Source organism: Impatiens glandulifera, chromosome 2, assembly GCF_907164915.1.
Source record: "Impatiens glandulifera chromosome 2, dImpGla2.1, whole genome shotgun sequence".
Taxonomy (NCBI): Eukaryota; Viridiplantae; Streptophyta; class Magnoliopsida; order Ericales; family Balsaminaceae; genus Impatiens; species Impatiens glandulifera.
This window is the reverse complement of record NC_061863.1, coordinates 57,308,079-57,363,549: the sequence shown is the minus strand read 5'-3', so window position 1 is coordinate 57,363,549 and position 55,471 is coordinate 57,308,079. Positions and strand designations below refer to the sequence as shown.

General features: G+C 28.7%; 7 protein-coding genes across 10 annotated transcripts in view; 3 read left to right on the top strand and 4 right to left on the bottom strand.

Annotated features, from left to right (window-relative positions):
- Nucleotides 1-298, top strand: part of LOC124925032 (transcription factor RAX2-like) — a 1,451-nt gene extending 1,153 nt beyond the window's left edge. Inside the window, exon 3 of the mRNA XM_047465009.1 lies at nucleotides 1-298. This exon is cut by the window's left edge and continues 360 nt beyond it. Coding sequence (XP_047320965.1) covers nucleotides 1-298 — 298 coding nt within the window.
- A 4,797-nt stretch (nucleotides 299-5,095) lies between these two features.
- LOC124926511 (lactoylglutathione lyase) lies at nucleotides 5,096-8,745 on the bottom strand. 2 transcript variants are annotated; one of them, XM_047466750.1, is made up of 8 exons: nucleotides 8,555-8,745; nucleotides 8,420-8,481; nucleotides 8,263-8,323; nucleotides 8,110-8,189; nucleotides 7,962-8,032; nucleotides 7,422-7,511; nucleotides 6,275-6,390; nucleotides 5,096-5,402 (listed from the first exon to the last, which is right to left on the bottom strand). In XM_047466750.1, exons 1-7 carry the CDS (start codon nucleotides 8,645-8,647, stop codon nucleotides 6,290-6,292), a joined length of 558 nt encoding a protein of 185 aa, XP_047322706.1. In that variant the 5' UTR covers nucleotides 8,648-8,745; the 3' UTR covers nucleotides 5,096-5,402; nucleotides 6,275-6,289. The 2 variants fall into 2 exon arrangements, with proteins under 2 accessions (XP_047322706.1, XP_047322707.1); XM_047466751.1 differs by having other exon boundaries at nucleotides 5,096-5,399.
- An 8,063-nt stretch (nucleotides 8,746-16,808) lies between these two features.
- LOC124925031 (heavy metal-associated isoprenylated plant protein 3-like) lies at nucleotides 16,809-18,710 on the top strand. The gene is made up of 5 exons (XM_047465008.1): nucleotides 16,809-16,814; nucleotides 16,892-17,210; nucleotides 17,364-17,572; nucleotides 17,849-17,936; nucleotides 18,014-18,710. The coding sequence occupies exons 1-5, from the start codon at nucleotides 16,809-16,811 to the stop codon at nucleotides 18,484-18,486; spliced, it is 1,095 nt and encodes a 364-aa protein (XP_047320964.1). The 3' UTR covers nucleotides 18,487-18,710.
- Nucleotides 18,711-28,282: 9,572 nt separating this feature from the next.
- LOC124926799 lies at nucleotides 28,283-30,079 on the bottom strand. Of its 2 annotated transcripts, XM_047467099.1 has the most exons (3): nucleotides 29,827-30,079; nucleotides 29,069-29,455; nucleotides 28,283-28,599 (listed from the first exon to the last, which is right to left on the bottom strand). In XM_047467099.1, exon 2 carries the CDS (start codon nucleotides 29,452-29,454, stop codon nucleotides 29,071-29,073), a length of 384 nt encoding a protein of 127 aa, XP_047323055.1. In that variant the 5' UTR covers nucleotide 29,455; nucleotides 29,827-30,079; the 3' UTR covers nucleotides 28,283-28,599; nucleotides 29,069-29,070. The 2 variants fall into 2 exon arrangements, with proteins under 2 accessions (XP_047323055.1, XP_047323054.1); XM_047467098.1 differs by lacking the exon at nucleotides 28,283-28,599 and having other exon boundaries at nucleotides 28,795-29,455.
- A 2,357-nt stretch (nucleotides 30,080-32,436) lies between these two features.
- Nucleotides 32,437-34,942, top strand: LOC124927525 (ABC transporter F family member 1). Of its 2 annotated transcripts, none has more exons than XM_047467954.1 (5): nucleotides 32,437-32,497; nucleotides 32,595-32,827; nucleotides 33,113-33,186; nucleotides 33,305-33,515; nucleotides 33,601-34,942. In XM_047467954.1, the coding sequence occupies exons 2-5, from the start codon at nucleotides 32,603-32,605 to the stop codon at nucleotides 34,885-34,887; spliced, it is 1,797 nt and encodes a 598-aa protein (XP_047323910.1). In that variant the 5' UTR covers nucleotides 32,437-32,497; nucleotides 32,595-32,602; the 3' UTR covers nucleotides 34,888-34,942. The 2 variants fall into 2 exon arrangements, with proteins under 2 accessions (XP_047323910.1, XP_047323909.1); XM_047467953.1 differs by having other exon boundaries at nucleotides 32,586-32,827.
- A 7,093-nt stretch (nucleotides 34,943-42,035) lies between these two features.
- LOC124925030 (auxin-induced protein X15-like) lies at nucleotides 42,036-42,591 on the bottom strand. The gene has a single exon (XM_047465006.1). The coding sequence runs from the start codon at nucleotides 42,589-42,591 to the stop codon at nucleotides 42,241-42,243; it is 351 nt and encodes a 116-aa protein (XP_047320962.1). The 3' UTR covers nucleotides 42,036-42,240.
- A 3,064-nt stretch (nucleotides 42,592-45,655) lies between these two features.
- LOC124926706 (dolichol kinase EVAN-like) lies at nucleotides 45,656-51,176 on the bottom strand. Its single transcript, XM_047466985.1, has 14 exons — nucleotides 50,770-51,176; nucleotides 50,340-50,452; nucleotides 49,963-50,169; nucleotides 49,558-49,662; nucleotides 48,769-48,839; nucleotides 48,601-48,681; nucleotides 48,306-48,520; nucleotides 47,956-48,145; nucleotides 47,777-47,842; nucleotides 47,122-47,210; nucleotides 46,903-47,017; nucleotides 46,477-46,528; nucleotides 46,288-46,388; nucleotides 45,656-46,114 (listed from the first exon to the last, which is right to left on the bottom strand). The coding sequence occupies exons 1-14, from the start codon at nucleotides 50,949-50,951 to the stop codon at nucleotides 46,001-46,003; spliced, it is 1,701 nt and encodes a 566-aa protein (XP_047322941.1). The 5' UTR covers nucleotides 50,952-51,176; the 3' UTR covers nucleotides 45,656-46,000.
- Nucleotides 51,177-55,471: the final 4,295 nt, after the last annotated feature.

Below are 55,471 nucleotides of genomic sequence, written 5' to 3'. Positions count from 1 at the left end.
TCATCATCTTTTTCAGAATTATCAAGAGGGCAATTTGGGAATAAGTTGTCTTCCATATCAGGGCACTTTCTCAAGCTCACCATCAAATAATTATCATGATCATAAAGGGGATAACTTGCAGAAATTCATCCTTCACAACTATAGTAGCAACATCCAGAAAGGGTATTTTGGGGATAACAGTAGTACCACAGATATTACTAATGGAGAAATGGCCGATTGCTATGATCATGTTGAGGAAATGAAGCAGCAGATGATCATCAACAACAGTATGTACTACAACAACAACCACAGCTATTGATTAATTAGAAAAAAGAAGATGATGAAGATGAAGGTGAAGGTGACTGTAAGTAACATCAGAAAGATTTGAAGGGGTATGGGCCATGATCACATGTGGGTTGATCAGAGAAGATTAGTTTCTGGGGTTGTGTGTAGTAGGGGGGAGATTTTGTTTTGAAATAAAAGAAGAATTTTAACATTTTGTTTTTGTTTTTGTTTGGCGTTTCTCTTTCTTGTTTTCTTTGACAGTACATGGGTAGAGAGAGAGAGGTGACTCTGTTGTTTAATTACTACTAGCTTTTCTTTTTGTGCCTTACTATCGTTTTAGGTATTGGTGATGTCTTCTTCTGTACAAATCAGAACTGTAGGGTGACTGCCTAATGAAAGCTAGTTCTAGTAAAAGTCTTCTTCCCATTCTCTCTCTTTTTAATAAAAATAAATAAATAATTAGTCAGCTTTGATTTTACAACATTTGTCAGCCTCGGCCAACCCCATTTTATGAAAACTAGACTCTCAGAAGAAGAAAAGAAGAAGTTATCATCATTATCATATCTGGTCCCTAATGACCAATCATGTACTGTTCCCCCCTTTCTATTATTTCATTTTCTTTTTATATAAAAACCCTTCTTCGGTTTTAGGGTTATTTGAAGTTTAATTGGATGTTTTGATTATCAACTGATCTACCTTTTCTTGTTGTAGCAAGTTGGGTCATTTTGTCTATTCCATATTTTGGTGTTTGTTGTGTAAAGCGAATGATTTTTAGGCGTTACGAAGAGCGATTCAAATCTCTCGGAAAACTTATAAGCATGGGATCGAGAATAATTAATCTCAATTAGGTTAGTATATATGGTAGTAATTAGCTAGTGGTGTTGATTTGGTAGTTAGAGTAGTTTTGGTCATCTTTATTGTTCTTACATATTTTGGAGTTAGACACATTTAATTAATATGTTTTGTGTATAGTTGAGAAATTATAAAAAGTAACACTTGTATGTCAGATTAAAGTTATATTGTATATAGAGGGTCTACAATATAGAGCTGTAGAGATGTAGATTGAGAGAATCTCTAAATTGACATGGTCACGCCAAAGGAAAGAAATTGAATATTGCCCGTTTGTATTTTTGTGAGCAGACTAATAATTTAGCCCCAAACAAAAAATAAATAAAAATCTCACTTGCAGAAACAAAATAAATAAACCCAATAAAATAATATTGCAAGGACAAGTATACTCTTCTTGTTTCTTTATGACCTTCACTTATTGTGAAAGTTACAATTAAACGAATGATATCAATTTCGCATGCATTTCCTAATTATAGCACACTTACAAAAAAAAAATAATTAGAGAAAACAAATGATTATGGCCTCAAACAATTCAAATCTTTCAAGGTTTATGTTTCATTGGCCCTTTAATCAACTTTGAGATTGATCGATACATAAAATAAAACCATGTAGGTATCAATCATCTCGACATTGAAACAAGTTGAAAAGATTATGTAAAAAGTTTTAGATATCGATCATCTTGACATTGAAACAAGTTGAAAAGATTACGTAAAAAGTCCACTCGTTTCCTGTGGACTTTTGTGAAAGAAAATTTCTATTTATTATATTAATGAGAATATTATACATTAGAATCATGTTCATCAATCCATTATTTGTCCCTAATCCATTATTTGTTCCAAATAAATAGGAGTCCCTAATCCTTTATCCATTCTTATGGTAGAGATGGTAGAGATCTTTAAAGTTTATTTTATTCATATCACACATATTTTTACTTATTCTTCAATCCCCAACTTCTTTTCAACTCGTTTCATTTTATCATTTAATATTTAGTCTAACACGTTTTATCATATCCAAATCTTCTTAGGTATAAACATTGAATGTTTCTTAGAGATTTGTGAATGCTTTTTTTATTTAAATAATTTATTAATATAACAAGTTTAGATTAATACTTTTCATGTAATAAAATTTAGAGCGTTTTCTTAATGTTGTAATAGTTTAGATTAATATTTTATATATATATATATAATTATTGTTTTAACATTTTGAATTGTCTATAGGTAATAATAAATAAAAATGCATTAAGTATTTTTTTTTTGAAACAAAAAATCTTAACTACGATATTTTTATGTTGTCTCATTAATGAAGGTCTTTAAACTTTGTTATCGATGTTAATAGTGTCAATTCTCAAAAGCAGACGGTTTATTTAGAATCGTTAATACTTTCTAACCGCTTCAAAAGTACTTGTCTCTATCATTCATGTAAACAAAATTAGTGAGAGTACTTTTATTAAGACTTACCAATAATATTGTTTTAATAAAGAAATTTAACAATAATGTTGTTTTCTTCACCCATCATATATAATCATTGGGTTATTTTATATTGTTGATACAATAATTGTTTGATTGAGTATATATAATGATTTCATGACTCGTGAGTGAGATTTAATGATGTCAAACTGTTTTGCACCTTAGTTACACCAATAATTATTCGTCGTTCTATTCTTGACAACAATTTGAACGTGTCATTTTGTTTTCGGTTATTTGTTCTCGCCTTTTCTTAATAAGCGCATTTATTTCTTATTTTTTCAAAAATATATTTATGTAATCAAATAATTTATTAATTATTAGTTAGTGCCCATAGATGTAGATCATTGACTTCTATTGTGAGCAATCAAGAAATGGTTCACAGCTAAGCCTTTCCCCTAATTGGCATCAAGATTCTTTTATTTTATTTTATACTTTTTTTAGCTAATTAGGGCATGTTTGGATGTGGTGACAATTTTTAACCTATGTTTTTAATTTACTATATATACAAACAGTTTCATCCACTCTTCCAGCAATAGCTACAACAAAAATGGATATCCCTAACCTCCTTGATTCTTGGGTTGGAATCCATTAGGTGACAAGTTCTGAGTTTGATTAAGTGGATTTATGAGTTATGTACTTAACCCGTAGAGATTAGTCGCCTAAAAAATTGAACCGGAATCCAGTGATATAAAAAAAATATATATTAATTGGATGGATCATTTTATCATTGACCATTGTTTAGATTAAAATTAGATGAAATGGTCCCACAATAAGTTAATTATTATTAACTACGTACCACTATCATCTTAGGTAGGCTATATTGATTATACCCATAATTATCAAAGATTGTATATATTTTCTTAGAAAAACAAATAAATAAATCTCACGTATATGTAATTAAGTATGGGAAATTAAATAATTTTTTTGTCGTGCATGAAATAGAAAAGAGATCATAGAGAAATGAGGAGAGATGATGATTTAAATTTATTTATTTTTAATTGTAAATGGAGAGACATGTAGTCAACTTCCTAACGTTATTAATGAATTATTTATAATTGGTATCATTTGGTTGTGTGGAATGGTCGTTGTTTAAGGGAAAATAGATTTATTTTTTATAATTAAGAGCTAATGATATTATTATCATAATGTCCTGTAATAAAATATAAATAAAATCATGCATGTAAAACCGAGGTCAACAAGAACCAATTAAGTGGTGTCCAAGTAAAGGAACAATATCACATTATATATACACACCAAGTCACCAATTTCTTATAATTAAAATTTGTGACATTTGTTTACTTTATTATATATATATATATACAAATATTAATTTATATTTGTTCAAAATGAAAAAAAAAAAAGTTGATGTCGGCTTCGTTGTGTATAGCAGTAATTTTCTTTAATTTTATATATTTGTGGTATTAATTAAATTATATATAATTTGTAATAGTGAAGAAAGTGGACAGACTGAGCAATATATATCTTGGGACTGTTCCCTTTCATTTCAGGGAATATAATGATATACAAGTTTAAAAAGTTCAAATAGTAACAACAGCCTAAGTTTTGGACACTAAATCCTGTGAAGAATACTATTCTATAGAAGAATATTTGTTAAGTTTGTTTTAATTTTACCAATTGAAAATACAAGTTAGTTTTTCTATATATATAGGAAAATGACCTATTTTAAGTTTTGTCGGACCAAATGTGCCACAACAATAATATGTCCGTGTGAATTTTTGTGGCTATAGATAAGATATAGTCTGTCCATGACAAGACAACAAAGGATGTATGTTATTCAGATTTATATATATATTCTACAGCTTGTTTGATATGAACTTTTTGAAATTTTATTCAATTTTTTTTCATATTAATAATATTTTTCTAACCCATCAAATTACTCATTTTATTAACTACAATACCCTTACTTTTATATTTATTAATTTTTGCTAGTAATTTGGCCAATTAAAACCTAAACATCCTTTTTAAGAATATACTCAAAATTCATATATCCCATTTTTTTAAAAACCAAAATTACTAAATTCATTAACAAACAATATTAAAATACCCTTATTTTAACTTTATAAAATTTAAATACAAAATTATATTATAATAATTGCTGAATAAGATTTAAAAAAAAATAGATGCCAATTAAAAATTCACAAAAAAAGACAACATTAAATAAGCCATGGGAAAATCACATATTTAAACTGAATCAAAATAGAATAAAATCTAAATCTGGGAGCTCTGATGGGATGGAAAGAGTTTTGATTTTTTAAGATTTAAATATATATATATATATATATATATATATATATATATATATATATATATATATATTATCAAATTCTAACCCTTTAAATCACTTGCAATAAGATACTAATTTATCAAATATTTGTATTTTCAAAAAAATCATAAAAATCCCAAGATTAAACAAGCTCTAGGTGAAACATTCTTTATCTTTTAAAATGCATAGCAAACAAAAAAAAGAACAATAAATATCAACAAGCCAGGAAGGATGTAGGATCGGGGCTCCATAAACATATTTTTTGGTCAAACTATCACTTCATGGATTGTCCAGTGAGCAAGAGATTACTTATATCATCCCTGTCATGGTACTGTTCAAATTTTATGACAATAATATTTTTTTGAACAAATGTTCATACAACCAACACATACATAAAATTTGACAAAGATTATTAGTATTTTCTATATTGCAATGTGATTGTGAACTAACAACCTTAAACTGCCAACAACAAAGATATAGATATATTAATTAGTCTTCTCATCAGTGGTGTAACCCATTTACAAATGTCGTCCTCGCTGCTGCATCAAAAAATGGCTCTCAAATAAATAAACCAACATTTCTTTTTTACCCATCAAGTAATGGAGACTTGATGAGGAGGACAAGGGATCAACTATTACAACTATTTTATGAAAAGTCTTTCTGGATGTTTAAAGAGTGAACCACACGGATGGAATATCATGTATATCTATCTATCTATCTATCATCTCTACCTAGCTAGTAATGCAACAGCCCACTTGAGGTTTTATTTATTTTTTAAATAATCTGATTTTGTAAAAAAAAATTATCAGCCTTGTTTGATGATAAAGTGGGATTATTTGGGTTTAAATGACTAGGAGGTCTTTAAATTTGGGAGTATTTGAAAGAAATATGGATAATGAATTTTAAATCTTATTGGATGAAATGGGAATTATTTGGGTTGATAAAATTTGGAGGGACCTTGAGTTTTGGGTCTTCGAAAACACTTGAAGAGATGAAGCCATGCAGGGCATTCAATGGAAGAAAAGCCCAAATTCAAACCAAAATTAGTTGCTTTGAAAAGAAATGGGGGATTGTTTTCAGAATTGAAAGATAAAGAAGAAGAGGAAGAAGAAAGAATGAAAGAAGTCAGAGTTTGTTTTGAATTGTTTGGTTTTGTTTTGGTTTAATCTAAAACCAACTGTTTGTAAGTTTGTGTTTAAATTTAATAAAAGGTTTACCTTTTTTTTGAAGTAGAGTAATTTTGCATTTTGAGTGATGAATTAATTGTTGAAGGGATAGATGACATTTAAAGTATTTTATTTGATGATCCTAATTGATGAAGTGCCTGATAATGAGATAAGGGGTTATTTGATTATGATGTTTCCCACATGCTGTTATAACTCAAAATAAGCAGCAAAGTTCAACCATTTACCTAGGACATCATCATTTAAGAAGCTTCTGCAGTTATATTTCCAATTGTTTTAAGGTCAAAAATCTCAATCCAGTAACCATCAGGATCTTTGATGAATGCTATTCCTTTCATTTTCCCTGTAATCAGATGGAATGCTTAGTTAGTTGGTTTGGAGTGAACTAAAGACATGATCTAATGAATATATTGTTGGCAGGTAACACAACCAACAAAAAGGCTAGCTTCAGGAACAAGATCTAAATGCACAACTGGAAAAACATCGGAACCTCTAGAATCAAGGCAAATCATAAAAAACTCCAAACGCAAGACAATAAGAATATATGAAAACCCTTCAATAGTCATTTACAAAGAAGGTCAACCAACAGGCAACAACCATGCTCAGAAACAACCAATGAATTTCTTGATATAGATCCATATTAGTTTGATAAGAAAGGTGTGGATGGTTGGGATACACCAAAAATCGCACAACCCTCAAACACTGATCCAACCTTCCGATTACCATTTAAATTGTAGATCTCTCCCATATGAACATTTTACGCACTCAAACAATTCTATCACCAATGCCATTTTTGTTTTGTTTTGAAAAATGTTAAGTATATTGAAAGAAAAAATTAATAAATAAATAAAAAAACAATAATTTGTACATGGAAAAGGTTTGAATACCAATGCCTATTTTAGATGTATATGGATCAGAATAGGTTCACATACCCATTTCCAAACAAAATCCATCCAAATCCATACTGAAAACTAGATGAATTGGGGTTTCCAAATGAAGCTAATATTGTGAATAAATGTAAACCATACAATAATTGATTAAATGGCATTAGAAAACTACAACCATGTAATCCTAGCGCACAGACACATGAAACTTAAACAACCAATTGTGAGACTAAACAGTTCCTAACCTGGTCATGTTTAGATAGCCAGCGATTTATAAAACACTACATTAATAACGTCCTAACTTTGAAAATTTGAAAAATGTGGGAAAGATTAAATTCATCCATTATTTGTGCAAAGCCATAAGAACTTTTGTGTGTACAATTCATAATTTATTAAGAATTGTTAATAGCAATAGAAATGTATGAAACAGACAATATTACAACTACATATTTACAGATATATCTGATGAACCAAGTTATTAAGCACTTACCATCCTCTGGTTTCTTTACAAATTCCACTCCCAGCCTTTCAAATCTCTCACATGCCTTGTATGTGTCATCGACCGTGATTCCTATATGTCCTGGAAAAAATTGAAAAGAACAACCACAGATGGCCAAAATGAGATTAAAATCTACATCCATCCCAAAACCAAAGACCAGGTTTTCAACGCATCAGAATTTATAAATTGAATATTATAAACAGGTGACTTGGGAGGTAACAAGTCCTCACATGATGCCTTTGTATCAAAATTTCCAACAACTGTGATCACTTTTCAGAAATGCATTTTTCACAAACATACCTCACCTCCCTTTAATATAATTGTTCTACAAGTTGAGGACAATATATATCTGTATTTTCACCCAATTTTGATGACCATATCTATCTCTTGCTTGAATTCGTGTCTCCGTCGAACCAAACATACACTAGTCATTTTCACACTTTGAAACACTCGTACATAAGAATAAAGAGGCCGAAACATGTGACAAAGACATGTAAGTGTGATAAATTATAATAGTTCAGTCTCACATACCAAAGCCACGAGGGTCTGCGTTACCATTGTGGTAACCTTTAAATTCAGGGTCATTCTCCGTTCCCCAATTACTGTGATACAACAAAGTGATTAATAATGATAAAGGGGAAGACCGAAGATTTATACATAAATGAACAAAGAAGCATACTGGGTAAGCTCAATGGTAGCCTTCTGACCAAATGTCCAAACAGTGCGATCGACATTATTGCTAGGAGCAGAGGCAAGATCCTAGCACGTTAAAATAGAGAGTAAATAAAGGGATAGACATCCTTACAAATAAAATAAGTCATTATTAATTCACCTCATATCCAAGGAAGTATAAGCTGAACTTCATTTCAGGGAAATCCAACCTCTTCAGTAACCTGTGTTGTTTAATTAACACCATAAACTGTAATATCAGAATTTCATTGATTTCATCTATTTCCTGATCCTAAATTTAAGAGAAAAAAACGACTTACGACATGCCAAGGACGCGAGAGTAGAAATCAAGACTGGGTTTTGGATCCTTAATACGAAACATCTGAGGAAGATTACGTGTAAATGTAATGAATACCCTTATCGACTGATTGAGTTGTGAGAAATATGAAACTCACCGTTTGCTGCATGAAGTATCCCTTGGTGGCTTCATCAGGATGAGTGTGGAGACCAGGATTTTGGGAAGGTAATTCTTTAGGTTCAGAAGCCATTGATGACGATAGGAAGCGAGCGAAATTCCTATTCTGTAAAAGGAAGTGAATTAAAGGATCGCTGGTGGGTCTAAGCTTTGGTTTAGTATTGGAGATGAAGAATGTTAGGGCAAAATAGTTTTGATGGGGGAAAAAGCGGTGGTAAATTTATTAATATTTTTTTGTTCTTAAAACTAAATGTACGGTTTTAAAATATGTTTTCAATTTTTTTTCTTTTAATATATTCTAAACTATTGAAGCACAAATACAAAAAAAAAAAAAAAAAAAAAAATCTAGTTAATGAGACATAAAACAAGATTAATATTAATTGATACAACAACTTGTTTAAATGTAACAACAACTTGTTTAATGTTGATTAGGTCTTTTAGAACAAACCAATCTAACAAAAACACAATCTTTCAAATAGGAATGATTCCTTGATCTTAATCATCTCAATTACTCAAATTATTTGTTTATTCTATGGGAAGTCATAGGATTCTAAATTTTTTTTAAACTTTGTTTTTTTAATCAAGTATTTAATCATGTAGGAGGTTCTTAACGAAGGAGAGATGTATTTGTGTATTATGGTTAGTCGTTACAAAATGTGTTGCGAAGAGATGAAAACGACACATCACTTGTTTTTGCATTGCAAGGGAATGACTGTGATTTTAAGCGTACTTTGAAACATGATTAACATTGAGTGGGTGATGTCTGATTCAATCGTCGCGTGTTGGGATGTTTGGATAGAAACCTTGAGCTCGTTTGGATTGAGTCGATGAATTCATATCCCAATTGTTTTTTGATGGACTATTTGGCTCGAAAGAAACCGTATAACATTTAGTGATCGCGGACGACCAATACGTTTACTCCACGATGCTATTATTATAACGACATGGGAGATCTCTTCTAAAAAATTTGGTGGAAACGGCCTCATTGATTTTTTTAAAGATTTTTTAGCTGGTTAATGTTAGGTTTTATGCTATGTTGTTTTGTTGATAAATATTTTTTTATATTTTTATTATTACTCTTAAATGATTAATTTTGTTGTGTTTTGAGTGTGTTTGATGATAATATGAACATTTGTGTTTTTGTATTATTTTTGTCGTTTTACTTAAACGACTATCATTTATATCTTGTTCCATAAATTTTTATTTTTTTTAAATAATCCCATAATACAATTATTTTTATATAGTTTCTAATAATATTAATTCAGAAATTTTGTTTTATAACATACATAGCCATTGGATTTAAAATTAATTTTAGATACAATTTTATTTTATAAAAAGGGACATTATTTTTAGTATGGAATCATGAGATAACAAGAAAGTTACCCCTCTATCTTCGAAAAATTAATTAAATCATAAAAAATAATTAATAATATAATTTGTCATAAATTAACTAAAATACATCGTAATAACGTAATTAAAAAATAATTTGAGATTCTCAACAAATTAATAAGTCAAAACTCTAACTCAAATGAGGGAATATTATAGAAATGGAGCTCAATCCTCTTCTCACCATTTTGTTTCATCTAATGTTTTTTTTTTCAGCTTATATAAGATTTAAAAAAAAAATTGTTTGATAAAAATAAATAGATTATTTTATTTTATTTTTAAATAAATTATTAAAATATTTTTTTGTATTTAAATTTAATAAAAATAAATAAGAATATTTTAATATATTAATTTAAAAAATATGTGATTTAAATAAAATTATATAAATTGAAAAAAATATTTTTTAAAAAGCTTAAAAAAATCTAAAATCCTAATTAACCATTGAGCTACACATGAATATGATCGGTCATTTTTAATGTAGTTACAACTTAATACACGTTTTTTATATACAAAAGTATAAAATTAATTTGAACTCCATTTTCAAAAATATATATTTGTAAATAATCAAAACAAACTTGTAATTTAACATTTATTTTTTATTTATTTAATTTTTCAAATGGTCAAAGTGTAGTTAATACATTATTATATAAATAGGCAAGAAAAAATATTTTTTAATTAAAAAAAATCATTCTCATTATTATTTAAATACGGGTTTAATTGTTTTTTTTTTCAATTAAGGAGAGCTAACCTCATTTTCATGGAATTGTGACATTTTATATTTGAAGACTATTTTCACTTAGCCACTTTAACATGATTAACTAAATATATTATCTTTAAAAAGTGAGGTTTTGGAAAAAATCATTAATTCTTATTAATTTAAAAATAATATTTCCAAAATAACATAACAAACTTAAAATAGTTAAAGGAGAATTTAAATATTAAATAATATGATAAATTTATAATAATTAAAATTTTATTTTAGAATATCCAATAATTTTTTTAAAAAAAAAAATTAGGTATACTCAGGGATGAATTAAAGTAAGTCGAATAATCAAACAATGTTGAAAGAATCTCAACCATTTTTTTTTTTTATCGATAATTGAAAATTATTTTGGTAACAACTCAAAAAATATTGTATTAAGTAGGGATAGATTCATGAATTCGAAGTGTGGATGGGCTTGAAAATATATTAGAAAGCTCTTAAAAAATTAATAAAATTAGGCCCAATTACCTAATGGGGCTCAAACTTTGAGCATTTTTAGCATAGGAGGCTCGAACTTTGATTTGAGCTATATGGGGCTTGAACTATCAAAGTTTTGTCCATTTGAGACTTTTCACTAAACGAACGTTATGTCTGTTAATTTAAGATGACATGGCATTTTTATAAAAAAATATGACAGCTGTCACTAGTGGCCCCACACAAAAAGAACAAAAAAAAAAAATATCATTCTTATTAGTTTTTCTCTCTTCGTATCTCTGTTTTCATTGTTCTTAATTTCTTTCTTCATCTTCTTCATTTTCATTGATTAATTCGTTCAATCAGAGAACTATGTGAATCTTTCATGATATATCACGACTAACTATTCTGACAACGAAGGTTAATATTCTCCACTCATCTCCCTCTCTGGATTTAGGGTTTGATTTAGGAATATTGAAGGCGTGTTTTAGGGTTTATAGAGATCGATCCGTATTTTAGGTTTTACAGATTGTTTGAGTAAAAATTATTTTGCACTTTTCAGCTCGAATGAGATTTTATTCTAAAATTTGTTATGTCGTCTTCTCAAGGTTCGTATGTAGATTTATCTAGTGTTTATTGTCAATGTAGTGAAATATGTCCGATTTGCATCATCATAATCTATCTGGGTCGCTTTCATCAAAAACATGTAGGTTTATATAGTGTTTGAGGATACCACTCCACAAATACATGCCCGGGTCGCTTTCATCAAAATATTCAGAAACTTCATCTTCATCATCTATATCTTTCTCATCCACCTCAATTGCATCTAAGCTAAAAAGAACACACTTATTTTTACTCAAACAATCTGTAAAACCTAAAATACGTCTTCAATATTCCTAAATAAAACCCTAAATTGAGAGAGGGAGACGAGTGGAGAATACTAACTTTCGTTGTCGGAATGATTAGTCGTGATATTTCATGGAAGATTCACATAGATCCCTGATTGAACGAATTACTTACTCATGAAGAAGATGAAGAAAGAAATTAAGAACATGAAAATATAGAAGAGAAGAGAACAATAATAAGAATGATATTTTTGTTATTATGTGTGTGGGGCACACGGTAACAAGCTGTCATATAATTTATTTATTTTTTATAAAAATGTCATGTTATATTAAATTAACGAACATAATGTTTGTTTACTAAAAATTCTCAAATGGGCAAAACTTTGATAGTTCGAACCTCATATGACTCAAATCAAAGTTCGAGCCTCATATGATAAAAAATGCTCAAAGTTTAAGTCTCATTAGATAATTGGGCCAATAAAATTATGAAAATATGTTATAAATGTAGGTTGAAAATAAGATAAATGAATGGGAGATTGATAGAGGATTAATGTGTCACTATATTAAAATAAAAGGAGAGGGAGGGAAAAGATACAAATTTAATAAATTAAGAAATGAACTATTTATATCACATTTATACTTAATAAAATAAATAGATTGGGTGAACTGAATTTACCATAGTGTTAGATGATATATAACTAATCATCTATGTTCAGACAAAATGAGAAACTTATAATAAAAAAATAAAAAAATTTACTTTGATTTATACATTAAACAATCGATCAAATAATTTGTCATAACTAATTAAGGTAGTCTAAAACAAACAAGAACATCAATTAATTAATTAATATTACTGCCCAAATTTTGATTATCAAATGAGTTTCAATTATCTAGATTAACAAGGACGTTGTTGTGTTATCTAGCTCAGTGGCTTCTTCTTCTTCTACCCTTGCATTTATTGATCCATCTTCGCTTTCGGTCGCATGTTCTAATCCTTAATACTATATTATCACATCATCGATCGATCGGCTCTATCAAACATTCGATCGAATCAAGGGTTCTTGCCGAAACAATATCTCATTTGATTCTCACAGTCTCTTGTGTGGGCTAGCTGCCTTCCTAAATCCTCACTCTTCTAGGTTAATCTAGATCAATATATATAGAGAGTTTGCAGTTAGTTAATTAATTAAAGACGACTATATCGATCTGTAAAGAACTCCTCCAATATTTTCCTAGCTAGCTAGCTAGGGCTAGGGTTCCAAGTTAGTATATATAGTAAATAATTATTATAGGGTTTCAATTGAATTAATTAAAATGGACCAGATCTACTCCTAATGAAGTGTTTCCCATGAATCAAATGGCTAAAAACAACATCATAATTATATTTCTTCATTTTATATGTCATGTTAATTTTGTAACCAGAAATTATACTAGAGAGAGAGAGGAGAGAGAGAGATCTAGTACTCATGATCATCATCATGTCTGACCATGGAATCAAGACAACAGCAGCAGCAGGAGAAACGATAATTAAATTGTCTATCTCCTGACAATAAATAAGTATGAACAATTATATATAAAAAAAAAAAAAACACCATCGAATGGATCGATGGTGTTTCTTAGCTAGATCGATCAAATCATCACCAAAATGACATTTATATGCATTCACATCTGCACCTGCTACACAGCCGACTAACATATATATAAATGGCTTAATTACAGGTGCAGGTGTAAATGCAGATAAATGTTCATCTCGATATATATCAACAATATATTATTCAAATATATAATTAAACTTCTCTCTCTCTTTCTCATTTTCCTTTTAAGAACCAGCTAGACACAAATCCTACATCCAACCCCCCGTGAATATATATATACAAACTATGTATTTCACTGTTTCTATTATGAGAAGTCGCATTCGTGACAGCTCTTATAATAATATATATTAAATAATAATAATAATTTTAACAAGAAAACAAATTAATTATTTAATTAATTAAATCCTCTCATAATATATATATATATATACTTTATAACAAACATTGGAAGCATATCCTTGTTTGAGCATAAATTTTACATTTTTATTCTTCTTTTGAAATATTATAAAATATTTATGGATAAATTAATTTACTATTATTAATAAGATAGAAATATATATAGGTAATGAAGGAAGAAGAGAGTTTTGGACATGACCACTCGCCGTGAGCAATCCCACGTGTAAAATTGGTCAAAAACAAGCCCACGTGACCACTCGCCATGAGCACGTGGACATCAAATTGGTTCGCGTATAATGAGGCGCCACGTGGAAAATATTCGGCAATCTGGCTGTTGGGCCTCGTGACATGCATCACCCCTCCTGATCTACCAGTCTTACTTTTCTGGGTCATTGTGGGCCTGCTTAGGGCCACATCTCTCACTTCAATCCAGCCATCTTACTACTCTTTTTTTCATTTTCATCAACATATAATAACTACATCAATAAATTTAGTATTAATCCTGTTAAAATCAAAAAAATTAGTGTTAATCGATCTTAGAAAAAAAAAATCTGAAAAGAGGTTAGATGGCCTTACGCATCAGCTAGTTCGCCTTAGGTTACCTAAGGCCGACCTAATCTATCTATAAAATAAATTTAAACATATAGAATCAGTTTATGAGACCAAAATGTCACGGATTTGATTTTATCTAAAAGCGCTTTCAGTTTAAGCGGGACATAGTTGTGAGGTATTTAGTTCTCTTTTAATTTCTAAAAAAAACTCAAACACATGCATTAAACCTATTGGTTAAAATAAAATATGTATTTAAGACTAATAATAGAATACATCCACAAAAGTAGAATCATATCTAATTTCGAATATTATGATATTTTATATAATAGATCACATGATCTTATCATTACATGTTTTCGTTGTCATTCCATATAAGTTATAGTTTCCTAAAATAGACAACTTTGGTACTCTTAGGTTGGTGACCAATTTGTGCCTAATTTACAGGTCATTCTTTCTTCTTCTTTTTATTTTTATCTAGGTTTAACTAGCATGTCTCGCACGGTGAAAAAAAAGGAATATGCTGAAGGTCTTCAATTTGAGCACAATAAAATCACATAAAGTGAACTCTTTAAAAAAAGTTAGGTTATGTTGAGAATATATATAAATAACTTATAGGAACTTTTGGACATGTGTTGGAATAATTACTTTGTTTTGTCTAATATTTATAATCTATATTTTTATTCTTAGAGGTGATTTATAAGTTTGAGGTGTTACAAGTATTAAAGTCTAATGGGCACACCTATAATTCTATGAAAATAAAGTGTTTTGATATCTTTAATTAGAGACGAAACTATGACTAATGATAGAACAAGAAAATCATGCTAATGATAACTCACATTTTAATAAACCACATGAAATCTAAACTTTACAATATTATTGAAATATAGTTACATTCATACGTATAATTCAACACATAAAAGACATTGTGAATTCTTAGAGATACAGAAAAATAGGGCCATATCTTGACAGCCCACTTTTGACCCCCCAAAATAAAACTTGACAGCCCAATGTTGTACTCTTCCAACCTTATGGCCTTATTTCTCTAAAATTTTAAACCCCTTTTTTCTATTCATAGGGCTCCAATGAAATGTTTTTCCTAGGCCCTAAAATATGTAAAGATCTTTTAAAAATATTTTTCTTAGAATAGAAAAGAATACATAATCATGCAAATTAAAATTTAATAAATAAATTATACACAAATGTACATACTGACCAAAAACAACACATTAAAGCTTAGTTTTTGAGGATAACACCTTATCCTATAATGATATTTTGTGAGTCCAATTTTCCATCACATTAATTTTCCTTTTTAAATAACTCTGCATCAAACAAGCTAACTAATTAAGCTGTAACATTAATCAATCAAACAAATATAGAGTATCATGAACATCGATCTATTATCTGAAAAACTGTAACTCGGTTTAAACATTACAATTTATCAATGATTAGGAACAAAAGGTTGAAGAAACTTGGATGAAATCCTTTCGAAAATCCACCCACTAGAGCACCAGATCAAAGTTAACACAATAGCCCAGAACCGATCACAAATTAATCCGACAAGAATCACTTGTATCAAAACAACAAAGCTGGTTCTTCCCATATCCCATATTATCTCCTTGCTCTTCTTGTAAACAAATCTCCGTTTCTTCTTCTCATCAATCGAGCCAGAGTTTGAACATGCAACATCTTCCTTAACCTTAACCCGCACTACTCGATCCTCTATGGCCGCCTCTTCGACTCTTTCATAAACAGAAGCTTGTTGTTTCCTCGACCAAATCGAACTCTTCATTAGTTTTCTTGGTATCATCTTCTTGATTTTCGCCTTTATCTCGTTTGTGATCAGATTCTTCAAGGTTTTATCATATGCTAAAGCTTCTTCATCAGAATCTGAAATTGGATCTTCTTGCTTTCTCTTTGACAACCATAATTTCTTGATCTTTGATTTTATCTTACCACTACGATTCTTAATGTTGTTCATATACCTTTGTGTTTGTGTTTCTTCTCTTTTGTCCATTCTTCTTGAAGCTGATAGATGAATGAATTTAATAAATTCTGTTTTTAAATAAGATTACATTTATAATATAAAATTTGAATTATTTATGAGTTTTATATTAAATAAATGTTACACAAAAATTGGTTAGTGAAATTGAATTTTGTATTTTATAAAATGGCACGTTCCCACTGCATCTCCACTACCAACAAACTACCTCTCACTATAAATAAACTTCAACCCTTTTTTTCTCTTTCTGAAAAATAACTGTAATCGGCGTTTCGCGATTAGCAATGGCCGTAAGCTTTTCTCTCTTTTCCTTTCCTTTTCTCTTTATACTTTTACTCTTCTGATCTTATCGGATGCATGTTTACAGAGAAAGAAGAGAGGCGGTGGCGGTGGCGGTGGCGGAGGCGGTGGTGGCGGTGGCGGTGAGGACAATAAGAATGAGGAGGAGCAGAAGAAAATCAACGGCGACGGAGGAGGTGATGAGGAAAAGAAGAATAGCAACGGCGATGAAGGAGGAGAAGGTGATGGCGGTGGCGGTGGTGAGGAAAAGAGCAATGTTCAGCAGAACAAAACGAAAGGAGACGGAGGAGGAGGAAAGAAAGAGGACGGTACTTTGATTCTCAAAATCGATTTACACTGCGTCGGTTGTATTACAAAGTGCAAGAAGGTTCTCGGAGGTTTGGATGGTAATAGTACGGCATTCATATCTCATTTCTCTGGATTTCTAGGATCTGATAATCAATATCTGTGTTAATGCATCTATCCTTGTTGAATAATCGATGTTATTAGGTTCGAATAATATATTCTCTGAATATACAGTTTTGATTAATTTCTTGAAGGCGTAGTATCGGTGAAAGCTGATTTGGAATCGAACAAGTTAACTGTCATCGGAAAAGTGAATCCGGCGAAGGCTAAAGTGATTCTCGAACAGAAGACAAAGAAGAAGGTGGAAATCATTTCTCCGGTGCCGAAGAAGGAGAAGGACGGCGGCGCCGGCGCCGGAGGAGAGAAGACGGAGAAAAAGGAAGATGAGAAGAAATCGAAAGAGGTACGTACTACTGTAATCCTTTTTTCTCTTCGTAGCGCACCTGGCGCACGATAGAATGAATGATTTTGGACTAGTTCTCTTTGGAAGTTACTATACTGTGTGTTCTAATTCCCATCATTAGCGGTGAAGCATGTGGAATGCACCGCATTCCAACCAATACAGTTTTTGATAATTTCAAATCAGAATTCAATTCAATTCAAATTCATACACAACAAATTAACTTAACATTCACGTTACATTCAATTAATATTATATATGATATATGATATATGTCAGCCTCAATTGAAAACGGCGGTTCTTAAACTCCGCCTTCACTGTGAAGGATGCATTCAGAAGATCTACAAAACGATTACCAAAACTCAAGGTGAGTTTTGGGTTTGATTTGAACTATTGAATTGAATAGAATAGATTATTGATAACACAATACATATGTGTATGCAGGTTATCATGAGGTTAAATTTGACAGAGAGAAGGAATTGGTGAGTGTTACAGGCACAATGGACATGAAAATGTTGGCTGATTCACTTAAAGAAAAGTTGAAGAGGAATGTGGAGGTGGTCCCCCCCAAGAAAGAAGGCGGCGGCGGCGGTGGTGGTGGCGAAAAGAAAGAAAAAGGCGGCGGCGATGGCGGTGGTGGCGATGGTGGTGGTGGTGGTGAGAAAGGGAAAGAGAAAGGAAAGGGTAATAATGGTGGTGGTGGTGGTAAAGCAGAGGAACAGCAGGTTCAGTTTTATCCAGACAATTACGGGTATGGGTATGGTTATGGGTACCCAGTTCCACCGGTATATGGATACCCAACAAGGTATGCTGCTGCTGCAGCACAAGCAAGTCATCCAGGATCCGGATGGGGGTACCATAACCCACCCGGATTTGCATTTAGTGAGGAAAACCCAAATGCTTGCTCTATAATGTGATGCTGATGATGATGAAATGAGATTTTTGAGGGTTTGTAAATAACTGAGGCAAAACAAAATAGCAAGATATCAATAGTGGTGGTGGCCTTAATAGTATGTTCTAGAACCTACCTACCTACCAAGAATCTGTTTATTAATTTTGATGGGCATGCACTTGACTTGTTAATTTGAATTGAATTGATCAATTTTCACTGATTTAAGAATTGGTGGTAGCTTAAATAAAGGTAATAAAAAGGGAAAGTGAGAAAGCAGGAAGGCAGGGTGTCACGCATTAGTCATACTAGTTACTACTAGCCTAGATAGAAGTTAGGGTCCTTACTTAGTAGTACAAAGCGCACACCAAAAGGTCTCAGGAAGCAAAAGTGGAGGCCTTTTGGGGGCTTTCCATTACCATTTTTATGCTTTATTTGATCCACGTGACTAAGCAATAAACCTTTTTTATGCTTGTCCCTAAAGTGTTATTATTATACCATACCATAAGGCTACCTTTTTTTGCTTCTAGTTGTACCCATTCCTTGATATCACACTATAAGACAATTTTAAAACTATATTTAATACCAAATTCAAATATATATGATAGGTGGGTGCCAAAGTATGGATTGAAATTTGAAATGAAAAAAATAAAGGAGTTGGTTAAGATGCTGTGTGTGTGTGTGTGTGTTTTGTCTGAAAGGAGTTGTCCTTTTGTATTGCAGATTTGCAGGCACGCATATACACACACAGAGAGAGCTGGTGGCTGGGGTAGTGGGATTGGAGGTTCAAATTTGCAATCATAAAACACATATATTATTAAAAAAAAACATAATTTTATTAAAAGGGTTTTAATTTAATGTAAAATAAAATAAATAAAAACTTGTATTTAGAAAGAATTGAACATATATTAATATAAGTAAAAAGAAATTTGGTAGGTGATACATTGGAAAAAGGAAATATTGAAGTGATAAACAACAAATCCTTTTAAGAGAGAAAATCAAGATACCACCATCAATAGGATGGTGAGGTTGAAGAAGGAGAGCTCACACAATGCCAAATGGCAAAATACCATTGTCCTCTTGTGCTCTAATTGTCTCATCCCAATTAAATGAAGTCAACAAAAGTCTTTATTGTAAATACATCAAACTACTACAAGAAAGGACACCAAGTGATGGATTGAGCAAAGAACTTTGGCTCAAGTTTTGACATAGGTTGTAGTTGTAGCTGGTGATCATCGATGTCTAGAGACCGATTTAAAAGTTATAATGGTAATGTATTAGTTGTTTAAGTAGTTCTTAAGATAAACTACACGTGTTTTTTTAGGTTTATTTCTTCAAAGTTCGTATTAGAATGAATATATCATAAAGAACTCTTATGTGATAGACAAGGTTAACTGATTGAATAACATTATTTAATTTTATTAATATTTGAAATGTCAATATAATAATAAAATTGACAAATTTGAGAAATTTGAGTAACATGTTCATTTATTTTTGTTGTCAATCGGGTGACACGAGTACTGAGGTGGGGTTTAATGCATGAGGCCCCAGTCACTAAATAAAGTGATGTAATTTTGTTTTAGCATTCAATTGCATAGCTATCTGCTCCTCAGACCTATTTATTTTGCATCCATCTTTTATTCAGTTTATTCTTGTACCTACACCTTAATTAATAATATTTAATTTATTTGGTTGAAATTAAATTTAGAGAAAAAAGAAGAAGAAACAATCCTAAAAACTGCTTATTTGTTCAAATTATGTAAAAGATTTTAACTTAATCCAAATAAACAATAAGCATTCGCATTATCTAACAAAATTTGAACAATGAGTTCAATAACACTTGTTTTTTAAATAGTATAAATGGATGAACCGTTTAATAAAATAAACATATTTTATATTATCAAAAAATATGGAAATATTAGGTTACCCAAATCACATCTTGTCATTAAATAATTTGATTCAACATTAAAATAAGTTAACTAGAATTTGATAAATAAATTTGGATGTCATTAAATAATTTAATACTTGATCTTAAAATTTATAAAACATTTCAAAAGAAAAATATTATTTTGTTAGAACCACTTTTACCATCACAATTAGTATAATTAAAATTTTCAAATATTCTTAAAATGTTTTTTAAAACTCTTTTTAGAAGTCAAATTTAGAATAAACTTTTAAATTTTTACTATTTTAAATTTATAATTTTAAAATTTATATAAATAAAATAAATGTATATCTATAAATTCAAAATAAGTTATTAATATTTAAATAAATGAATTCATGTAATTATTATTTTAAGAATATTTTTTAAAATTAAATAATATTTGACCAAACAATTGTTTTCTGTATATTGTACCAAAGAAAAAAATATATTTCAAATGGCTTTATATTTAACATATATATCCAGTTTTATATTTAAATTTTGAAAAAAAAAATTGTAAAATATTTTTATTTTAAAAGGTATCTTAAATGACAAGAGTCTTGTTTAAAAATTCAATATTATTTTATTTTCACTAAAAAAATTTTAAGTTAAAAATTGAAAATATAATCATAATTCTAAACTAAAAAAAATGTTTTAAGTGTTAAGCATATTAATACCCTTTCAAAATAAATAAAAGAAACTTGTTAATCATTTCTTATTTTCTTATTTGTTGGGTAACAAAATCAAATAGATTATCTTCTTAAATAAAATTCATATTTTAAAATTTTTTTGATAAGGAAAAAAATCAAATATAAATATATGTCTTATAATGACGAATATGAAAAAAATAAGATAATTGATGAACCAATATAAAATACAAGTCAAATTTCAACAAAAATGACTAATACAATTTTAAATTAGCCTAAGGTCTTGTTTGGTAAAGTAAGAGTTCTTTAAATAAACTTTAAATAATTCAGCATGCCTACACATATGACATATCCTTTTATTAATTAAATTAATTAATTTATCAATTAAAATATTAAATATTTTTATTTTAAATTAATTTACTTTATTTTATTAAATATTAATATTAATTTAAATATTTTCCCTAATAACTTATACCAAACCAAATTAATTAACTTATTTAAACAATCCAAATTCAAACAAAGTGATTAAGGCTTATTTTAATTTTCAAAGGTTGATAAAAATATATAAATAAAAAAGTATTTTGTAAACGGAGCCATATATTATATATTTTGTTTCTAAAAATTATTTAAATAATTCACATTCTTATCTATATTCTTTCATTAATTAATTTGATTAGTTCATTTTAAAATATTAAGACATTTAAAATTGATATGTCAACATCAATTATAAAATAGTTATATCTATGTCAACATCATCTAAAAATGATATAAAATGGTAAAAATAAAAATCAAAGTACATATAGCTGTATTAAATATATTATCAAGAATTAAATATTATTATTTTTACTATATCCTTTTGATATGATGCACCACATGATGACATGTCACATGTGCCACGCAGGATGTCTGATACATAACAAGTCAGTCAACTTGAAGAAGGAAGGGAAAACAATTATATATCTTATATCTATATATAATTAATATAGATGAATGAAATAACATATTTTTATATATCCAATTTAACATTTTAAGTTGGTTATTATTACAAAACAAACAAAGAAAGAAATCTATAGATTTTGGAGTGCAATGAATTATAGAATTATAGGATATTAAAAAAAAGCTTTGAACCTACTATTTCTCAAATGTTATTAATAGCCTCTATTTCTAATCATGAAATATTCTGTATTCTGAAATGAATGGTTGGTTGTGTAGGTTTGTTGGAAATGAAAAGTCATAAATAGTTAAATATTTAATGAATTTAAAGATTCCAAATCCATGTGATTCATTTGTGCTCACTTCTTTCCATCTTGCCATCATTCTATACCATTCTTCAACCCATGTGTGATGGACAATTATTATTATTATTTGTAAGTATTTATATCATAATTTTGTAATATATAATAATAATAATAATAATACAATATGACCTTCAAATAAAAAAAATATATAAATTGACCATCTCTTTTAATATTAGCATAACTACGGTGATTTTATGTAATTTTTTATTTAGTAATGCTTAAACTTAATTCTCATTTATTTAAAAATATTTAATTTATTATAATAAAGAAGAAAGATAGTAAAAAACAGATATAATATAATAAATCTATTTTTTCTAAATTTTTGCTAAAATTCTCACATTACTACTCACAATCTATATCATTATATCACTAATAAAATTTTAAAGTTAACACAATGAAATATACATTTTTTTAAAACTTTTTAATACAAAAAATCATTTTTTAATTAATAATCATTTAATACTATTTATAAAAATAATATAAACAATTTTTTTTATTATATTATTAATTAAAATAATAAATATTTATAAACTATTTAAAATATTATAATTGTTTTATATTATACTGTGTTTTTTCAAAATAATAATTTTATTATTTTTTTCACATGATAAAAGATATTTTATGATAAAAATTCAAACATATAAATGATATTTAAACTAATTATTTATGATATTAAAAAAATACTAATATATTTAACACATAATTTTTTTTGTCTTTCTTTTATTGATATTGTAAAAATATTAATTATTCTTATCTATATATATCTAATAACGCTTAATTTAAAATGTTGGAGGTGTAACACACGCTCTCTCCACCATCATTAACAAATAAGGTAATTTCTCTTTCCTAATAATTATTTATCTTAATTATTTTCTCTTTCCAAATAATTATATATATATATATATATATAAATTTCTTTCCTAATATATATATATATATATATATATATATATATATATATATATATATATATATATATATATATATATATATTTCCCTTAATTTATTTATTGAGTATTTTTTACTCTCTCTTACCATATAAATATTTATATTTTTTTCGCATTAATAATATAAAATATTTTTTTATCAATAATTTTATATTAAAATATATAATATTACATAACATATTTATTTTTATATTTAATAATAACAATATATATATATAATAATGTTTAAAGTCAACATGCACCACATTAATCCATCGTCATTAGATATATAATCCACATTATCAAATATTTTATCTCTCTTCTCTCCTTCTCTTTATTTCATAATTTCTCTATTTGCTAATAATTATTTATCTTAATTATTTTCTCTCTCTTAATATATATATATATATATATATATATATATATATATATATATATATATATATATATATATATATATATATATATATATATATATATATATATATATAAAAGTTTCTTTTTTAATATATATATATTTTTCTCCCTTAATTTAATTATTAAATATTTTTTACTCTCTCTTATTAAATAAATATTTATATTTTTTTCACTAATAATATAAAATATTTTTTTTATCAATAATGTTATATTAAAATATATAATATTATATAACATATTTATTTTTATATTTAATAATAACAATCTATATATATATATATATATATATATATATATATATATAATAATCTATAAAGTCAAGCACCACATTAATCCATATATAATCTATATCATTAAATATTTTCTCTCTCCTCTCTCCTTCCTCTTCATTTCTTAATTAAATTTTGTTTTTCTATTATTATATATATTATATATAATATATATTTCATTATCAGATATTATCTAAAACATTATCTATATTAATATTAATTCAAAATATAAAAAAAAAATTGGTTATAAATGAATCTTAACTTCATAATTTTTATATTTATTTTATTTATATATAAATATAAACAACTTTTTTTATATTTTTATAAATGCACCTACCTTCATAATTTTATATTTATTGGTTACCTTTTATATATATATATATATATATATATTATATTAGTTTTCATCATTAATTTTATATAAATACATTTTATTTTTTATCATACATTTTTTCACTCATCATATATATAATAATATAAATAATTTTTATGTTAATATAAAAATTAGCTAATTGGTAATAAATATTAAATACAAAATATATATGCATACACAAAATAATAAAATTATTTCAACAATCATAAGTGGTCTAGCAGTTTAAGTGTTCATATTTCATGCGAAAGATCAGGGTTCGAATCCCAGAACATGCAAAATTTTAAATGTTTAAGGTCACGAGATGGAGGTTGGGTGGTCAGTGGTTTGTCGAGTATGATATCATAATTAGTGGTTGGTATGACGAGCATTTAAAATTGTGAGGTCACGAAATGGAGGTCGGGTGGTGGGTGGTTTTTCGAGTGTGAGGTCAGAATTAGTGGTTGGTTTGGCAAGCATTTGAAAGTGTAAGGTCACGAGATGGAGGTCGGGTGGTGAGTGGTTTGTCGAGTGTGAGGTTGGAATTAATGGTTGGTTTGAAGAGAATTTGAAAGTGTGAGGTCACGAGATAGAAGTCGGGTGGTGGGTGGTTTTTCGAGTGTGATGTCGGAATTAGTGGTTGGGTTGGCGAGCATTTGAAAGTGTGAGGTCACAAGATGAAGGTCGGGTGGTGGGTGGTTTGTCGAGTGTGAAGTCGGAATTATTTGGTGGTGGGTGGTTTGTCGAGTGTGATGTCGGAATTAGTGGTTGGGTTGGCGAGCATTTGAAAGTGTGAGGTCACAAGATGAATGTCGGGTGGTGGATGGTTTGTCGAGTGTGAAGTCGGAATTATTGGGTGGTGGGTGGTTTTTTGAGTGTGATGTCGGAATTAGTGGTTGGGTGACGAGCATTTGAAAGTGTGAGGTCACAAGATGAAGGTCGGGTGGTGGGTGGTTTGTCGAGTGTGAAACAGAATTATTGGGTGGTGGGTGGTTTGTCGAGTGTGAAGTCGGAATTATTTGGTGGTGGGTGGTTTGTCAAGTGTGATGTCGGAATTAGTGGTTGGGTTGGCGAGCATTTGAAAGTGTGAGGTCATAAGATGAAGGTCGGGTGGTGGATGGTTTGTCGAGTGTGAAGTCGGAATTATTGGGTGGTGGGTGGTTTGTCGAGTGTGAAGTCGAAATTATTGGGTGGTGGGTGGTTTGTCGAGTATGATGTCGGAATTAGTGGTTGGGTTGACGAGTATTTGAAAGTGTGAGGTCACAAGATGAAGGTCGGGTGGTGGGTGGTTTGTCGAGTGTGAAGTCATAATTATTGGTTGGTTTGACGAGCATTTAAAAGTGTGAGATCACGAGATGGAGGTCGGGTGGTGGTTAACTAATTGTTAATAAATATTAAATACAAAATATATATGCATACACAAAATAATAAAATTATTTCAACAATCTTAAGTAATCTAGCGGTTTAAGTATTCACATTTCATGTGGAAGACCAACTTTCGAATCCCAAAATATGCAAATTTATATTTTCAACGATGTATTCTTGACTACAATATATGGTGGCGCAACTTTTAAACAAAAGATAAGCATCTGAAAGTGTGAGGTCAGAATTAGTGGTTGGTTTGGGCATCTGAAAGTGTGAGGTCGGAATTAGTGGTTGGTTTGGTGAGCATTTGAAAGTTTGAGGTCACGAGATGGAGGTCGGGTGGTGGGTTGTTTGTCGAATGTGAGGTAGGAATTAAAGGTTGGTGTGATGAGCATTTGAATGTGTGAGGTCACGAGATGGAGGTCGGGTGGTGGGTAGTTTGTCGAGTGTGAGGTTGAAATTAATGGTTGATTTGACGAGTATTAGAAAGTGTGAGGTCACAATATGATGGTCAATTGAGGGGTTAAGTGAGTGTCGAACGGATAAATATAAGTTAATCTTAAGTTTAAAATGAAACTTAATTTTATCTAAAATATTTATAAATAAATAATATTTTATATATATTCTCATCCGTGCAAATGCACGGGATTCATGCTAGTAAATATAGTGATATTTTAGTGTGTATATATATATACATTAAACAACAAAATAAATATAATTTATTTATTTAGTATTATATTTTAACATGTTTTAAATAGTTTTAAAATATTATTATTTAATTTATAATACTATTATATAATAAAAAAAAATATATTTTAAAAGTATAAATTAATGTTGAAATGCAAAGATGAGAATTGGATATTAAATAGAAAGAAACTAAAACAAATAACAAGCAAAATATATATGAAAAAAGTATTTAACAAATACAGTTTTATTTTGAAGTAAAATTAGACACATTTAAAAAAACAATATAACAATTAAACAAAGTTCATAAAGAAAAACATGAATTATCTCTATAATAAATAACTACATTTTGTTTTAAAATAGTTACCATAAATTGAAGGCGTAGACATAATTATGTGAGAAACTTTGTTCTAAAATAAAGTTATGAATTCAATTTGAAGGAGAAAGGTTAAAATAAATAAGCTCAAACAAGGGAGTTATTGTGATTAAATTATGATATTGTCCATTTATTTATTTCATGGGTCTGAATTTTAATAACAAGCCCATACTGGCATGGTCACCCTATGTTTGTATTTGGAAGAACAAACACATGGATATTTTAAAATATGTAGATGTGAAAATAATGTAATACTAACTAACTATGAAGTTATATTAATTTAAGGCACAATTGCTAGTTGAAATTTAAATTTGTGTAATGGCGGCTTTTGTACTATCGGACATTTAGTCCCGATGACATGGCATTTTTGTTTTGAATTGACAAATGGGCATGTTATTTAGATTTTGAATTTTTATTTTATTTTATATCAATCAAAACATAAACCCTTTCTCTCTCTCCTCCACATTTACATTGCTTCTCCTCTATAAAAAAAAAATTACTAATAGAAAACTTACCTCAAAGGAATTTAATATGTTGTTTTCAGTGATAATAAGAAATCTCTAATGTGATGAAGTTTTTTATTCCAACTATTTCAGCAGAAAGGAGGTAAAAATACTCAGTGAATGTTACACTCTCGTTTAACATTTACAAACATATACAAGATCAAGAGGCTAAAGACATAAAGAAACATATAAACTCTCACTTGAGGTAGGAGATTAAGGTTTATTGGTGTGATTGGTCCTTTGAAACCCTAATTTCTATTTTGTATAGAAAATCTCGTACAATTTAAGTTCAAAATGGGATTAGTAATAACTCACTAGATAACTTAGGTACTTTTGTGAAGGCAAAATTCTGAAACTGTGATATCATTGGGGAGATGAACATTCACATAATTTGCAAGTGTGATGCTATTTGGGTCATCTTTACAAGCACTTTCCCAAAATATTGTTGAAGAGAATGAATAAACTTAACAAATTATATAATCTGATATCATATGAGTTATCAATCTTGTGAATATTTTATTAAAAGATTGAAGCTTAAACCTACTCTTTATCATCCCCTATAGCGACAATAAGAGGTAAATACTAAGAGATAGATACTAAGCCTAAGTTCCTGAGTTGAGACCGTCAGACAGCAAATTTTTCGTAGAAAGAGAATAGAGAATTAAAATATAAAATAAAAATACATAATCCAAATAATATGCCAAGTGTCAATTAAATAAAAACAAAATATTGCCACATCATTTTAAACATATTGCTACTGTCTAAACTTCTGTTTGTTGAAAAGACTCAAAAGGCATAATATTTGATAGTTCGAGCATGCTCAACTCAAAGTTCAAACTTTATTTGATAAAATCGTCCCAAGTTCTCAAGTTCAACCCCAAATAGTAATTGTGCCATTATTTTAATCATTATCTCTTACAATAATAAGTGAATGAACACTTGTATAACAATTTGAATAATATGTAATATAAATTTGAAAAACCAACATTACACTTAAATTTACCTTATCAGGGTCGAACATCTTGCAGGTAAGTAGGTAACCATCTATATATATGATTCATTTTGTATCAATAAAAAACAAAAGCCCATATGAAATTAAGTCTTAAATAGATTCTCATATATATTTTGATATGAAGTACAAACATATTACCATGTGTACTAAATACTTCAGTGTTGATCACAGGCAGGATACATCTGTCTGTCTGGGTTGATTAGTAAACCTCTTTTAACTCAAGTGATCACCTTTGTAAACAAGTAAGAAATTCTTGACTTTTTGAAGTACTCCGATCCCATAACTTGGGAATCCCGGGCTTCATTTGGCAAAGAATATGGAGTTTCAAACAAGAACAAACCTTCAGTAGTTGCATAGGTTGCTAATATGTTCATCTGTTGATTTCGATACATGAGTATGAAACAATAGACTTTTCAGAAAAAAGTGATCAAAGTTATAATAACATTCAACATACCATAAAATTCATAAATTAGATTATCAATTTAGCAAGTAGCAATAAATTTCTCTCAATTTTTGTCAAAATAAAGGGATTCACGTGTCTCTAAAGACTGAAATCTTCTCAGACAAAGTTGAAGCAATAACTTAATTTTGAAAAATGAGAGCCAATAGTTTCATTTATATAGTGGCCCTAATTCAAAATACTTTTGTTTCTTAATTTAGATCATGATACGGTAGATAAACCATAAACACACAGCTTTCTTTTGTTCAAGTCCCAAGGGATATTTAGTTATAGGAATATAATAATGAGAGTAAGCCATTGAGCTGCCGTCAATGAAAATTTCAAAATTTGGGTTCATTTACAACTCCTCTTATGAAAAAGAAGATAAAAGAAAAAGAGAGGACCTTTAGTAACTGGGGCGTGAATGACCATTTTCTTCGCCATCATAAATGAGCTTAACTCCGTTGTTCTTCAAAGAATTTACAATAGACCAAATCTTGGTGCTGTTCTTAAATCCCTTCTTCTCAATCTCTTTGTTTACATCTACATGAATACCTCTTCCCATTCCATGTTCAAGACCCTCCACTCTAAGTCGCATGGCCAATACTTCTCCCACAACTGCTGCTGCCTTGGCATTACAAGACCGGCCACATTCAAGTGTGTTCTTGAGGGGATGTTCTACTGTTGATGCTGTTGCTACAATCCGTCCATTGTTTCTATCCACTACGTTTGCGGTAATATACTTGAGTGATATGAACAATCTTAGTACATATCTCTTCAGCACAGTCATCCTACTCAGATAATCAAACATCTGTTATTAGTGATGAACACATGATGATTTAATCAATAGTGTTTGGATTAGACAAACAGCAATCATCTTTAAAATTTTGCTACATTATTAGTATCCCTTTATGCTCCCATCTCAAACAATCAGATTTTGATGGCTTTGACATGGTCTCTTTCAGAAACAAAAATTGTTCTGTCTCTAACCCGCCTATAAAATTCTCATCCATTTTCATTTCTTCAACACAGATTTGTGTTAAGCTAAGTTTGAACTGTGTATATTAAGTTGATCTTGCTACAATGAATAAGAGAAATAAGTATACACACGCAAACATTGATTGATTCTACTAGGTTGGAGACAGAAAGGAGAAGAAGAAACCTCAGGTGTTGCAGATCGGGACTTCAAGTTCCAGTCGATAAAGAGTAAACCCAGAAGCGAGATCGATTCTATCTTGCGGACGACCGACTGTTGTGCGAAGTATACAGGAGGAAGCCGTCGTCGTCGTCGTTGTTGTGAACTGTATCAGAAGGTTGAAGAAGAAACAGAGAATAAAGGATTGATCAGATTCGAACTTTCTCGTGGAAGAAGACGAAGGTGGTTTCTCAAGGAAATTAGGGCACAAACGATTTCTCAAAATTTATTTGAAAATTGGATGAATGTATTAACCTGAAAAATAAGATATATTTTGAATATGATATTTCTCACATTAAAATTTATTTTACTCATTTGTTTATATGAATTAACGAATTTCATTTATAGGTTACAATCTAGAGACTCAACCTCAACTATTTTTTTTTAACTAATTAAATGTATATAAATATAAATTTAGAATCTAGAGTTTGTGTTTTTTTGAAAAATCTTAAAAAAATAAATGAAAATTGGGTAAGAGTTTCAAATAGGTCGTGGAACTCTCTAAAAGTTCTATGCAAGGTCATAAAACTCTCTAAAATTTTTTAGGAATTCCTAAAGTATCTAAATAATAGAATTCTTTAAGAGTTCTCAATAAAATGGAATAATTAGAATTCTTTTAGAAGTATGTAAGAATTTTTGAGTCTACGAGGATGATTCATTCACTTATATATAAACAAGTATTGACCATAAACCAAACACCTCACATACTTCAAAATCTTGTACCTCACACTTGTAATAAACAAAATATTCTTCAAGTTCTTTCTCTTTCAAAGTGTTCTATCTTCTTGTATCTTAAGAAAACTGACTAATTAATATTGTGAAAATCTAAACTAGTGACTTACGGGACAAGAAAATATTCGGTGACCGAATTTTAGCCCGTGACATAAGGGTCCAAAAGTAGAGATGAAAAAAAATAAATTATTTGTATATTAAAAAAATTAATAATTTTGTATTATATTTAAGATAAGTAAATGTTATAATAATTTATTTTAAGTTTTGAATTTAAATCTTAATAGAGTAATTTTTTTAGAAATTGAGAGGTGGCTGTTCTATCTAGCTTCACTAACATTTGATATTATGTTTTTAAATTCAATTATTAACCACAATATTTTTTATTTAAAAATTAAATAAATAATTTTATTATTATATATTAATATTTTAAAGAATTTTTTATTTAAATATTATAATATAAAAATTTGTAATGAATTATTATATTTAGAGTTAAATGATATAATAATAATATTATCCTAATTTATAATATTGTATATTATTTTATATTATATCACAAAAAAAACTTCAATTACTCATCATTACTACTAAATATGATTTGTAAAATAATTCAAATTTTGAAAGAAAAAAAAATCCTATTATAAATATAAAAATTAAAATATATTGAGCTTCAAACCTTTTTCAAATTGATTAAATAATTTCATGTTTAAATGTTTGATCATCTCCCTTGCTGGTGAAGAGGGATTGAGGGAGAAAAACGGTTAAACTAAAGCAATAATAAAAAATATTGATGTAAATAAAAATGACTATAAGAGTAGCCATAAAAAGAAAAAAATGGTTTAGCTGGCATGTATCTAAACTGGAAAAACTTTGGGTTAAAATTTAAAGTTTGGACTCAAAATGATAAATATTTAAAGAGTATATATATAAGATATTTATAATTTAAGAAATAAATTTAAAATTCGTTCATATTCTTTATTTAGAACATTACCTCTTATATATATATATATATATATATATATATATATATATATATATATATATATATATATATATATATATATATATATATATATATATATATATATATATTTATACATACAATATATTTAAATTTGGCCTTACTTAATTATTTCAAGATTAATACGTCTATTTCCCAAAACTTTGCTAAACATGAGGAGTGATAGGGGAGAGAATTTGAGGGAGGGAATAAGAAAAGTAATGACTTGACATCTGGTTGAAAAAAAGGGAAAAGTGAGAGGGAAAAGAGAGAGGAAAGAGAGAGGAAAGAGAGAGGAAAGAGAGAGAAGAAAGATAAATTATTTGATTTCTCAGCCAATCATATTGCGTCGTCACGTCACGTAATTATAACAAGTTAAAATACTAAATATTTATTAATTATTTTAAACCTATCAAAATATCATGCTAAGTAAATAAATTAATTTTCAATTTATTTTATATTTTAAAAAAGAATAATTTGACTATTTTTTATTTAACCATTATTAATTATATTTTTTTAATGAAAAAAATTCACATATACATTTTAAACTAATTATTTAACTAATATTCAAATAAAAGAATAATATTTTTAATGATATAAAATTATTAATTATTTATATAAATAAATTCATAAAATATAATAAATATTATTTTCCAGCACAAAATTTATCGAAATCAAATTATATAGGCTGGTTTGGTATTGATTATTTAAAGGAATTTTATAAATAAATTATTTGAAAAGCATGTTTGAATTTGAAAGGTTTGAACGATTCGTGGGACACGTGTCATCTTGATTCAGCTCATGCTTATAAATATCAAAACCCTCTTGAGGCATATATTTTAGTTTTTAGGAGAAAAGTGAGGTAACCCTAGTCGAAGAAACCAGATCTCGCGGTTCGATTTATTCTAGGTAATAATCATCCCTTATAATGTATATTCTCTCAATTTGTTTTTTCTATGTAAAAATTATGGATTTTTGATTTAAATTTTCTTTTTAGTTTTATTAGGAGGAAGGATGGTATCGGACGCGAGCAAGAAGAAGGCAGCTCAGAAGAAGGCCGCGGCTGCTGCAAAGAGAGGAGGAAAAGCCGCAGCAGCCTCTTCAACATCTTCGTCTTCCGCTCCTCAGAACACTGTCTCCTCCGCCGAAAGTCTGTCTAATGGGGTCAATTCGATTCATTTGTCTGATCGGAACTGTACTGGGGTCCTCTGTTCTCATCCTCTGTCAAGGGATATCCGGGTCAGTTTGTTTGCCTATTTATCAACAATTACCGTAAAAGGTTGCTTTTTTACAAATTTAGATTGAATCAGCACATGTACACTTTAATCTGTGTATGTGCATGACTAGATTGTGCGTAGTAACTCGTTTTAACTTATGATGAATGGGACAATATCTTTGTTGATCCTATCCAAGGATTGGTGTCTTTATGCTATCTCTTCCGGGATTTTGAAAAAAATTTGAAACAGATGTTATATCCTAATGATTGATACCTTTAATAATCTGATCACTATGTCTCTGCTGCAGATAGAGTCACTGTCGCTTACTTTTCATGGACATGATCTTATAGTTGATTCCACTCTAGAACTCAATTACGGAAGGTTGGTTTGTCACGTTCATTAGATTTTATTGTTTGGGTAGTTCTCCTAACTCTTGTTGAATGTTGTGTCTTACTTTTTGTTAATATTATGGATGACTGCACAAAATCATCAACATTAGACGTTATGGCCTTCTTGGATTGAATGGTTGTGGGAAGTCAACACTTCTTACTGCGATAGGGTGCCGGGAGCTTCCCATCCCTGAGCACATGGACATACATCATTTGTCTCGAGAAATTGATGCTTCTGATATGTCTTCACTAGAAGCGGTCATAAGTTGTGATGAAGAGAGGATGAGATTAGAGAAAGAAGCAGAAGTATTGGCAACACAGGTGAGACTGACTGAGAATATAATAATTTTATTTTGTGTGTGTATTGGACATTATGGTATATTTCCTTATATGGCTCTCTCAACAGGAGGACGGTGGTGGGGAAGCTTTGGATCACATATATGAGCGTTTGGAAGCAATGGATGCATCGACTGCAGAAAAGCGTGCTGCTGAAATTCTGTTTGGGCTTGGTTTTGACAAGAAAATGCAAGCAAAGAAGACACGCGACTTCTCTGGGGGATGGAGAATGAGAATTGCTCTGGCTCGTGCCTTGTTTATGAATCCGACTATCTTGCTGCTTGATGAACCTACCAACCATCTTGACCTTGAAGCTTGTGTCTGGCTGGAGGAAAATTTAAAAAAATTTGACAGAATTTTGGTGGTGGTTTCCCACTCTCAAGATTTCCTAAATGGTGTCTGCACCAATATCATTCACATGCAGAGCAAGAATTTGAAGATCTTTACCGGCAACTACGACCAGTACATTCAAACACGGTCAGAGCTGGAGGAAAACCAAATGAAACAGTACAAATGGGAACAGGAGCAGATATCATCCATGAAAGAATACATTGCTAGATTCGGTCACGGTTCAGCCAAACTAGCTCGTCAGGCACAGAGCAAGGAAAAGACCCTAGCGAAAATGGAACGAGGTGGCTTGACCGAGAAAGTAGTGATGGACAAGGTGCTGGTTTTCCGATTCACCGATGTTGGAAAGCTTCCTCCGCCGGTCCTGCAGTTTGTGGAGGTCACCTTTGGGTACACACCCGACAACCTGATCTACAAAAACATCGATTTTGGAGTTGATCTCGATTCTAGGATAGCGTTGGTGGGACCCAACGGAGCGGGTAAGAGTACGCTGCTGAAGCTGATGACGGGCGAACTGACTCCACTGGATGGAATGGTGCGCAGGCATAACCACCTGAGAATAGCTCAGTATCATCAGCACTTGACCGAGAAACTGGATTTAGACATGCCTGCTCTGCAGTATATGATGAGAGAGTACCCTGGAAACGAAGAGGAGAAGATGAGGGCTGCAATTGGGAGGTTCGGGTTGACGGGTAGGACCCAGGTAATGCCCATGAAGAATCTTTCAGACGGGCAGAAGAGCAGAGTGATATTTGCGTGGCTAGCGTATAGACAGCCGCAAATGCTGTTACTGGATGAGCCGACTAACCATCTTGATATTGAAACCATCGATTCTCTGGCGGAGGCGTTGAACGAGTGGGATGGTGGGATGGTTCTGGTGAGTCATGATTTTAGGCTGATTAACCAGGTGGCACACGAGATATGGGTTTGCGAGAACCAGGCAGTTACAAGATGGGAAGGTGATATTATGGACTTTAAGCATCACTTGAAGAGCAAGGCTGGTCTCTGATTGGGCATGTAGCTCTTGTTAGTCATCGATTTTATTTCAATTAGTTGTTTTTTAATATATTTTTATAATTTTAAAAATTAATATCTATACATTATTAAATATTATAATAGAACAGATTAATCAATAAAACGATAAAATAATTTGTTTTTTTAGTCTTATATATATATATTTTATAATTATATATAAACATTCACAACTCCCCGTATATGTGTTTGAGTTAGGGATTGAAAATTTTTTCAAATTTTAGCAATGTTTGTATTTTTTTTAAGATATATTTTCTCTTTCTTTTCATTTCAAATTTCTTTCCATTTCAAATGAAGTGTGTGTGAAGGTTGTATAAGGGTGCTTTATGTATCATAAAAATATATATATATATATATATATATATATATATATATATATATATATATATATATAAAATAGTTGATTATTGAAATATTTTGTAGTTATAAAAATTTATATTTATATAAAAATTATTATTAATTTTAATCTTGTTATTCTTTTAATTATTATCATTATCTTGTGCTATTTAATATATATATTTTTAATTATATTTAAATCAATAAAACATTCTATGAAACTCACTATAGAAAATGTCTTATAAAACATATATACTATATGCTTTTATGATATATATTTATGAACAGTTTAGCCTAAGAATAAATAATAAAAAAATAGTGAAGTTGCCTTAAAATTCAAAAGAAAACTAATAGTTAAGAAAATATTTTTAAAATTATGATATTTAATTCAAAAGGCTGAGGATATAAGCATAATTTTTATTATTATCAATTACCTTTTATAATGTTCCAATAACAGGATGAGTGTTACAAGCTATTAATTCTTTTATGAATAAATTATACCTAATTTTTACTACATATATAGTTTAATTTTAATCAAACAATATATAGGTTAGGAAATAAGCAAAACTAAAATAACCTAATAAAAATAGTTCTCCTAATAGAAATTAATTCATTATTTTGTATTTTAATTTTAAATTTATTTAAATTTTATTCATACAAATGTTTCTAAATTAAATTTTGTATGTATTTTTTATTTTTATTATATATATATATAATTAATTCTTTAACTATTAAAATGAATTAACCAATGAATGAATTTTATAATCAATCAAATCAAATTGAGAAATGAAAAAATAATATCAATAATTTGGATAACTGGTTTTATAATCAATGGACTGAAATCAGTTCTGAGGATGAAGATTTTGATAAGCTGATAACAAATAATTAAATTGGATTGGATGAAATTTTCAATGAAAAGTTAACAAAATTGACGCTTTACAAAATAAATAAGTAGGTCCTAAAAACCACAAAGGATGTTGCTTTTTGTTGGCTACGTACTTGAACCTTGAACGGTTTCTCAAAGTAACTCTTTCCCAAACTAACCTAGTTTGTTCATTTATTTTCAAACTAACCTAATTTACTATTCAAACTCAGTTTTATTTATTTATTTATTTATTTTATATTTAAAATTTATTATATATAAAGTTTATATTTTGATATATATTTTAAATTATTATTTATATAAACTAAATTATTTATATTTTGATATATATTTTAAATATAATTATTTTTTATAAATTTGATTATTTGTATTTTAATATATATATATATATATTTATATTTCAATTATTATTTATATAATGTAATAAATATTAAATCATTCTAATAAATAATTATTGGATACTAATAAATTTAAAATATTTTAACCATAACAATATAATAATTAAATATTCTCGTTTTTAAATTTATCAATTATTTATTAAATATAATAAAAAGATTACCATATTTCTAGGTTTAAAATATTAATTAAAAATATTATTATATTTAATAAATAATTGATAAATTTAAAAACGTTTTTATGAATATATAACTATTATATTATTATAGTTAAAATATTTTAAATTTATTAGTATTTATCAATTATTTATTAGAATGTTAAAAGGAATATTTATTATATATATAAATAATAATTAAAATGTAAATATATATATATATATATTAAAATATAAATAATCAAATTTATAAAAAAAAAATTAAATTTAAATTATATATCAAAATATAAATAATTAAATTTATAAAAATAATAATTTAAAATATATATCAAAATATAAATAATTTAATTTATAAAAATAATAATTTAAATTATATATCTAAACATAAATAATTTAGTTTTATATATAATGAATTTTAAATATAAAAAGAATAAATAAATAAAACTGAGTTTGAATAGTAAACTAGGTTAGTTTGGGAATAATAAAAAAACTAGGTTAGTTTAGGAAAATGAACGCCAAACAAGGTTACTTCGGGAAACTATCCACTTAATTGGCCATGCTGACTAAACTATTTTGGATCTCATATTTTGGATCTCATAATATCATATCTATATTTGTGAAATTTGTGAAATATATCGTAAATATTTTATTTATATTTATAAATTTGATAAAATGTGTGAAATTTATCAAGTTATCATTTTTTTTAAAAATTTTTAAAAATATTTTATTAACTTTTATTTTATAATAAAATAATTAATTAAGTAACAATAATAAAACATATGATATAATTATCAAACATGGTAATGGTCCATCGGTTTGTCTCCGGCCACCATCCCATTACACTTTTTCTTAAATTTGAATGCAACATAGGATAATGTATTAAATTAAAAAGAATGACGTGTCATTTTAATGTTCAAGTACGTTTGAAAAATATATAATAATAATTTTTTTTAGTTAACTTATTAAATATTACACATTTTTTCAAGTCTATAATTATAAATAAAGTATTTAATGTTCATAAATGTTTCGAATTTTTAAATAAATTTAAAATCTTGAATCAAGCCGGTAAGGGACGAAAAAATTACCGATATTATAACAAAAATATCATAAGTCAAAATATTGAAATATTAATTTTTTTAAGTATATCAAAAAAAACATGTAAGGTGTGATATAAAAAAATGAAATAATTGGTAAAATAAATATATGAGATTTTTAAAATTTTGGTATATCAGTGTATACCGAAACACCGAAACACTTAAATAATATTGATAAATTAAATATATATATATATATATATATTATTTTAAATAAATAGAAACTCATATTAATTTAATTATAGAAACATAATTTTTAAAATTAAATTAAAATATAATATATCCAATTTCTATTTATTATATTTTATGATAAATAGGAAACTAATTTTATTTCACTCTCAACAACGGTTAATAAGTCTGTTTTCAATTTGGATAAAATGATAGAAGAATAATTCAACTTATAAAAAGATCTTACTAATTTATAGAAAGATCTTACTAATGATGAACTTAGAGAAAGATCCTATGTGAAGAAATTAAAAAGAGTAAGAGTTGTTTATTAATTAAGTCTAAATTAATTAATATTTAACCTGAATTGTATTATTAATTTATAAAAAGAAATTGCAAATATAAATATGATTAAAGACGATTCTTTATTTTTATCGCCTTATTTTAGTTTAACTATTATATTTATATTTATTCATTATATTTATATTTATTCATGTTAACTCTAATTTTTATAACTTTAAATTTTACTATTATTTAAAAATGTTAGATTCATTCAAATAATATTTTGTTTTATATATATATATATATATATATATATATATATATATATATATATATATATATATATATATATATATATATATATATTTATATTTAATTTTTAGTTTTGTGGAACGTTTATGTAGTTACTAAATTGTTTTTTTTTTTAAATTATTATGTTCTCTGATATCAAATTTTAATACCGATAACACCGAAATTAAGGTAAAATAAATGTATGAATTTTCTTATACATAAATTTTCAATAAGGTATAAAATATTGATAAAAAATTAAAATATATTTATCTATACACCCAGCTGGATGTATAAAATAATAAATGTTTAATGTTAGAATATTGTATTGAGAAGATATTTCTGAGGAATGGTTACAAAATATCTTGTGCATGTGATTTGCCTTAATAACATATTTCCACACATTAATATAAGTGGGGACATATATATGGTATGTTTTACAAATTAAAATATTTTGTGTGCATCTTTTTATTTATATTTGTTTGTTAATTTATATTATAGTAATTTGTTTCCTTGAAACATTATATCTTCATTCTAAGTGTAAACTGTTTTTTTTTTTTTATGTTTTTGTTATAAAAAATTCTTATTATTTAAGTTATCATAATGAGTAATGAAAAACAATAAGAATTTTTTTAAACATATCATACATTTAAAAAAAAAAATAAAGATATGTTTATAATTTTATAAATTGTATATGTTTATAATTTTTATGTTTTTTTAATTATATGATACAAAATATAAGGATAAAAAAATATTTTAGATGTTAAGAATTTGTTTTTTTTTTTAAATTATTTTTGCTATTATTTATTTTCATAATATTATTTTTATTTTCATATTATTATATATCATTTATTAAATTAAATAATAATATATTTTATTTAATATAAAAACCTGATTGTAAAAAATATATATTAATGTTATATTTTTAAGCTTATTTTATTAAAAAATATTCTTTCAAACTTAAATGTTTTTAATAGGTATCCAACTGACACCAAATTATTAAAAAAAATACTTTTTCATTTAAACTATTTAAATAAATTAAAATTTATTTTAATTCTTTTAAATATTATTAATAAATTATATATAAAATAAATAAATAATAATATAATTATATTATTATTTTAAATAATAACAATATATAAAAACAAATATTTACTATCATTTAATAATTTAGCTCAAATTATAAATGATAATCCTAATAATTAATAATAATAACATTATTATATCCCAACAATGCCCAGTGGTAACAATCAGATTAAGAGACTAAAAAGACCTTTAACAATTAATTAATTAATTAATATTGGAAGTATCGACCAATTAACTTTTGATATATTTTTTACTCAACTTCTTAAATTACTGTGGGTTAGTTTTGTAATATCCTGACAACGCCTTTATATAACATATTTGTATCTATATTAAAAATTAATTAATATAAACAATCTAATAAATTTAATATCCATTACCATAATATCTTTATTCTAATATATAAAACTAGTAAAAAAAAAGTAAATATACATATTTGGTAATAAAAAATATACGAGTAAAATTTTTGTTTGTTGGTATTTTAGTGGGCCTTGTAAATACTATTTCTAGTGAAATTCAATTGAGTTTAAAAACATTTTTTAAGTCATATTTGTATATTAATTTGTAAAATAAACATTAAATGAAACTTATGAATACATATTTATTCGAGAATATTATCTATATGGTTAGAATAGAAAATTGTATGGAATGTTATTGAGTTACTTAGGTTATGTTATGTCTAGTCTGTGTAAATTAAATTTATAAGAAAATTAATATAATATTAAATAATAATAATATAATATAATATTTATTATTATTTATAATATCTTATATATATTATCTTATATTCTAATATTTCTCTTCAAACTCAAGATGAAAAACGTTCGAACAACTTGATATTGAAATGTTGATGATGTATTCTTTCAACTTCAAAAACTCATGAGCTCAATCCATTTACAAGATGACAGTGTGTCGATTAATAAACTAGCGAAGAGGTAGAATCCCATGGGCATTAAATGCTGGGGTAAAACAACAACTGAATAAACTTCGAAGTTACTCAAGAGTCTCGATATTCATCTAACGACGGAATGACAGTGTGTTGTATAAAAGAAAAACAACGAAGATGTAGAATCCTATGGACATAGAATGCTGGAGTGAAACAACATTTACAATGTAAAAAACTCATCATAACAAAAGAATGATTATGTGAACTAAATAACTAGTAAAGAAACACATATGATTAGATTAATACCAATAAAAATATGAGCATTGACTATGGGATAAAACAACAATTGAAAACAAGACTCGGAGAATATGATTGCCGAAAAAAATAAGAATATTAATAGAATTATTTGAAAGAAAAAAAAATTATTAAACATTATAATAGTAATTAATAGAGCATTATTAGAGCCCTCCATCAATGGATAAAGTAACAATTGATGGAGGCAGCGGAAGACTAGATTTTGTAGACTCTGATACCATGTTAGAAAAAAGAGAGAAATTGTATTAAAAATATATATTTTTAAAATTACATAAGTTATGTCTATTATATAGATATTACATTAAACTTATAATAAAACTAATATAATATAATATACTAATGATATTATAAAAAAAAAAGAATTTTTAATTATAATTTTTTTTTTTAAAAATTCTTCAAATCTAGATTCAGATAATACGATATGAAGCGACTACAAAATATGCTAAAGATAGTATATGGTGAACTATTATAATCAAAGTATAGTATCTTTATTTGAGAACCCCACATTTCTTTCACACTTAAAACACACTCAAATGACATTGGATAAGACAAACCTTGGATGTAATTTTGTAAAGAAATTGAATATTTTGAAGGTGTATACACATTAAATTAGTCTATGATAACCTAGTATATTGAAGATAGCCATCATTTTAGTAGTGAAAGAAAGTTTTGTTGAAATTTCTTTTCCCAATTGATAAAAAAAGAAGTTAACTTGATTTAGTATTGTAGATTCGTGCTTCTTGAAAATGAAGATAGTAAAAGTGAGCTAATAAGAACACAAAATCAACATTTCCTTAGTACATATAGCTGGACTTTCATTCTTTTTATTTGTTGACATGATATTTCACATGAATCATGTCACTGTGAAGTCTCAATTTATGTTTCGATATGATGATTCCCACTCATTTTAGTTTATTTTTTTAAATAATTGGTTAAACTCTTCTAATAATTGCATCAATGGAGAACCCTTCCATAAAAAAACTGATCAAACAATGTTTCTCATGCCAAGAAGCTTGCTTCCATTATCTTTGCATGTGTCTCTCCCATTCAATTTTGAAAGTCTTGGCATCAAAACCGAATTAGGACTCAATTTCTACATTCTTTGCGACAACATGTTTATTCAAAAAGAATTAGAAGCTACGCGATAAATATCCCATACACGCTTTCTTGAAAGTGCGAGTTCATTACCTTGTCTTCATAGGTACTAAAAGAAGAATTAAAGTACTTATATACTAATCATTACAAAAGAGTACTACTCAAACCAAATTTGGTAGGCCTCAAACAAGTTAATTAAAGTGTTTGATGAATTAACCATAAATAAATAAACATCATATATATGATTCATATATAGATGAGGTCCCCTATTGTTTGCATGCATGCCAATCCAATTATGAGAAATAGTTCTCGAAATTGAAGCTCTCACATAATTAAGATAAACTGCAAAATATCTAGGGTTTTCGAAAGCTGATCTCTGAACATGGGATTTTCTCATTGAGTATTCTCTCGAGCTCACTTGGTTGGCAAGGAACCATTAGGGCTCCCTTGTGGTCAAAGCCATACTCTTCTTCTGCTTTCTCCAATAGCCTCACGAAAGAAGGGTGTCTTAGAAAACCCAAAGGAACAATGAACCTCTTCAGTTGTATGTAGTTGTCTGAAGCCACCACTGCTAGGTGCCCTTCTTTGACGTCCTCAGGGATATCATCCCCTAGACCAAGACCCAGTTTCTTACCCAACAAGAGACCCTTTGGAAGGTTTAATTTCGCTCTCAAAATATTACTACTCGTCTTTCCCTTTGCCATATTTTTTCTTTTCTTTTCTTTTGTGAAAATATTGCTTTTTGCCATTAAACTCCACATGGGTTTATTATATATAGTGAAGGCATGCAGTATTAAATAAAATAAAATAAAAAAAAGGTGAGAGCAAGGTCTGTCGAATTAGGAGACCAGTGCATGTGGGAGATGATCAACTTCATCTTGACTATGATAACTCGTTCTTGAATGGTCACTTCTGCCCCCTTCCACTCACTTAATATATTGTTTGCATTCCCATTTTAAAAAATAACTATATATTTCTTTCTAAACCGAAAAAAAAACATGCATATATATATATATATATATTATTGTTTCAACCATCTTTGTTTGATCATTAATGATTATATATCCTCATCACTAGTACATATCATGCGTGATTATCTATTATTTGTTTTAGGAAAGAAAATAAAAAATATCATTACAAATGCGATGACCACCTTAGATTCGTGACATTGTCTTATCATTTTTTTTTCTAAAAAAATATCACCATTTAACTTTGTCAATGAGCTCAAAAGTCTCACTTAACATACAAATTAACCCCTTACTCTTTTTTTTGGTAGGATAGATTTAAGCGTTTTTTATAAGATGCATACTCATCGGTTTATTGATTCTCCAAAAAGTCTAATTGTTGGTTGAACTAAACATTTGAGATGATATCTATTTTGTGGAAGAGCTTCTATGCCCAGTTCAGTTTGTGGTGGTGAGAAATCGACAATCAAATTCTGCAAGGATGCTAGGTGTGGGGATCTTGCTTGGCTAGTTGATTCCTGAAGTTGGCTTCCATTTCAATATGTAAGGAGACCACTTTCGGGAGATGCTTGATGTTGACGATGTCCAATTATTGTCCGATTATTGGGCTTGAACTAATAGTATATTATATTATATACTATATAATAGGAAACAAGATAATACAAAGACATCTATTAAGAAGCAGAAAAAACTATTTTCCTTCGATTATATGTATGTGCCATCTTTAATAATGATGTTGTTTTTTTTTTTGAAGATTTAGGTATGTAATCTATTAAATTGTTACTCAATTTGTAAAAATATTGCGTAACACATTATAAATGATATAGTAGAGATGTTTTAAACGACCTAAAAGTCATGTGATTTTCTATTGTTAAAGGATTTTTTGACGCTAAAGTTTGTGTGTCTTTATATTATGTTAATTAATTAGTTGGCTTAGAATATAAGAGAATATATATAATTGAATATTAATAGATTTATAAACGTGACACTAAAATAAAAATAATCATTTCTATTTTTGTGGTTCATTTTATCAACACCTCATCCCTATTTTGCAAGGCCTATTTTGCAAGGGAGGGTGAGTCACACTCAAGGATGGATGCTGAATTTTTTGATTGGAAAGTGACGGGGGAGGGTGAGTCACACTCAATGATGCTGAATTTGTTGATTGGAGTGCATCAATACGACTGCATGTGATTCACTTATAAATTTGTTGATTGGAGTGTATCAATACGACTGCATGTGATTCACTTACGTGGGTGGATATATATATATATATATATATAACAGTAAATACACTTAACCATTTAATCATGCGTAAAACTTACCGCCTGATGGATTCGAACTCAGGACCTCTTAAAGAAGCTGAGGATATTCATCTCTTGTTGCCGCTAGGGATTAGATTGATGAACATAGATTCTTTCACGAATGAAAGATGCATGCAAGAAGGGGAATAACGTCACATATTCATTTGCATTGTTAGGCAATAGCTGCGACTGGAATTATTTACTGTATTATATCTGACTTTGTATCTTTGTTTCCTATGCTTTTCTGCACTCTTTCTTTTCAATCTCCCAATGTATTATTTTTTTCTTACCCTTTTTCAAAAATAACATAGGCGTGTGATGATAATAACATGTCAACAAATTAAAGTGAATGATTGTTGTTGTGAATGGCCCAAAATCTTTTGCCCTTAATTTGTCAAACATTGATTTTGTGTAGAAGAAGACTCTGTTTGTTTGTACAGGTTATGAAAACCATGTAATTAAGAAAGTGGACAGAAAATGTTTGTTGAGGGGATGGATGATAACATGAGCATGGCTATCAACCTCTACTTTGTTTTTCTTCTGAATTTGTTACCCCACTATTATTTGGGTACTGATTAATACAAGTCTTTCTTCTGGAAAACGATAATCTAATGCATATATAGTACTACTGTACCTTATAAAGCTATAAATGAATACTGAATAAATATATAACCTGAATTATAAGATGGATGCATATATGGTAAAGATTTGAGATCAGGATTCTTCTAGACATTTCTAGCTAGGGTCCTCCTAGACATTTCTAGCTAGGGTCCCCCTCTAAAATTCAACAATCGAAAGGTTGCCATTCATGCAGCTAGCTAGCTAACATAAAATATACAGTATGATCCTTCACTGTTCTTCTCAAGGCAATATGAGAAGCTGTTGCTGACGGCCGCATTCCAAATACATTAATAATGTCTAGTCAGTAGTCACACGCACAGTAATTTGATATTTCCAACAATCTAAAGATTCGAAACGTGCCCTATTATAGTTTTTACAAATACTGAGTGAGAAACACAATAAACAGTTACAGCCCTTCAAATGGGATAAACATGTCGGTAGTAGAACACAATAACTCACAGCACAAAACAGTAGTATTTCTTTTCAATTGACCACACCCATGACCTGTTTCATATTTTGAGGAGGAAATCTCCAACCAAACAATCCCTAACACAAGAATATTCTAGAAACAACCCAGTTTTTGTGTCATGTAATTAATTGGTATTGATTGAGAACGAATCAAAAGGCATGTACCATTGGAAAGGCACCGAGATCAAGCTTTTCAATAAAGAAAACTGTCACAATGAAGTTTCTTCCCAGAGAATATAAAAATCTCTTAGTATGCTTAGTAATTTTCTTGGTACTTTGATATAAGTCTTTAATAATGTTACAATCGAGGTAATTAGTGGACAATGGTTGATTAATTAGTAAACGAAACAGAGTAATCTATGTTTACAAGGTGCAGATAAAGAACTGGTATGAGACCACAAGAACAGATTGATGAGAAAATTCATATACATTCAACCTATCAAGATTTCAACCAAATCATTGAAATAGGTACATTCATTTATATTTAGAAGTCGGGACTTAAACAAGCGTGTGTGCACATTTATTGTGACTTTTAAGCTCAAAACAAACCCACCCAAAGTGTTTCTCTAGTGACTGACTGGCTACTGACTATCTTGTAATCAAATGCCTACAGTAAAACTAAAAGCTTAGTAACTCTCTACTGTCATATTCTTACCTGGTAGTAATTTTTATGGCCTAAACTTTATGCAGTATCTACCCGAAAAATATAGTGCTCATAAAACTAATCTTTACAAGTGCAGCTATGGTTTTGTCTTCTATAAACAAAGAAGGCTGTAGAAAACCAGGGGTATGAAAGCATTGTCAAGCTGTGCCGTGTATGCTTCCAACAAACCACTGATGATTACCGCAAGGATTAGAGAACACCATTGCTGCATGCACAATTTGGGTACTTTCGAATATCAGACTATGAATCTTTATAAGATTCATAATTACTACAACTTTTTTAATGATAAGAAACTTCTAAAAGCAGCCAGCATTCAAACACAATCAGTTATGATATGTTTTTCTGTCTGAACAAAGAGAGAGTGAGTGAGAGAGAGACCTGTGTAAAGATATATCCGGTTGTCGCCAAAAGTGGGATAAGAACAGAACAAGCAGCCAAGACAGAAGTTATGCCAGCTGCAGTGCCTTCAATGGTTTTCTCTACCAAGGAAAGAAAAAGCTTTAACATGAAAAAATATTTTCAACAATAAAAATAAGAAAAGAAACAACAAGATGGTCCAATACATACTCCCGGTTTTGCTCCATCTGAGGACACCATATTTATAGCCAATCATGGATGCCTAAATACAAGAGATCAAGTTAACAAGAGATACCTGGACAAATCCAAAATAACTTATAAATATACTTTTTTGCTTCAAATTAGTTTCCTCTAAAAACCAATCTATACACCAAAATCGTTTAAATCTAAACTGGAAGCAGTATATCTCGACATCCAGAGAAATGGAAGTGTGTCATTTCTTATCTTTTTTGCTTTCCTTGGCTTTTTTCAGTCATATAGGTTAAGTATGTTATTTTTTTTCTTGTGATACTAACATATTGTGTATCTTTTATATTTGCTTCCTTATTTTGTAAATGACTGTCTTTTCTTTGTGAACATGTTAGTATCACAAGAAAAGAAACTCAAACTATCTGTGAACAGGTACGCAAAACTCACCATTGTATCTCCAATTCCAAGGCTCAGAATTCCAGCAAAGGGAGCAAGAGGTCGGTCATTGAACCCAGAAGACATCCAGATAGGAAGTGCACAGCCCAATAGAAGCGAAAAATGACTGGAAAAGAGAAATTAAAAAAGAAAAAAAAAAGGTTGCACTGGTTACAATATGTTTCATGGAATTGTTTGGTGGCCCCCTATGGAAGAGAATAGACAACAAACCTAATAATAAGAACATCAGAATCCCGATGATCAGTAAAGGCATTCATAAACTGATGCACCAGCTGTCCCAAAGGCCAGATTCTCCATACCTACTCACATAAGCAAACTTTACCAAGAGAAAAACAAAGGTAAACCAGCATAAAGCAATCAAACATGAAGGGTATCACATGGCTATTTCATAAAATTTTGCAGTTCAATTTCCAGTAACTCTAAAATCCTAAGAAAGTATTCATTCATGTCGTTAAATATATTTGATTTGGAAAAATAAGAAAACTTTACTCATTATAGACTTCAGCACAAATATATAAAATGGATAAAAGCTGAATTTTCCATGGAACTTTTTGAATGGATCGAATCAGTCATTCCATCTTGAAGGTGTTAATTTTCCGTCTTAAGAGAATAATTGGTGGAAACTCTCATAGGTGAAGCAAATCAAACCTATTTTCAGATTGGTGTTGATATATGGTTTGGATGAAAAAACACGGTCAAGATGAATTTGATGATTTGAGCACATCTGCCAAATTCGATGGTCCATATGATTCATCTGAAAGTAGACTAGTAGAATCTGCAATTTGAACCCATCTCTCCCAAGCTCTATGGGACAATTTGAGATTTATCCCTAAAATATATTTGCTAGTTGCAATAAGGAACTTACTCGAATGATTTCAAGAAGTAAGAATAGTGCCAAAGCTGCACCAAAGGCCAGATCTAGAAACTTCGGCTGAGAAATAGAATAATATGATGTCAGCAGGATTTCTTAAATACTAATGAATTGCCCAAAAGAGGTAAGAGAACCAATCCCTGGTCGCATTATAAAGTATGAACAATAATAACCTGGAAAATCAGTGCGGGAAGGAACATTGCAACAGCCATCAAGTGGTAGTATTTTCTGAGGAGAATCCTCTCAGTTGTTCCCTTCTTTGAAATCTTATAGAATCGGACAACTGATATGCATGTAACTGCAACCCAATACATGAACAGTGGCAGTATCTTATGGGGTTCAGAGAATATAAAACCAATCACCCTGGAAATTTGGAATAAAAAGAGACAACTACCTCATTAGGAAACACAGACAAAATGAATAATTAGAATCCTAAATAAAAATAACAAACTTTGACCATGTAGGTCATATAACTATACTGTAACAACTATAAACAGATAAATTACTGACAATGATAAAGTACCATAAGAAAGGATGCACGTCAAAATCTTTAACTATCTGCATCCAGGATGGAACAATCACGATCAAGATAAAGGCTAGAGAAGTGAAGAAGATAGCAGATTTTTCAATTTCATGGCATGCCCTTTCGTCAGGGTTTTCCAAGCTTCTGAATTGATACCAAACTTTGATAAGTAATTTGAAGAATGCTGGGAAGAGAAGAAGGCCAAGTAGTATGCCCTGTATTAGAGAGGGAAATAGTTAAACCCTCTTGAACTGCTCACTTGATCTTTATCTTTTACATTTCCCCTATGAGTTACCTGAATAATGATACTTATCTCACTTCTAAGGATCCCATTGCCTACAAAAACAAATCCTGTTGATAAATGGGGCACATTAATCTGCAAAACAAGGACTGATATATAAAATTGAATTTCACTTTAACCAAATTCAAATGGGAGTTGTCAGAGACAAAAATGTTGACTAACTTTTGCAAGAGTAAGTGCAACCATGTCCCCGGAATAGATTGTAATACCAGCACTCACCAATAGTGCCTCGCCTTAGAACAAGAAAGAATAAATGTTTAAAAGAAATATCACAATAATCCCTACTAGCAAACGTAACAGAAATAAACCTCCAAATGGAGAACTGCAAATGTTAAAACAACAAACTAGTATCAACATAAGAAGTGGCATGATAATCAAATTGTTGACAAAGTGGCCCTTCCAGTCGCTATTACATTACGAGACACTAATTAGCGTTTCGAAGTGCCAATCATATGAAGACACGTGGGAAGGAAAATTAATAGCAATACTGCAATAGATAATTTTTTATTTTAGTTAGATTGATTTGATAGGATACCATGTTAGCATTATAGTTCATCTTTGTATTAGAATTAGAATTATAGTAGTATTGGGATTAACCATATTATGGACTTATGTTATCGTTTTAATTGTGCTACGAAATTATGAAAATGATTTATATTTTTCTCTCAATTTGTCTTGTCTTCTCACCTCCTGTCCACGGATTGTTTAAACCCTTAAGTTTGAACTCTTATCAGATATCTAGAAGTATATGGATAATGTTCCTGTTATGCAGTAGATATAACCAAACCACTGAGGTATTCTATGAATCCCAAATAAATCTTATTGATGAAAACACAATGAATACAAGGGAGAAAGTTAAAAGATCAGCCTTAATGGTACCCATATAACTCTTAGCCTTATTCTTAGTGGAAATAAATGAATTTGGAAGCACAATGAAAGTTGTAAACTCACCAATTGAAGCACAAAATGGGAAGGTAGAAAGCACATGCTGAAGTAATTTCTGTGCAGCCAAACCCTGGAATAGCACCCATAATAATTCTGAACAAACAGCCGAATCTGAAAAAAAACATAAATTCAAAACCATAAAAAAATAAAGACAGTTACATAATTGATTAGCGTACATTATTTTATTGTGCATTTATTTATTTATTTATTGAGATTAGGGTTTTTTTCCCAGAGGAGAATAGCACGACATCCCAGTGCCATTATCCCCACTTCAATCAAGGTGCTTGAGACTTAAACACTTAGTTCAACATTGATACCAATTGACCTATCCTCAGTGAGTTGATTTGCTTACATTATACGTTTTTCTGCAATGAAATGATTTAAAAAGAAGAGTTCTATATGAAAGCTCACCATTATGAAGTTTCACAGCAAAAAACACACAATATGTTGCAGCATATAATGATAACCAGCTTAAGCCGAATTGCACACCCCAAACTCCACGTGAAGAAATAGAATGTTGGTTTTGTGGAACTTTTCGAAGAGAAAAGGCAATGAAAAGAAGCATGCTAAAGCAGCAGGCAGTAACAGTCCAATATTGTATCCTGAGATGTTCAAGATCTGTGGAAGAAAAAACTTAATTGAACTCCCAAATGCAAATACCATGATTTAAATAATGCCAAGAGAGATACAATTATGAACAACAATATGAAAATAACTTTCACAATATGAATTGATAACAGATCACTTTAGACACTATACAAACTGATCAGAATTAGGCAACATTGTACCTCCCACATCAATGTCATTTAGTGAAACTGCCCTTGATCTCTGTATCAACCTTGAGATCATGACATTTGGCAGCGTAATTGCTCCAAGAAGAATCCCTGATGATGCTCCCGGCCTACATATAGTCAGTAGAAAATGGAGCATATGACCAAATCTTATGACATGTAAATAAAGAAAAGAGGTGGTGGTATATGGCGTTGAGACATCCAAAAATCTGAAAATTCGATACTTTTGTTTTGAAAAGGTAAAACCATTCATTAGTAACTGAAAAAAAATCGATATTGATAGTAAGAAATGACGAATTCAGCTCAATTAACCCAAACCACCCAGATGTGGAGAGACTCGCATTGAAGATACATAAGAAGCCGCAATTTTGAAAAAGGAAACAAGATAGCCTCAGTAAACCAAATTGAAACCCCTTGTTGTGCGTACCTGGTCTTGAATTGAGAGAAGGAACTAGAAGATTCGGCGAATATCTCAAGGAAGAGGGCGAAAAGTGAGAGAAGGGATAGGAAAAGACCTTCGGAAAGAAGATCGAGAGGAGTTGTGTAAAGGGTACGGGAAATGAATAACGCAACAACTGCCCTCTCGCCGTTTAGCAGGGACGAAGCCATGGTCTGTCTCCGTCCTCCGACTTTGCAAGAAATCAGAAGGGTTCCGGACACGGCAAATCACTTCAGAGAAAGGTGAATTAGGTGTACGTACGCAGGGAAAGATGAAGAAAAGATAAAGGAGAAAGCGCGAGGTACACCTATGGCTGGTCTGGCCTGGTCTAGTGTTAGAAATTTGACCCAGTTCGTTTCTTTTCCGCACACAGGTTCCGCGTTGGCTAGAAAAGTCTTTGTTTAACCGTCAAAATGCGCGGTATTTTCCGCCGAGGAAAATGGGTTTTTTTTTTACAAGAGAGTTTTAAGACTTTGTTTTTCCTTATGAAAGATTCATTTGAGCAATGTAGACACAGATATCTTAGTCTAGGATTACTTGGCCTTTCATGGTCAAGACATCTATTGTTCTTTATAATGAAATGGTGAAGAAAGAATGTTTGAGCTGCATAGATCTTGTCTGTCGAATGGTTGTGATCCTGTCTTTTAAAAATTGGAACTTAATGCAGTATTGGATTTGGGTAGGGAAAAGGAATCATTTTTCACAGATATTTTGAGGCAATGAACAAAGATTATGATGATTAACTAATGTTTTTCTGATTGCAGCCTCCAGGTTTGTCCCAACCAAACCATGGTATTCATTTGCCAGGTAATTTCTAAGAAACAGATGGTCAAGTTTCGATTCTTATTAAATGTTTTTAAAATGTTAGGCAACCTAATTAACTTGTTCATCCTTCTTGATCTAACATTGGAGGATCAAATTATCTTTAATTAAAAAAAAAATCTAGTAAATAGAGTTTAATGTAAATTTAAGAAAGACAAAATGTAATTATTTACATTATTCTTGAAAACACTCTACATAAATGAGAATGAAGGTGTTATGTTAAATTCCTAAAATAATAATAAATTATTATCTCTATTTAATATGATATTTTATTAAATTATATAAAAAAATTAAGTAAAATAACAAAAGTGACATTTTCATAATTGGGTAGTTAATGAAGACTTTTTACCAAATAAATTTAAATATTTATCTCAAAACAATCTTGTTATAAAGCAAAATTGAAGAAGCATTCTATCAGTATAACTTTATCAACCGGACTGCTTAAAATTTAAAAGCACTTCTTTCATTACTATTTATCTTACTTATTTTTTTTTTTTATAAACAATGTTACAAAGTGTTTATAGACAAATAAACATTCAAAAAGGAAAAAAACAAGCAACTTGTATGATGCCAAGAATTAGATGGACGCGGCATTGGAAATTCATGTCTCTAGCTGCAACAGTCTCATCCACAAATATAATAATGAAATATAAAAAAAATAATAATAGCGACACAAAATAATTTTCTTGTTACTTTGTGAAATCCATAAATGATAGGTTTATAATTTATGTCTAAGTGAACTTTACAAATTCAAATAACAAAAATAAAAAATAAAAACAAGCCGAATATAAAACAAAAAGGGATAAATAGAATTTTTACATCTATTTTACTATTTTGAACAATATGAAAATGACATTTTTGCCCTTAATCAAATGTTATTTATCTAGGGAGGCAATAGGTACCCGTTTATCTTTATCCAATATTTCTATTAACTCGCTGAACTTATATATGAGTTGAATCTTCTCTGAATTCAGAGTACTAAAAAAAATGTAATAGATTCAGAGTATTAAAAAAAGAGTAATAAAACGTAGATAAACTTCATTTTAGAAGTTACAGCTTCCTGCCTCCTTTAATTTTGCCTTCTTAAACCTTCCCCACCCCACTCAGGTATGATATGAAATAAATATAAGATTTTGCTGACTTGCTTGCATGATCGACTTCAGTGACGAGACTTCAGTGAAGTCTCGACTGTCGGGCTGGTGCGCTAAAACCCTTGAACTTGCCAGGAGGACAACACTTGTAAGTCAGAGGTGATATACAAAACGAGCAAATAGCTTAATTAAAGAGATTAGTCATAGCCAATTCTTTAGCTCATTACATTCTGCCATTCTAGTAAGGATCGAATAGTTCAAAAAAATCATGGAATGGATAGTAAAAAGAGTTACCCGAGGATGGTACGCAATATATAAAAGTTACCTGTTTGGGAACGAGGATGGTACGCAATTATATATATATATATATAATTGACTCTTTAAATTTCATTCATTACACATCTACCATAAATATTTCGATTATATCTTGATATGCTTTTATTTGAACTTAGGGTCCTAGTTGTTATCCTTAATTAAAAAAATATTAATTTTTCTTTTTAAGTTTACCCAACTTAATGCTAAGATTATTTTTAATTTATCTCTCATAATTCTTAATTTTTATTTTCTCTAATAATAAAAAAAAAATTTCCCTCTTTCATTTTTTCACTTTTAATTGGCAAGTTGAATCTTACTTAAATTTTTTCCAAATTTTTCTTTAGTTTTTATTCAATTTCAAATCTTTAATAATAATAAAATTGTTATATTTTTAAATATATACAAACATAACCATACAAATAAGTAATATTTTCATTTATTTATTTATTTTTTAAAAAATTTAATATTATTAATTTTAATATTATTTATTATAAATATAAATTCACATCCTCAACCAGGTTTGGGGTAGAGATAGTTAGTAAAAATAAAATTGGGTTTAGAGATGGGAATATGATTATCTGCTCCCAAATCTCCGACCATGTTTGAGATATTAAAATTGGGTTCAGAAGAGATTTGGGAGCAAACAACCACAACCTAGATGCAGAGATAAAGACTTCAAATAGTGTAAATAAACTATATATTTATTCAATAAAAGAATCAAACTTGTATTTAGAGGGACATATATGTTATAAATTGTAAACTCTGTTTTGGTTACTTTTCAGCTTACAACTATTAAATAAAAGAAATAAAGACCACTCTAGTCTCTCTTTATATATATACACTTGTACTTGTATGTAAAAAGTTTTATATACACTTGTACTAAAAACTATTCAAAGTCTCTGCTCGCATCTGTATTATAAAACAGTTTTGACCATTTTTGTACATTTTCTTTAACGTTACAGGATGTTAGTTTTCTTGTTAATTTTTAAAAAATATATCAAACCTAAAGTAATCCCAACTGGCTCATCCTTTTGAACAGGAAAAAGCTAATTTAAATACAGCTATTAATAATAGGATTGACCGACAATCACTTTGTTTTTGTGAAATAATTTTACTCAATTATTAAAATGCTTTTAATTTAACTTATATAACATTTTAAAATATGACAATTTTTAAAAAATTCCAGATTTTTAATATTAAAAACTGCCTAGATAAAACACTTTATTTATGAATTTTTGTGTCAAATAAAACACAAAATTATTAAAACTTTTCGCTGAGAAACTGGAGAATTAAGTTTTGTTTTTCAGCTTTTATGATATTTTTTTAAATCTTATTCAATAAAAATGCAAGTTATTTGAGATTCTTTAAGATGAATTAATAAAATATTTGTTTAGTTTTTAAATTTAATTTAATAATAGTATTCTGATCTTTTAATTAACAAATTAAAAGATTAAATACTTTTTTTTTAAATATAAAAAATTAACCTTAAATATTTAAAAAAGTCAACTAGAGGAATTGAGATAGAAAGTCAAGAGGAATATTTTTTTTTAAAGATGCTAGCGTTCTACCGAAAAAAAGATATACTCTTCTAAGTTTTTATATATTAATTATTTTAAGAATTTATTTTCTAACGAAAATGTTCATGTATATTAAAAATGAAAATAAAAATTGTTTAATTATAACGATAAAACATATGTATTCAAATTCGAATTCATTAAGAATTAAAACCTTATTAAACTATTATATAAATAAATTTCAATCTAAAAGTTTATTTTTCAAAACAATTTATTTCTAAAGGTCTAATATAAACCAAGCTTCTCTCCAAAATGTACTTCGTTTACATTATCATAACACTCTCGGTAATATTAAAAATGACGTGGAATTAATTTATTCATTTAATTTTAGCTAATTAATTAAAATTAGTATTTACAGCTAGCCAACCCAATTACCTAGCTAATTAATTAAAAGTATAATTAATTGAAGTATAAATTTAATTTTCTTTCTAGTTCTATAGCTAGCTAGGTCTTCTTCTGAATATTTCATTAAAAATTAACTATCTTTAATCATATAACTAAAAGTATATATGCAAGTTGATCATTAATTAAGATTCACTATTACATATTGACATCTTAATTAATTAATTAGTAGTTAAGTAGGTAAAAAACTAATACTACGAGCCTTATTTTATATGCTAAACTTACCTATATAGTTGGGAAATAATAAATTATAGCGTGACGTTAAATTAGTTGTTATGTAGGGAAATTGCAAATAGATTTTAATTATGATTAGTTGATAGTGTGAAAAATAATTCTTAGTATTACAAATAAAAATAAACTTGTATTTTAAATTAGCTTTATCTATCATATCCAAAAGTAGCTAAACCAATGATTAATTCTTTTTGTGTCACTTATTATTTTTCTTTTTGGGATACTAAACTTTCACTTAAATTAGAGTTTTTTTTT

Excerpts from the sequence above, each read along its gene's own strand:
- LOC124926706 (XM_047466985.1), bottom strand. The coding sequence starts at position 50,951 with ATGGCTTCGTCCCTGCTAAACGGCGAGAGGGCAGTTGTTGCGTTATTC. Across the intron at positions 48,521-48,600 it reads AGATAAGTATCATTATTCAG|GGCATACTACTTGGCCTTCT; the intron begins GTAACTCATAGG and ends TCTCTAATACAG. Across the intron at positions 46,115-46,287 it reads CCGGATATATCTTTACACAG|CAATGGTGTTCTCTAATCCT; the intron begins GTCTCTCTCTCA and ends TTGTGCATGCAG.
- LOC124926511 (XM_047466750.1), bottom strand. The coding sequence starts at position 8,647 with ATGGCTTCTGAACCTAAAGAATTACCTTCCCAAAATCCTGGTCTCCAC. Across the intron at positions 8,324-8,419 it reads TCTCGCGTCCTTGGCATGTC|GTTACTGAAGAGGTTGGATT; the intron begins GTAAGTCGTTTT and ends TAAACAACACAG. Across the intron at positions 7,512-7,961 it reads CGCAGACCCTCGTGGCTTTG|GACATATAGGAATCACGGTC; the intron begins GTATGTGAGACT and ends AATTTTTTCCAG.
- LOC124927525 (XM_047467954.1), top strand. The coding sequence starts at position 32,603 with ATGGTATCGGACGCGAGCAAGAAGAAGGCAGCTCAGAAGAAGGCCGCG. Across the intron at positions 32,828-33,112 it reads CTCTGTCAAGGGATATCCGG|ATAGAGTCACTGTCGCTTAC; the intron begins GTCAGTTTGTTT and ends TCTCTGCTGCAG. Across the intron at positions 33,516-33,600 it reads CAGAAGTATTGGCAACACAG|GAGGACGGTGGTGGGGAAGC; the intron begins GTGAGACTGACT and ends CTCTCTCAACAG.
- LOC124926799 (XM_047467099.1), bottom strand. The coding sequence starts at position 29,454 with ATGACTGTGCTGAAGAGATATGTACTAAGATTGTTCATATCACTCAAG.
- LOC124925030 (XM_047465006.1), bottom strand. The coding sequence starts at position 42,591 with ATGGCAAAGGGAAAGACGAGTAGTAATATTTTGAGAGCGAAATTAAAC.
- LOC124925031 (XM_047465008.1), top strand. Across the intron at positions 17,211-17,363 it reads GGTTCTCGGAGGTTTGGATG|GCGTAGTATCGGTGAAAGCT; the intron begins GTAATAGTACGG and ends AATTTCTTGAAG. Across the intron at positions 17,573-17,848 it reads ATGAGAAGAAATCGAAAGAG|CCTCAATTGAAAACGGCGGT; the intron begins GTACGTACTACT and ends GATATATGTCAG.